Source organism: Aegilops tauschii, chromosome 2 (assembly GCF_002575655.3).
Source record: "Aegilops tauschii subsp. strangulata cultivar AL8/78 chromosome 2, Aet v6.0, whole genome shotgun sequence".
NCBI classification, from domain to species: domain Eukaryota; kingdom Viridiplantae; phylum Streptophyta; class Magnoliopsida; order Poales; family Poaceae; genus Aegilops; species Aegilops tauschii.
Window position 1 is genome coordinate 640,653,677 of NC_053036.3, and position 72,089 is coordinate 640,725,765.

The 72,089-nt window shown below is 43.8% G+C and overlaps 2 protein-coding genes, 2 long non-coding RNA genes and 1 pseudogene across 7 annotated transcripts; 2 read left to right on the forward strand and 3 right to left on the reverse strand.

Moving 5' to 3' along the window:
- Positions 1-10,346: 10,346 nt before the first annotated feature.
- Positions 10,347-17,623, reverse strand: LOC109737890 (probable serine/threonine-protein kinase BSK3). The gene is made up of 12 exons (XM_020297017.3): positions 17,398-17,623; positions 17,152-17,256; positions 16,591-16,811; positions 15,684-15,819; positions 15,116-15,249; positions 14,911-15,016; positions 13,772-13,857; positions 13,149-13,337; positions 12,642-12,806; positions 11,724-11,837; positions 11,185-11,472; positions 10,347-10,743 (listed from the first exon to the last, which is right to left on the reverse strand). Exons 2-11 carry the CDS (start codon positions 17,237-17,239, stop codon positions 11,227-11,229), a joined length of 1,485 nt encoding a protein of 494 aa, XP_020152606.1. The 5' UTR covers positions 17,240-17,256; positions 17,398-17,623; the 3' UTR covers positions 10,347-10,743; positions 11,185-11,226.
- Positions 17,624-21,131: 3,508 nt separating this feature from the next.
- On the reverse strand, positions 21,132-23,793 carry LOC141041860 (uncharacterized). The gene is made up of 3 exons (XR_012203637.1): positions 23,506-23,793; positions 22,434-22,505; positions 21,132-21,560 (listed from the first exon to the last, which is right to left on the reverse strand). It is a non-coding gene; the product is annotated as an uncharacterized lncRNA (long non-coding RNA).
- Positions 22,607-33,464, forward strand: LOC123497193 (uncharacterized). Of its 4 annotated transcripts, none has more exons than XR_012203635.1 (8): positions 22,607-23,143; positions 23,674-23,807; positions 24,347-24,420; positions 26,853-26,936; positions 27,026-27,143; positions 27,352-27,428; positions 32,225-32,506; positions 33,033-33,464. It is a non-coding gene; the product is annotated as an uncharacterized lncRNA (long non-coding RNA). The 4 variants fall into 4 exon arrangements; XR_012203636.1 differs by having other exon boundaries at positions 22,608-23,143; positions 32,375-32,506; XR_006670855.2 differs by lacking the exon at positions 26,853-26,936 and having other exon boundaries at positions 22,610-23,143.
- Positions 28,868-33,152, reverse strand: LOC123497191 (uncharacterized). Its single transcript, XM_073509377.1, has 3 exons — positions 32,865-33,152; positions 31,798-31,869; positions 28,868-30,924 (listed from the first exon to the last, which is right to left on the reverse strand). The coding sequence occupies exon 3, from the start codon at positions 30,326-30,328 to the stop codon at positions 29,324-29,326; it is 1,005 nt and encodes a 334-aa protein (XP_073365478.1). The 5' UTR covers positions 30,329-30,924; positions 31,798-31,869; positions 32,865-33,152; the 3' UTR covers positions 28,868-29,323.
- A 5,924-nt stretch (positions 33,465-39,388) lies between the features above and the next one.
- On the forward strand, positions 39,389-42,992 carry LOC109737892 (wall-associated receptor kinase 1-like; annotated as a pseudogene).
- The last annotated feature ends 29,097 nt before the right edge of the window (positions 42,993-72,089 follow it).

Sequence of the window (72,089 nt, forward strand, 5' to 3'; positions counted from 1 at the left end):
ATGTTCTATGTACCAATATGTGATGAAACAAATAAACTAGAAAGTATAAGGTTAAAAGTAAAGTTGAGATCAAGGGGGAGAATGTTAGGTTGATCTCTCCCCGATCGAGCCCAACGGCTCGACGGGCCCTTGACTCACGCCCTGATCGGGGGCGCCCAACCAAACCATGGTTGGTGAACCCCTGTCGTCGTGCTATATAAAGGGGTGGGGGAGCCGGCAGCACGCGACACGAGATTCACCGTGCGTCCAGAACCCCACCTACATCCCTACCGATCTAGGGTTAGCGCGATACGACGGGAAGCTCAACCACCGCCGCCATCCACGCACACTCGCGCTCACGCCGTTGCCCCTCCACCATGGCAACTGACGCGAGCTCGTCTAGACAAATAGAAGGTAGGACCACCGATGATCTGACCTACTCGATCCGCAAGGTCTATCAGGCTCCACCCGAGCACCTCACCGGCTTGGACGTGCAGCTACTCGCTGTCGCTGAGCATGCCGTTCGGCGAACTTGAACACCACTCGAGGTTTATCTCCATGGCAGCGCCCACATCACCGACCAGATCGCGGGACGACGATTCAAGGAAACGCACGGCGTCCTGGAGGTCCGCAATGAAGGCGGCGGTGGCGACGGCTCCTCCAGGATCTCGACGGCGGCGGCGGATCCTCCAGGATCTCTGCGGCGGCAAAGGGATCGATGGCGGCGGCTCCTCCAGGATCTCGGCGGCGGCAAAGGGATCGATGGCGGCGGCTCCTCCAGGATCTCGGCGGTGGCAAAGGGATCGATACCGGCTAGGACGTCGTTTCTGTCGACCTCAAGCGGATTGTAGCGACGAGATCGGCGGCGGCGAAGGGATTGGCGGCGGCGAAGCGCGAGGGATCGGTGCGAGGGCGGCGGCTAAGGGATGTAGGCGGCTGGCGTGGTTCTGGCGATGGGTGCGAGGGCGGCTGGCTATGGGTGCAGGCCTCGCTCGTGGATTTTATGGTAGTAGGTTTTTTTTTGTAGGTTAATTTTCGTAGGGTTTTTTTCGCTCCTGGAGGTGTCACTCGCCACCTGGAGGCATCGATCGCTGAGAAAACCAGGTGGAACGAGGATGAAAAAAAACCAGGTGTGGTGGAATGAAATTTAGGCCACTGCTGGGCGCCGGCGCACCGGCCGAATTGTTCGGCCGGTCTGCCCGTAGCCGTTTGATCTGTACGTACAGCCGTTAGATTTGTCCCCACAGTCAAAAAAAAGTTAGATATGTCCCTGTCCTCTTCGTCGTTAACCTCTGCACAGGAAAACGAGAGGAAAAGCAGTGCCGCTCCCACGCGCGCCGACCGCCTCGCCTCCTCGTCTTCCCTCACCGCCGGTCGCTGCCCTCGCCGCCGGTTGTCGCCTACACTTCTCGTCGGCTCCACGCATGTAGCCGCATCCACCCGTGGTAGCAGCTCCAGTGGCGACGGCAGCAGCTCGCCGGCGAGCTCCATGGTTGCAGCACCCTGATGCGCCGTCGCCGCCCCCTCGCTGTCGAAGCTCGCTGCCCGGGGTTGTGTCAGCAACGGCAAAGATTCAACGTCGTTCATGGATGTAGCAGAAAAAAACGCCGGTCGTAGCAAAAAAGAACGACAGTTGCAGCAAATTCGTCATCGCCGTCGTCGCGGGTCGCGACTCCGCCATGATGGATGTAGCAAAATCACTCACCGATAGTAGCAAAATCATAAGACGGTTGCAGCAAAAAAATCTTGCCGCCGTCACCGGTCACAGCTCCGCCATGATGGATGCAGCAAAATCACATGCCGGTTCCAGCTCTGGATTTTGTCGGTTGTAGCAAAACCAGAAGCTGGTTCCAGCTCAGAGTTTCTACTGGAACAACTCGCTTGTTTGCAAACCACCTCGTGGTCCCTGCTTTTGCCAGTCGTCGTGGTAGCAAAAAAGCTCAGCGGTAGAAGCTTATTCCTAGTCCGGTGCAACAAATGAGGACGGCCGCTGTCGCCGCCGCAGAAAACAAACCAAACGATGCAGCAAAACCAATTACTGGTTCCAGCTATGGATTTGCTGGTTGTAGCAAAACACAACAGAGGTTGCAACTTTGCTCTATGGGCTGTAGGGAAAAAGTGCCGGCGTGGTCTTCTTTTCCAGCACCGGCGACCACGGTTAGTAGTAAAAACGCGCCGACAGTTGCAGCAAATTCGTCATCGCCGTCGTCGCGGGTCGCGACTCCGCCATGATGGATGTAGCAAAATCACTCACCGATAGTAGCAAAATCATAAGACGGTTGCAGCAAAAAAATCTTGCCGCCGTCACCGGTCACAGCTCCGCCATGATGGATGCAGCAAAATCACATGCCGGTTCCAGCTCTGGATTTTGTCGGTTGTAGCAAAACCAGAAGCTGGTTCCAGCTCAGAGTTTCTACTGGAACAACTCGCTTGTTTTGCAAACCACCTCGTGGTCCCTGCTTTTGCCAGTCGTCGTGGTAGCAAAAAAGCTCAGCGGTAGAAGCTTATTCCTAGTCCGGTGCAACAAATGAGGACGGCCGCTGTCGCCGCCGCAGAAAACAAACCAAACGATGCAGCAAAACCAATTACTGGTTCCAGCTATGGATTTGCTGGTTGTAGCAAAACACAACAGAGGTTGCAACTTTGCTCTATGGGCTGTAGGGAAAAAGTGCCGGCGTGGTCTTCTTTTCCAGCACCGGCGACCACGGTTAGTAGTAAAAACGCGCCGCGGGTTGCAGCTCCGGCGCTTGCCGAGCCCTGTACGGAGAGGTGGAGATGCATACAAGCGCGTTTGTCAAAGACAAACAGCGACGAGTGGCGCGGCCGCTAAACATGGCCGCCGCCGCGCAGTACCGGCAAAGTTTCCCATTGCAGTCGTGGCCGGGCGCAGCCCCTCCGAGCAGCATCGGACAAGGCCTGCAGAGCAAACGCCTCCGGTAGCACTCCATTGACGAGATGGTGACGGCGGCGCGCATTGCACTGCAGCCAAAAGGCTGGCTGGTGGAGGGGAGAAGATGGGTCCATGCGAAGAACGAGTGACCAGCAAAAAACAGAAGATAAGGTGGAGGGTCCACCAGGCAGGCTTGCGAGTTGCGACAGAGGCAACCGGCGCGATGGTTCGGCCAGCGCGCCGTTCCTAAACGTTTCCCTGAAATTTAACAAGATTTGCCTCTACCACTTTATAAGTAAGAGCATGATAGTCATATACTTTATAAACTTTTTATGTATATGGTGTGTGCTGCAGGATTCGAACCTAGGTCCTGCAGGAATTAGCAAAGCCGCACTAACCAACTGGGCAACCGGACCTCAGGTGTTAAATACATTTTTTAATGCTTGAAATAGAACACTGGAACAGCGCAACACTTTCTGTTTGATTTTTCCTTTTCATTTTTGTTTCTTAAATGCGTGATCTTTTTATAATTCGTGATTTTTCTTCAAAAATGACGGCAAAATTTCAAATTCTTGATTTTCCCATCCAAATCAGTGAACTTTTTTCCCAAAATTGATCTGTTTTCTTCACAAATTCATGAACTGTTTCGCAAATAGGCGATTTCTTTTTGAAATTTGTTGAACTTTTTTATAAAAATAACGAACTTTGTTTCTAAATCAATGAACTTTTCTTCAAAATCGATAAACTTTTGAAATTTTGATAAACTTTTTTCAAAATCAATAAAAGAAACAGGAAAAAGACAAGAAAAACAAAATAATATAAAAACTCATGTAAAAACCGAAGAAAAAACCAGCCCGGTTGAAAAGGAAAACCAAAGTCTTTCTTTTTAGCGTTATATTTGACGCACTACAAAAGATGGAAAAAGATAAACTTAGACCATGAGCAACAAAGGTGTTCGAGTAGGCGAGATGGCTCCGTCTAAGAGCACGTCGTTTCCCGGCATGCTTGAAATGGCCCCAATTTTTTTTCATGCCTTGTATGACCAATTCAAGGCACCATGCCAAGTTGTTTTGGTTTTGACAAGTTTTGCATTTTTCAGAGTTTTCTTGGTCAAAAACGCCCGATAAATGGGCGGACGTGTCACAACTTGCATACGGTGTCAGAAATCGTTCAGACCTGGCACGAATGACTACCATGTTCATGCCCACGTGCTTGAAAAGGTTGGGGTCATTTTAAGAATGTCCAAAAATATACCATGTTTAATGGAGGGTGTTCGGGTTGGCTAGAAGGCTCTACCTGAGGGTACGTTGTTTCTCAACATCCTTCAAATGGCCTAATTTTTTCCACCTCCTTCTATGATCAAATCAAGGCATCATGTCAAGTTGTTTAAGTTTTTGATGATTCTTGCATTTTCTAGAGTTTTCTCGGTGAAAACTGGTTGATAAATGGCCGGACGTGACACACCATGCACATGGTGTGGGAAATTCATTCAAACATAGCATGGATGCCTACCATGGGCATGCCGGCCTACTGGAAAAGGTTGGGGTCATTTCATGCATGTCCAAAAATATATCATGTTCAACAGAGGGTATTCGGGTAGGCAACAAGGGTCCATTTGAGAGCATGTTTTTGCGGCATCCATTAACTCACCTCAAATCTTTCCACGATCTTATATGGGCATCCCGTCTGCCTGCAAAAGTTGGGGTCATTTAAAAAAATCAAAGCTAGATCATGTTCAATGGAGGGTGCACCCGGATGGGCATGCCCATAGTAGGCAACCATGCTAGGTTTAACAATGTCCGCCACCGTATGCAAGTTGCGACATGTTTGACCATTTTATCGGTCTTCTTTTACTAAGAAAACTCCAGAAAATGCAGAATTTGTCGAAAACCAAATCAACTTGGCATGGTGCCTTGAATTGCTAATAAAAGGCCATGGAAAAAATTGGGTCCATTTCTTCTTCTTTTTTGTTGGGGAAATTGGGGCTATTTCAAGGATATTGGAAAATAACGTGCGCTCAGACGAACCGTTCTAACCTTACCGAATAAACTCAGTTGAACATGGTGTTTTTTGGACATCCTTGAAATGATGCCAACAAATAAATACAAAGGGATAAAGTTGAAAACAATAAGTGTTTTTTAAAAGCATTTAATAAAAAATTATAGAAAAAGTAATTTAAAATCATTAGTTTAAAAGTTAATTAAAACTTGTATATGTTATTAAAAAGAGAAAAATGAATTAACAAAAATAAGAAATGAAATGAAAAATAGAAAAGAAAATAAAACGCTTAGGCCTTGGCCTAACTAGGCGACGACATTGCTCCTGTCGGGCGCGTGTGGGCCCGGTCCAAGAGCTCACGGGTTTGAAAAAAGTTCATCAATTTTTTACAAAATATTCATGGATTTGAAAATTTTCACAAATTTTTGAAAAAAAAGTTCACTAAGGAAATTTGCAAAAAGGTTTTCTCGGTTTTGGGAACCTCGGCTTCCCAGCCATTTTTTCCCGGTTTTGGGACCTTCTCGGAGGTCGTGAACCATGTTTTTTCTTTTTTATCTTCTCTCTTGTTTATTTTTTTGTCTTCTTTGACTTTTTGTTTATTCTATTTATTGTTTCTATTTCTCATAAATTTAATTTTTCAGAATTCAAATTTTTTCCATATTTTTCTGTTTTTCTGAAATTCCAAAATTGTTACTGTTTTTCAAAAAATGTCGTGTTTAAAATTTTGTTCTTTTATAAAAAACTGTTCGTGTTTTGACATCCTGAGCAAGTTTGAAAGGCATGAACATTTTTTTTGAAATTTATGTATAATCCTCAAAAAACAAATATTTGTATTTTATGAACAAAACAGGAAAACTAGAAACGCTAACAAAAACCGTGCAAAAAAAGAAAGAAACATAAACCAAAGGGTGAAGGTGCTGTGTTTTTTTCTTGGCGTTATGTCTCTCGAACAAGAACAGGAAAACAAGGTTATTAGGCAAATTAGATATGCTATCCCAGATTGTTTGTGTGGTTACACGTATTGCGTGAGGGCTGTAGTTCGAATCCAGACGAGGACATTATTTTTGATGATTAAAACTAAAAAAACTAAATGGGCTTTTTTTGCATTCCAATCAGAGAGCTTTATTCAACGAACGAACTCCTGGCATCATCAGCTAGCAAGCTGGTGAGCAGGAAAGAGGGTCCAGAACCAGTCCAACTTTCAGTAACCGTCAAATTGCATGCATGTTTTGTACAAAGATGGGCTGGTACATTGGCTTATCAGTTTACATGTTGAATATCAAAAGAAGAAAAAGAGGAAGCTAGCTCTCCAATTTCTAATAATACTGGTGCCACCATGGACAAGCTATAGTGCTGAGTTTTCCAGAGATTAACAATCTCCAGGCAATCTGTTTTCATGATCACATGTGAGAATCAGGGCAGGTTTTCAAATATCACCCCATCGCGCAACGCCGTCGTCTCACCAATGAACGGATCAGAAACCCCCGGATGGGGTTTACTCCAAGCACCAAGTAAGGCAGTACTGGAGCGCGCCACGCCGCCAGCACCCACCTTGTCGGAATCCGCAAAAAAAACGCTGCATCCGTATTGATCTTGACAACCCCTAAATGGGCTGAGCCCATGAGGGAGGGTTGTTCGCCGGGTATTATACGAACCTACAGCGTATACATAGGAAAGCGAGTATAATTTGTGAAAAGTCCATACTCCCCTTTATACGTTTTGTGAGGGGGGTGTACCGAAGCATTGCTCGGCAGCAAAGCCATGAATTTAAAATTGCCTACAAATACTAGGTTTTTGGATCATTGAGTACATTAGCAATTCTTTTGATTGATCTAATCCAGAAATAAATCATGATCATGACGTTGACAGTATTAATTCCATACTGATATCTAATCACGTAAGCGCGTACAAGGCATATAGCAGAAATATCCACATAAATACCTAGTACGGCTAACATAAAAATAAACAGGAGCGGAGTAAACACGTTATACCCTCGAGTCGGCTAGGTGGAAGCTACGGCAGCGGTGGCGTCCATCTTGTCGGCAGCGAGCGTCTCAGCTTCGGTGGACATGTTGATCATGAAGGCGACGAGGACGTAGATGAAGTAGTGGATAAAGAGGAACAACGGCGAGTAGTCGCGTAGGATGCACTCTCCGAAAACAGTGTTCAAGAAAGTGTTTTTAAGTAACGCTTAAGCGCTGAGCGATGGCAAAATGTTTTGTTTTTGCCCTAAGCGATTGATTAAGCGTTTTTTTTAATTTAGCCAAAATTTGGCTGTTTTTGAACTACTTTGGCTTGTCTGCCTTGCGCAGTAATGGCAATATGCTATTTATCTTATAATTAGGCTCTATTCGGGAACTATTTCCTTCATATTCTGGCCACATGATCTCTATTAGGTATGTCTTTTTGAACTAAAGTTCATTTTAGTTGTTATTTTATTTGCTTTGTGAGCGTGATGTGTATGTGCTATGGTGCGAATTGTATTTTAGATGTTGTTTCAATTACCCATGTGCCATGTTTCCTATTTTTCTTGTGTATATTATTCAAAATCTGGCAAATTCTAGCCAATTTCAAAAAACGCTTAAGCGCGTTTAAGTTGTGCATAAGTGCCCATTGCTCTAAGTTGTGGCTTTCCGCTTCGCTTCCGCTTTCCGCATTTTTGAACATTGCCAAAAACCTAATCACCCTTCTCCCGATGCAGGATCGCAAATGACAGGTTCCGGAAGCCTACTCTCCCGTACAACCGTGCACACGATGGAAGGAATGAGATCGTCGGTGGCAGCAGCAGAGAGCGGAATGACAGTGCGCGTGAAGGCAGGGCAAATGTGATATGATCTTCATGGCCGCTAGGGTTTCCGACGCCTCCAAATGAGACATGCATCGCCATCATGCCAAAGCCATCACCATCATGCCTCCCACCATACCCGATATTGTGTCTGGGATGATCTACGTACTAGTTCGTTTTTGGCCTTCACCGTTCCCCCTAGCTCTCTTTGGGCTAATTCATAGAGATACTAAGCTCCCACGATTTGAAGCGCTCTGGTGCTTCAGGGTTTGTGGGGTCGTTGTGGGACCCGCATGTAAGGTTGTCCGTTGTTTAGTTTTATTTCCCCTTCTCTCTTTATTTTCTTACAGGTTTTAGTTATGAGCGTTTATTAAAATTTATGAACATTAAAAAGAAAAAAAATAATTTGTATTTTTAGCTTCATTAATATTTATTACATTCGTGAGTATTTTGAAGTTCACGGATGTTTTTAAAGTTTGCGAACATTTTTAAAATTTGAAACTTGTTTAATTTGCAAATGTTTTTAAATTTATGAATATATTTTAAATTCATAAACATTTTCTACAATTCATGGTTTTGTAAATTCACATATTTTTCAAAAATCCTTGAACATATTTTAATTAAACTAACCTATTTATTTTTAAAAAAATAGTCCATTTTTTGAGCGAGCAGTGGGGCGAGCGAAAAAAAGTTAACCGACTGAGAGGAATAGGGAGTCAAACTAAGCGAGCGAGAGCTCATGGGCCGATCCATGTGAGTGTTATAGCAGCAATTCCACGATTTTAGCGTGGATAGGACCTCTCAAGAGGCTCAAACGACCACCACCAACTGGCACCAAGACTGACACGTGTAAAGACACCACAACGACACACCAAAATACTTCATTCTCCTCTTGGAAATATTGTCTCCAACAAAAACCCGACACGATATACAAATGAAAAAACACCTTCATAATGTAATTAGAACACAAGACAACATTGATAAAATCCAAATAAAACAACCAGCCGTGGAACTCTACTAGATATAAAAGAATTAATCCCATGAGTGAAGAACGGCGCGGCAAAGCGCGCGTTGGCCTCTAGTATCTTTGACACATCGCAGAAGTTGCAAGCCCGATGATTCTAGAGCTACGGCAGAAAGCACAACTGCACAAGGGACTGAACAAACCTCATAATGGGAACCTCTCGAGTGTGTTTTTAACTCTGTCAAAGAAATATTGTCCTTCTGAGTGTAGCTTCATCCCCTCATACATAGCTCACCTCTCTGCCATAATTCATGAATTCATGTATAATTAACCAAACAATTGCTTTTAGGGGGATTTACCAAACAATTGTTTAAGATGAGCATAATCACAACAATTAAGCGAAAGTCCTCATCTACTCTTGAGCTCAAATGAGCTTGGGATGAACAATAAAACAAAAAAATTCTATAAATTCTATAAAAAATCCAACTTTACCGAATGTTTTGTTTGCTTGACAATTTTCAGCACGAATTGACATTCATGGAAGTCATGGCAAAAGAAAAAGCAAATTCAGCACTCCAAAATACTTTCAAAAATAGAAATTTTGGAGAATCAACTTAGTTTTTTTGCCACGACTTTCAGGAATGTCATTTTCATGATAAATTTTGCAAGCACATAAAACATTTGTTAAAGTTTACCAAAAAAACAAAATTGTTACCTTTTTTATTTTTCTGTTCATCAAGGAGCATTTGAGGTCGGGAGCAGGGAATTTTCCTTCCCCACAACAACAAAACGACGAAGTCCCTACTCTGATTTTCCCTGAACTTTTGAACACTGAACTTTAGACTTTTTGAGGACCTGGTCGACATGGTCACGACATTATTTACAAGGAGCATCTCTAGCAGATGTGCTAAATCACCTCCACCACAAAACCGACTTACGATTCGCCCTAAATTGATTTTGCAGGCAGTTTATTCCCGACATGGAACAAAAACCGTATCTGATACGGCAAATTTAAAAACTTCAACTAAAACAAGTTCCCGCTGCATAGTAGATAGTCCGGACCTCGCCGGAGTTCATTACAAACAAACTAAACTTACATTTAAACTAGAAACTATATGAAGGGCCGGTGGTGGCTCATGACTTCAAGCCGAGGTAGAACTCGCAGGTGGAGCGGTATATGGTGTAGGCGAGCTCGTATTTGCGTGTGCCGCCCTCTTCGCCGGTGTCCAGCGCCTCCTTCATAGCAAAGTGCGCGACCTCCGTCTTGCGGAGAGCCTTCCTCGACTGCCACAACGCCTTGTGGAGTTCCCGCTGCTGCAAGAGAGGGCGCTGCGGTTGCGCATCTGCGCCAAGCGTCGCGCCTCCACGGCAGGCTGGCTGGAGCTGCCGGCCACGCTTGCGCGGCGGCCGCCGCGTCTGCGACCTTCTCTCAACATGATATGCGCTCCGGAGGAGATTTCCGAATGAGCTCGCTGGAGGGGAAGAGGATTGGGCGGAGAGAGGCAAAATCGATCCGAGACGGAACCCTAATACGCCCCCTCCCCGTATATAGCGGCGGAAGCGGTGGTTTTGCGGGCCGCCTATATAATTTTTACAGGCCAGTGCAAATATACGGCATCTGTTCCGGCCCCGAAATGCTAAACAACACGCAAAATTATGGGCCGGCGGCACCAGAAAATAAAATCACAAGCTGATAAGCTTACAAAGGAGACGACTACACCCCCAAAGTATTGCAACAGTTGGAAATCGTAGTAATAGAAACCGAGAATTTTTGGCAACTATTCAGCCGAAGGTGATCCTGCTCCGAAAACGAAAAACTGTACAGGTTTACAAATAATGTACATCAACAATCTCTTTTTTTCTCCCTTTTTCAGTGGGAGGAACCAAGACAGACTTTTCGCTTCCACAAAAAAATTCCTGTCTACGGGGCTTGTTCACCCTTCAATGTATATGGCATCTCTTTCCTGGTCTCTGTTGTCGCTTTGTTCCATATTTACATACGGATGAGGGACGACGTAGTTTCGCGCACGCAAATCATAAGAAGTTCAAAGAACACTTGGCCGCCAAAGTTGACAGATGAACAACAGCTGCTTCTTCCATTCCAAATGATTTTGTTCAAGCGAGCACCTGGGCCACAAGCACAATAATGAGGACATTACTTAATAACATATCAAGTAATATTAGGGTGTCTCTTTTTAGTATCCGCTGTTCATAGAATATCTTCAGCAAACAAACTCAAGACAAAAGTATTCCTGGTTGCATATCATTGTTTCAACTTCCAAGTGATAACAATGATATTTGAAACGCTTCACCAGCTAATGACATTTATAGTAAAAATAAATAAATAAGGTGTACCAATCTAAATTGGATTCTGTATTTGATTTGCATGATCCACAATGTATCAATACGAACTGCATATTGCACAAACATGTTCAGAAATCCTTGGGACAACCCAAACTATCAAAACTGACATACTAGTCATGACCCCATGTTTGATCCCCCGAACACTGAAATTAAGGGAAGTACTACAAATTTACAACAGTAACAAGATTTGGTAAAAGACAATACCTGGAATTATGTGCATTTCCTAGACAAGAAATCAGTTCATATTCATCGTCCGCTGCTGCTACTTGTCTCTTGGGCACAACCATCCTTGAGAGCATCTTGAGCTTCATTCTCCATGTCTAAAGAAAGCAAGGCTGCAGCTTGAAGGTAAAATGCTGTCGGCCATGTCGGAGATATTACTAGCGCTTGCATTGCATCACTGAGAGCCTGTTCTGCCATGTCATTCATCAGATAAGATAGGCAACGCCGAGCATATATGGTGGGGGAAACCATCGTACCGACTTCAATGAACTGCATGTCACAAATCAACAGCAATGAACAGAGTCAACATTGGTTCATAGCCCTTTTAGGAAAGTCAACGGATCTACAATAATTTCAGATCACTTCATAGCCCGCCCCGGAATTGATGTTACTATTAGTGCTTTTGAACTTTAGGAGAGCCAATGGAAATTGTGGAATGATACAGTTACATTTCAACATGAGACTCTTGCAACATGTCAGCTTGTATAAAAGAAGAAAAGAAATTGAGAAGTGAAAGCAACCTGGGAGTAACAGTCAATAGCAGTAGTAAAATCCTTTTGCCGAAATGCACTGTCACCCTTCTTCTTTGAGGTTAATGTATCTTGCATTTGATTGGTCCACATCTGAAATGAGAGCTGCAGCAAGGGGACAAAGATCATGTAACAGCAAAGCAATTTTAACAGTTTCAGTTAAACAAATTTTATTATAAGTACAAGAGTATATATACAGGCGTGTGTACATAGGGCTTAAGGAAAGGATTGTACAGAGGAAGAAAAAAGAAGACTACATTTACAAGATTAGGCAAGAGAATGTATCCAAAGCGAGGCTGGGAATCTTAGACTCCTCCCCAAATCTATGGCTGTTCTTAAAACATGCCTTACAAGAAAAAGGGGGTATTTTCGAAGGTTTTGACATTCCTCTTCTTCAAAATGTACAAATACAAAGATTATCCAAAATTATTTACAGGATACAATTCCAGTTCTGAAATAATGGTGGTGTCAGACTAGTTTTACGTTTTCATATGCTTCTTAACAAATGTTGCATAAGAAAGACATAGGCTAGGGACTCAGCTAGCATACACATGCAAAAAAGGGATCAGATTAGGGATAAGACAAATACATATAGAATATTATCTAGTTAGGCAAGAGGCCTGTTTATTTAGGAATATATGGTCATGGAAAGATGTCAAACACTATAACTTCTCGCTAAAAGATACCCCCTCTGTTCATCAATATACAATGTTTTAGAGTCTCTAAAACGTCTTATATTGATGAACAGAGGGAGTATGTGATATACTTCAATCCAATCAACCAAAATGCATTTCGCATGCCACCAGAAGAGGTCTTACACTAAAACTTCTCCCGAAAGATATGTGATATTATATTTTGGATCAAAATATAAAGTGCACACATAAAAGTATTGATGATTTTATTAGTTACCTCATTTGCTGTTCCCTCATCATCCTTGTACCCTGTCTTTTCTAGAATTTCATGTATTGCTGTCAGATCCTTTCTGGAACAAGCATCAGCAAGAGGAGAAAGAGGCAATGATTGGACAGATGATGCACCGGCTTGGGGCATATCCATCAGTTCGTAAGATGGAGTCTACAAAACAGATTGACACCACTGCAGTTATAACATTATATACTTTATGTCCAATGTTGATCGGGAGCCAGATAACTAATAAGTTGGCGTTCGCCATATCTACTTTTTCACACTAAATTTATGAGGTGCTACTGACTTTTTTTATCCATGATATGTATTATACTGTCAGGCTAAGAAAACTGCCAGAAAAGATTATAAAGCTGGGAGATGGAAATGCTTATTTGAAGACAAGGACTAAATAGCACAATACACATACCAAAACCCCTGGTGGCATTTTCGCACTAAACTTTAGAGGAAGATAACTTGAATTCATTTGTTCTAGACAGAGTAAGGAAAGTTCACCTCAACATCTTTCTGAAGAGGAGCCAATGCTTGAACCATAGATCTTACATTCGGCCGTTCTCGGGGTTCATAGTGCAGGCATCTTGAAGCTAATCGTACCAGTTCTGTTCCTTCCTCATTTGAAAATTGGCCCTCTAAACACGAGTCTGTAAGCATGCTAAAGTTCCGATCTCGAATCAGGTCAAGGGCCTGCAGATATTAACTAGCATCAGTTAGTCTGGTAAAATGAAGATATAAACAACTATTTGGTGCAAAGTCAAGTTCTAGCCATTGTTCTAGGAAATTATTATTTTTATCCTGTTACTAAAGTGTTGTTTTCCTATACTTAGTTTAAAGATCCCAGACAGTCAATCCATTTCTGGCATGCAAGTTCATGGAGATAAGGACTTGTATTTAAGTTCTTCACATTGTTCAGTGGAGATAGTGAGGGCAGGTCAATATCTTCATACAAGAAATAGTCTCACATTGCTTCACGCGCATGACATACTATAGCAGTAAATAAAACAATAAATGTATAATGGTGCCGAAGAAGCTCAAAGTATAATAAATGTATAATGATGCCAATTGCCAAGTAAAAGTAAGATAGAAAATGATGTGGAAGAACTAAAGCTCAAAGTTGTTACATGGCTCGGAGGAATATGCTTCCCACTAAGAACGTCCAGTAGCAAGGTGCCAAAGCTATATATGACACTTTCAGGTGTTATACGTCCTGCAAGTAAAAGAGTAAACAGGAAAGTGTCACGGTGATGTTAGAGGCGAACTGTGGTGTAAGAAATGACAATGTGTTATTTTTGGGAGCAGTCAAGTGTTTATACATAGTTAAATGAAACATTATATAATCTTCAAAAAAGTTAAAATGCTTGGTTGTGAAGCTAGCATTGAACCTAGGTTCTGTAAAAAGGGCAAACTGTCAATATCCTCTATCATGAAGGGGTGACTGCACACACTATCTCAACCATGAATTGCAACCTTGAGACCTATGCAGATCCTCTCCTCTTACAATTATCACAACATGTGAAGATCTCAAGGTACATTCATGGTACAGATCATATTGTAAGCCATGCCAGTTAAAATTAACAACTACTGAGTATATTTTACTTCACAGATCAAACCATTAGGGTGCAAAAAACATTCTGAGAATCTAATGTAGGGTGTTATGAAAACAGTGCTATACTATGACATAACGTAATAGTGTTAGGGAAGCTGAATCCACCCCACTGTACAATGCACATGCAGAAAAAAACTCAAGGTATAATCTCCAACTATACAACATTACAACTACTACCTCCGTCCAGGTTTATTAGGCCCGTGAGCAAATCAGCCGTGTCCGATTTTGTAAGGGCGCTGGTCGTACGCATTTGTTTCGCCTCAATCACCGGCGGTGCTTATGCGCTCGATTGGTCGAGCTTGGGTGTTTTAAACGGCATGCAAACACGAACTGCAGGCAATAAATGCGGCACTAGCATTGCATTGGCTGCATGCAAATATGAATCGTCGAGCCGACTGCATGCAAAACCGCTGGCCGATTTGATTGGCTGTTGCTAAGCATGCATTATTAGCATTAACTTTTTGCCTTGGTCTTTGAGTTTTGGCTAAGGGGCCCAATAAACCCGGACGGAGGGAGTACATCATTAGAACATAGCAACTTCGCGAGAAAGTTCAGTGCCAATGTGGTCTGACAAGAAAGATTCTACGAAGATCATCCAGGGACTGCTACGTAAAAGCAAGCTATAGGGTTTTAGCAACATAAAGAGGAACCGACCAGTTCTCATGTATTCGGGAGGAGTAAATGCCAGATTGGTACTGTAACTTTTGCCATCCCGGCTGTTCTTCATAAGGCCAAAGCATGAAAGTCTAGGGTTACAATCCTGCAGCATGTAAACAATGTATAAATCAACCAATGCAACAGCAAACACACATATAAACAAAGTTTACCAAGCTGGTAAAACAACTTGCATGATACTCACATCATCAAACAGAACTCTGTAGGCATTAAGATCATGGTAGAGAGCACGCCCCTTACTGGTGCAATATTCTAAAGCCTCAGCAAGATAGAGAACAACCCTTAATCTCATGGGCCATTTCATCGCTTGGGTTTCCCCTGTCAAATGCATACAATAATGGAGAAATATTACATCATTAATCAAGCAAGGCATTAAAGATAATGTGCAGATGGTCCCAGTCCACTTAAAGGTCCTAAATGATAGCTAGACTAGACATAATACAAGTGTGAGAATCTTCCAAGAAATGTTTGAGTTGCATAACCTAATGTGTCTAGAACAGATAATCTTATTACTCCTATGCATTATGTAACAATTACCAACAGTCATGAGGAACAATGTTTAGAAAATGAACAAACTGCACAATTTCTTGTCAAAATTCATTTGCAAAATTTAGACATGAACGGAGACCAATCATTAACAGATGCGACATCATGAACCTATGAGCACTTAAGCTTATAGGTTGAGAACAATAGATAACAATAAAAAAACTGCACTAAACATAATTACAACCAGGAAATGCAAGGCGACTCACAGTGGAAAAGGTGTTTTGCTAGTGTGTCATTAGGCATGTACTCTGCAACAAGCAATCTCTCGTCACCTTCGCAGCAACAGCCAAGCAGATTTGCTAACCTTTTGCTCCGGAGCTGACCAACTGATTTAGCTTCTTCCTGAAGCATAATTATTTCCCCAAAAGATATTGGCAAATCTTAGAAAATTACTGGAACTGTATGGGTCAAGCAAAAAATGTATCAACAAAAGGAATTTTGTTTTGACTTTTGACACACAAAATGCCATCCACTGTCCTGCTACAGACAGAGCAAAAACTTCTACATATTACTAGCCATCTAAATAAAGATATCACCCTAAAAGCCAAAAAAAGAAGTGAGATAACTGATAGCAGAAGGGTCATATAAAGCACTGGACCAAGGAGTAGACCTAGTACAGTAAGAAAATACACAACCTTGTCAAATAGATTAGAATTTTTGACGGAAATTATGATAGCAACGCAATAGAGATTGTAAAAATGCTGAATCGTTGATTTGCCAAGAGCATTAGTAGAACACAATGATGGGAGTATGGGACAAGTAGTGGCTGGTAATGATTGATTGCTGTCTCACACTGGTTGAACATTGGAATCTAATAATCGTACAAAAAGAAAAATATGTTGGCCAGACAGTTGGTAGATGCCACCCTTTCATCTGCCAGCCATCATAAGAATCCATCCAAAAGCAAAACAAGTAAATTAGCAAGCGTGCATATCATCGCAGGTCAGGAGCAGGTAGAAATCAACAACCTCCATGATAAGAGACATCATTCTCAAATTGGAAGCGGCACAATAACTAACCAGCAACGAACTAGTGGCATCAAGGCATTAGCAACACCCACCAGACGCACATTGTTACTAGAGAGGATAAGCGAAGGCGACAGGAGGCATATACCAGGAACTGGCGCGGGTCGGGCCAGGCGGAGCGATTGAAGCGCTTGACGGCGATGCGGCGCTGGGCGTCGAGCTTCCCCTTGTAGACGACGTTGGGCGCCTTCTCGCCATGCTCGGACACGATGTTCTCCACGGCGAAGCCGGCCGTGGCCAGGCGCAGCTGCTCGAAGGTGTACTCCTGGAACGCCGGCAGCTCGTACGCCTCCCCCTGCTCGTCCTCCTCTGCGCATCAAAAGCCGCCCCGGTCAGTCAGATTACTGCAATCCCCACCCATCTGGCAAGCCCGCCCAATCCGCAGACCTAATAACAAATCAGAGGCGAATAATAACCCTTCGGCTCAACCGCCCCAAATGCGGCGGGGATGGGTGCGGCGCACGCGCGATCGGAGAACCGCCCCCGCCGGCAATCTCGGGGGCAAGCGGAGCGAAAATCGCGGAAGCCGACAGGCTCCGGAAAAGGGGAAGGCGGCCGCCCGAAATAGCGAGCGGAAAATACCGGAGCAGCGGGAGGAGAGCTAGTAGCAAGCGAGCATGGAGCATTGCGAGCGGCAGTAGGCACGCACCGGAGCCGGGGTCGTCGAGGCGGGTGCTGCCGTGGAGCTGGCCGCGGAGGCAGCAGCAGGAGGTGGCCTTGGACACCCGCGCGCCCATTCCGATCGCCGCCGAACCTGCAAGCAGAGCAGCGAGCAGCCTGAGAACCGGGGAGGTCGTCGGCGGCGGGACCCGCGCGCACGCGGATCTGAGCGCGGAAGCGAGCCAAGGCCGAGCGGGCCGCAGGCAGCAGCATAGCAGACGAGGCCGGAGCTTACCTCGCCTGAGAAAGCAAGCGCGGAACCGGAGCGAATCGAAGCGGCGCGGCGGAGGCGGAGGCGGGGGAGGGGACTGGGCTGGATTGGATTGGATCTCTCTCGGCTCTCGCTCGCTCCCTCTCGCCCCTCGCCTCTCTCTCGGCTCTCCTCTCCTCTCACCACCTTGCTGTGCTGGGGTGGGGGTGGGGGGTGGGGGTGGTATTATTCGCTAATGCTGCAGTTTATTAATGGGTTTTTAGTACTAGTACTAGTTTTATACCGACATGCCTGTACTGCGTGCCGCTGGGATGTGGGCCCGGGGTCTAACCGCGCGGTAAAAAAATTAGTGTAACAAGTTGACATGGTACTTGCTCCACTACTGGGAGAGTAATTAAATTAATTACTGCTAACTACAGTAAATAAATGGCCGCCTAAATCGGCACGGCGAGGCCGCTGGTGACCACCGCCCTGGGAAGCCCCCACCCCACGCTGCTTTTCTTCCTATACTACTGCTAGCCAAAGAGGGTCTCTTCGATTCAACGAATATTCATGCTAAATTTTAAATTGCAATTTAAATGTTCAAGAGATATTTTTCTTCCCAGATGGACTTATTTATCCACTTCATCATTATTTGAAAGAAAGAAATAGAAATGATATTTCTTCATTTGAGTGAGACTCCATGGTGGTCCTCTCTTGGGTCATATTTCGTCGGAGCGTGATACTTCTAGTTCAAATATTTTAAATTCCTGTTTAGGTTGAATTCTCTACAGCGTGGGGGGACTTGCAACTCGTGCATGCGAATGTTCTCCTTTTGGTTTGATCTATGGTTTTATTCGAGCAGCATGACTCCAGCTCTCCAGCTCTAAGTAATATCGTCGGTTTCCATTTATATGGCCGTCAAATAAAAGAAAGAAGGCTTGATGTAATGAATTCGCCGGTCTCGTCACTGTATATGTCACTTTTCTTGGAAACATCGAGTACTGTGGCACCGAAGTATCCATTGCATACGCACCACCTCCGCATGCACATCTCACACGTGCCTATTGAAGATCAGAGTCTCGGAGCATTTAGGATGGACGTCATCAGAAACGTCTCGCTGGCTGCTATCGATGAAAACGCGCGTCGCCTCCTACCAAAAGAGCATTCCATGTAACGAGACCCACATGACATCAAACCTGGACTTTTGATCCCCTCATGAACCGGACCGGGGGTATATCCACCTTCCTAAGACGTCATCTAAGTAGACACCGGTTGAACCGAGTCGTTGGTGCTTGCTACAACCCGTGACACGGCGGACTGTCCCTGACTGTCTTTGTCTCTATCATGACCAGTTGGTAAAATGTGAATGAAAGTGATGAAGACTAGGGGTTCGACAATTTGGTTATCCTCGCTATATTCATTTTTCTTGTTGGGATTATCCTCACTATACAAAATGGAGAAAGCATTGACCTAGAACATCTTTATAAAAATTTACAGTGGAAGTATATCGTTTGCCAAAAACGATGCATGTGGTCTTCAGAATCATGTGGTTCACTTTCACTTTCCATCCCATCTTTATCCGAAGAATGCTCGCTCTTGGGTGCGTACGTGCGGCATGATGACAAGCTGAGATGAGATGGACCGATTCGCTGATGAAAGCTTCACTTTTCATTCGGTGATCGCCGAAAAAGAATCGGCGGGCGCACGCACGCACGCATGATTACGATTAAACTGGCTGCACGTACAGTACGTGCGTGCGTGCGTACAGCCTGGCCTGGCCTGCCCTGCGCGGTACAGCGTGGCAGGAGCAGGCACGGACGAGATACGGGAACCAGCTCCATCATCGTCCAGCTGTCAACTAATCATCTCGGACAGGGCAGCTCGCCTGCATGCTCGGACAGGGCAGGGCAGGGCCGCCGCGCACGGCTGATCTGGCGGCCGTGCCAAGTGGCCGTCCGGTGGATGGGCCCACCGCCCGGTGGGAGGGACGGCGGTGGAGTGCAGTGCGCGAAAATATCTGTCCAGCGAGCGAAATGATGCTGTGCAGACTGCAGAGTATCTGTATTTTTGCGTGTGTTTACTTACGCACGAAGCCTGGTTAATTGGTTAGTTCGAAAATGGCAACTGGGAGAGGCCGGCCGGCCGGCCGGTCACATCAATCGTGCGTGCGTGCGCACCACTTTCATTTCTGCACGAGCGCACGAATTAAGGCCTTAATTAGCGCGTAAAGTACGCACAAAAGTACGATGCCAAATGATATTCTCCGGTCTCCGTGCACAGGAATCTCGTATGCACGCTCCTGAAAAAAGAAGTGCGCTCAAATTATAGGGCTTTTTTTGGCCGGGAAAATTATAGGCTTGGACTAGAGCAAATATATTTTTTGGATTTATTTTAAATTTTCGACCATGTTCGTTCAGTGGAATGAGACATTTCCCTGAGGCGTCTATCGGTGACTTCGTCAATCTTGATATATTGTGCCGGCTCGGTATCTTGTAGTAGAAGCTTATAGGGATAAAGTGTGTGTGGGTGCGTTCATAGGACTGACCGAGTATATCTTTTACTATACCATGATTAAAGTAAAGTTTGTGATCATACTAATGTTAGGCAAAAAAAAATATTGGTTTTGAATTACGAAAATGTTGCACTTGCGCCGTTTTTTTTCTTTTTCAACAAAAAGATGGAAAACTAATAATCGACCTAGCAGAGATTAGTGGATCGAGCTGGAACGATGGGCCGATAGCTGGATCCTTGAGCTGGAGGGATATGCTACATATCTGTCAGTACTCTGAACGTAGCACATAACCGAACCAGCCCTGTCAAATCAAATCAACAACCATATAGTAGTATAATTAATTAAACTGCTCCATTTGGGATCGATCGATAGATACTGAAACGCCTGTCTTCTCTTCTCAGCCGGTCTGGATCGGCCGACCCCCTGAATTAATTAGCTGGATTAATTAGTTAGCGGACGACGCTAGCCATAGCTAGCTAGCTGCGTAATGATATTCTACTCTGATTGATTAGCTCAGGGAGTTAACCGGTTGACCTTTGCTGCACTGACGTGACGCGTGTTCCTTGACCCTTCTGCCCGTTTTCACCCACGCTTCCACACCTGACATCGACGTTGGTTTCTCCCTTCACGTCAGGTTTCAACTCGGAATAATCTAACCACCCACTCCCTTATCAATTTTCCATGAATACAATTAATTAGCTAGCTCGAAGCCACGTTAACTCTGAGTATGTTTTTTAGGAAAACCATCGTGGTTAACTTTACTAAAACCATGAGTACGGATTAGCTAGACTGATGATGGTGAGAGTATCTATCTTGCTACGCCCTAAAACTAGCACAAAAAGTGGGCACATAATTTTCTTTAGAGTACTTCTTTTAGATGTCTTTAGAATACTTAATTTACTCTCGGTGCAAAGCTTAAACATGCCGGTAGTAAACCTGAGCATGGGCAGCCCGGCCCGAACCTGGTCTGAAACAACCGAACCGGGCTCGGGCTTCATTTTGCATCCTGAAGTAATATCCGGGTTGGGCTTGGGCTTCAGTTTACAGCCGAAATTAGGTCGGCCCGGACCGTCAATGCCTAAAACTTGTACGCTGTTTCCGCGTCTGTGGGCGGTGGCCTGTAGCGAAAACAAATACAAGTGTGGCCCAGCCCAGCAACTCACCCCCCCCCCCCTTCCTCCAAGCAATTACCAAACCCTAGTTGTCGCTTGTCTTTCCCTCCCGTGGCCTCACACATTTTATGAGGTCCTTGTTTGATAGCAAGGTTGTGACGACCCGTGTCATTATTATTATAGATAATGACACTAGTCCTTGGATTATTTCTTGACAAAATCTTGTTTTGTCAAATAATAATCCATGTCAGAGATTTGCAACAGGGAATAGCTAGAGATAGTCATTTATATTACAGTACCATGCCACGCAGGGCTAAAAGTCTTAGGTAAGCTTCTCACATGTTCACCAAATTATTACATCTCCTAACACCGGAGCTTCAACTAGTAGTACTACACAGATGGTGATAAAATGGTTCTTGGATTACATAGCTAGGTCATCAATTATTCATCCCAACCCCCATATGTAGCATCCATATCGCACATAGCACTAGATGGATCCACATCTAGGTCCCCTGTGTAGTTGTAGCCATCACCATTGCTCTCCTCACTTGGTCCAGTAGGATTCTCATACAAGCTTTGCTCTAAGAAAAAGATGATTAATAGCAAGAGTGAGTACAAAGTACTCAGCAAGCTCAAATAGCAGAATGCAACACTCACGATAGCTCAATATAGATCAACAAGTCCTACCTCAACTCACACCTTTCAAAAATAAATATTTGTTGCAGAAGTTCATTTCAATTTATAAAAGCTATCAAACACTCGTATTGCGAGATAGACCACCAATAGGTCCCCGTAGTCCCCAATCCAAGAGACTGGCATGAATTCATGTTTTTCTTTAACTCTGCAGAGTTTGTATCACTTTACCCATAGAGCTCGAAACCATAATTGCAATCTGCATTTCCTTAGATGCGAGACATGGTTCAGAACCTAAGCTTTTCCCATTTGTATATTATATCTCCACCCGGCTAGTGGTCACTAGCCGTTGTGTCAGGTTTCGGAACCCGCACTCCACCAACGCTTAATATATAGCGCTTGCTAATGCACCCATCCGGCATTAGCGTGGGAACTCATCGCCCATCCTACTACTACTTACCCATGTGGAGTATAATAACTTGATGGTATTGGGCTCAACTCGTCTTAGACGAGACCATGGTTGATACGGTTGTAGTGCGACGCATAAAATGAGTGAAAGTTATTTAATCTTAATATACTAGCCATATGTAGAGGGCCCCACCTTCCCGTATGTCCATCCAGGGCACCCTCTACCCACCGAATAATTATAAAAATAAATAAATCAATGGATTAGCTGCTCCATCAGCTAACCCAACTATTTGTCAACAGTCACTCCACACAATTTATTACCCAAAACATTTTATGCAAGTTGATGATAAGATGCAGCAGAGAATAGTGTTTTTCAAAAGTAGCTCTACTCAGCATGATCAATGAGAGCTTGCCTGAGTTCTCGTACTCAGACCCGGACTCAGTTTGCTTCTGTAGCGCCTCCTTCTCCTGACTGTACTCGCTTCCTGCAGTTCGGCAAATATATATTTCGAGACTAAGTCGAGTGAATACTAAGGAAATAAAAATATACGCCGGTGCAGTGTGGTCATCCTACAGTCGAATATTCTCTTTTTTTTCTAATGTCTTTTTACTAAGCTTGCATTAGTACGTGTACCAGGTCCAGGTGTGCACCTGGGTATGTTACTAAGCTAATTTATCCTCCACGTGCCCTCTCCCTTTCTCTAAACTAAACCTATCTCTCTCTTCCCTGTACTAGTTCTGTACTAGTAGTTATCAACCGAACAGAGCACCCACTAGTACTATTAGTCCAGGAAGAACACAAGTAATAGTACAGACTGATGCTCCTCTGCTCCTTCCCCAGATCGGCGCCGCCGCCAGCGACGGGAAAGATGCCGCTGCTAGATCCTCCACACTCTCTCTCCCCTGATGTGATTCCCCATATTATCCCCATGAATTTCAGCCTCAACTCTCTAATCCCCCTCTGTGTGTGTGTGTTCTTTTTGGCTTGCAGGTCAAACCCTATTGGGGATGTGATTTCCCTGCTCCGGATTGAAGTGGTCGGTGTTGGGCGTCGCCGTAATGCTGGATGGTGCAGGTTAGAGCTCCAGTGCGTGGCCATGGAGCAGATCGAACATATGTGCAGGTTAGTGATGCCTTGTTCCCTTCCCAATTTTTTTATTTTTTTTTATTTTTACGTTCAAGTTCTCAGATTTAGTAAATTAAATTGGCTCACATGTGTGTGTTGAACAAGTTCATCACTCCCTGTTCAAGATTATGGTGTGCTGATACTGTACAATAACCTGATCCCTTTTATTTGAGTTATTTGAGGCTGTATCCCCTTTCTTCCTCATACTTTTATTTCCTAAACTGAGATGTGATGCTACTGTGATGGCTTATCTTTTATGTGCATCTGTGAAAATCCATTGAGGAATATTGTGTGTAAATCTGGGTTAGGCCTCTTTGTGTATGTGAGTACTAAGAACTGGCAGAAGAGGAAGAACTCACCTTTCTTCTTCTGTTCTCTCTGTTGGCCCTACTCTTGCTGCTCCTACGCTCCAGACCCCAGTCCAGTAGGCTAGCTTCTTGCTCTAGCCTGTCCCCTTCAGTCTACTGATGATTTCTCATGTCACCATCTTCACTTATTGTTCTTGGATCTTTGTTGGTTTTGGACAGGGGAATGCTAGTGTTGCTGGGAAGAAGAGGGCTTGGTCTGGCTATTTTGGGTAGAGCTGAGACGAGTGAAACTTGGCAGTTGCTTACTCTGCTCTCCTTGCCATCTAATATCTGATATCCACCTCCCTTGGCTGGTATGGCTGCCCATCCTCTTCTCCATTGTTCTCACAGGTGCTAGCTTCTAATTGGCTGAAGGTTGAAGCCCATACATAGACTATACTGTTGACCAATTGACTATTAATATGGTGCACGTGAGGGTGGTGGTCCATGTGTCTTGCTGTACTGGTTGACCCAGAGATATTTTGTGTTGGTCCAACTGTATAGCTTAGCATAGCATGGTCTCCCTAAAATTTTTTCCAAAGATTTGTAATACACTTTTACAGCTATACTGTCTGAGGTTTATGAATATAAATATATATAATTGAGTGGTTATGATGCTTGTTGAAGAAATCTGATATGTATTTGCTTAATGGATTCTACTTAATTATCTAGTTAAGAGTGGAATTACTATGTGAAAAAAATACGGGTCGTTACATCCTACCCTCCTTAGAAAAAGATTTCGTCCTCGAAATCGAAAACTTACTTAAAAAGGTTGGGGTAGGTTACTCGCAGGTCTTCCTCCTTCTCCCACGTCGCCTCACGAACTGAGTGGTTCTTCCATTGCACTTTGCAGAACCGAATGGTCCTTGTCCTGAGCTTGCGGTCTTCAACTTCTAAGATCTTCAATGGTCGTTCTTCATACGTCAGGTCTGGTTGTAATTCAATCTCCAAGTCTGATACTTGTGGTGGTGGCTTGTTGCATTTCTTAAGTTGAGATATGTGGAAGACATTGTGAATTCTTGATAAACGTTTCGGTAACTCCAACTTATAAGCAGATGCTCCCTTCTCCTCCAAAATTTTAAATGGCCCAACATATCTAGGACTCAACTTTCCTTTGATTCCAAAGCGTCGAACCCCTCTCATAGGTGATACCTTTAGATAAACCAAGTCTCCTACTGCCAATTTCATAACCCTCCTATTCCGGTCAGCATAGCTCTTCTGCCTATTTTGTGCAATCTGTAGTCGTTCTTTGATTAGTTGGATCTTCTCATCATTCTCTCTCACTATGTCAGGACCAAGTAATGGTCTCTCTCCAACTTCATACCAGCATATAGGTGATCTGCATTTCCTCCCATACAATGCCTCATATGGAGCCATTTGTATGCTGGATTGATAACTGTTATTGTAGGCAAATTCTGCTAAGTGTAGATGCTTATCCCATGATTCTCCAAAGTTCATTACACATGCTCTCAACATATCCTCAAGGATCTGATTTACCCGCTCTGTCTGGCCATCGGTTTGGGGATGATAAGCTGTGCTAAAGTGTAGCTCAGTTCCAAGAGACTTCTGTAGGCTCTTCCAAAAGCTTGATGTAAACACGGAACCTCGGTCAGATGTTATGGTCTTTGGCACACCATGGAGGGTAACTATCCTCTCTAAGTACAGTTCAGCCAACTTATCAAAGGAATATTTCTGGTTTGTGGCAATGAAGTGTGCTGACTTAGTGAGTCGGTCGACCACAACCCATATAGCATCCTTCTTTTTTGGTGTCATAGGCAAACCAGTAATAAAATCCATACATAGATCTTCCCATTTCCAATCTGGTGTCTCTAGTGGCTTTAATAACCCGGCAGGCCTTTGATGTTCTGCTTTTACCCTCTGACAAGTGTCGCACTTGCTGACATATTCTGCGATTTCCCTTTTCATACCAGGCCACCAAAAATTTCCCTTCACATCCTTATACATCTTCGTGCTCCCAGGATGGATAGTGTACAAAGTGTCATGAGCTTCATGCAAAATAATTTCCTTGATCTGTAGGTCATCTGGCACACAGATCCTACTATGGTTCCAAAGAACTCCTTCCTGGTCCAACTTGAATTGTGATGGCTGTCCCGCTTGAATTCTTCTCGTTTCCTCCTTGATGAATGCATCCATTGCTTGCTTTTCCTTAATCTGATCTAGCAATGTGGGGTGAAATGTCATGGCTGCTATATTAGCACTAGATGTGGCCTCTCTCAGCTCTATTCCCATCTTTGCAAGATCCTGCAGTAGCTCTTTGCCATACCCTTCAATGGATATGTGGTTGCATTGCTTCTTTCTACTAAGTGCATCTGCCACTACATTTGCCTTACCAGGGTGGTAGTTAATTGTCAGATCATAATCCTTGATTAGTTCCAGCCACCTCCTCTGCCTCATGTTCAACTCTTTTTGTGTAAATATGTATTTGAGACTCTTGTGGTCGCTGTACAGTGTGCACTTAGAACCATATAGGTAGTGCCTCCATATTTTCAGTGCAAACACAACAGCTCCCAACTCCAAGTCATGGGTAGGGTAATTTACTTCATGTGTCTTTAATTGCCTAGAAGCATAGGCTATCACTCTATCATTTTGCATCAGAACACATCCTAGTCCAGATTTTGAAGCATCACAATACACCACATAATCTTGTCCACTTTCAGGTAATGCCAACACTGGTGCGGTAGTTAACCTTTTCTTTAGTTCCTGAAAACTTCTCTCACACTCTTCAGTCCAAATAAACTTAGCTTCTTTCCTAAGCAATTTGGTGATTGGTGCTGTAATCTGCGAAAACCCTTTTATAAATCTGCGGTAGTACCCTGCAAAGCCCAAGAAACTCCTTATCTCACTTGGATTGGTCGGACGAGCCCAAGACACAACTGTCTCAATTTTTGATGGGTCAACCTCAACTCCTCTTCCTGAAATTACGTGCCCCAAGAAAGCTACTTGGTCCAGCCAAAACTCACACTTACTAAATTTTGCATACAACTGATTCTCTCTTAAGATTTGAAGTGCTATCCTCAAGTGTTCAGCATGCTCTTCCTTGCTTCTTGAATATATTAATATGTCATCAATAAAGACCACTACAAACTTGTCCAGATATTGCATGAAAATTTTGTTCATCAAGTTCATGAACATAGCTGGGGCATTAGTTAGACCGAATGGAACCACAGTGTACTCATGGTGTCCATACCGAGACACAAATGCCGTCTTCTCAATGTCCTCTTCCTTCACTTTCATTTGATGATATCCAGATCTCAAGTCAATTTTTGAGAAGACACATGCACCCTTGAGTTGATCAAATAAATCATTTATTCTCGGTAATGGATACTTATTCTTTACAGTTACCTTGTTAAGGTCTCGAAAATCTGTGCATAGCCTCAACCCTCCATCCTTTTTCTCTGCAAATAATACCGGTGCTCCCCATGGTGACATGCTTTCCCTAATGAATCCTTTTTCCTTCAGCTCATCCAATTGTTTCTTTAGCTCCACTAACTCCGGCTGTGACATTTTGTAGGGTCTTTTGGAGATAGGTGATGCCCCAGGCATTAAAACAATGCTGAACTCTAACTCCCTATCAGGCGGCATACCCGGCAGTTCATCCGGAAATACATCAGGAAACTCACAAACTACAGGTATATCCTTTATTTCTTTCTTTTGTCCACTTGCTACCATTACTAAGGGATTGTTGGGTCTGGTTCTACTTCCAAAATATATCAGCCTAGAGCCATCAGACTTCCTTATGGATACACTTTTAAGTTCACAATCTACTTTCACTCCATTAGCAGCTAACCAATCCATCCCAAGGATTATTTCTAACCCTGACATCTCTATAACATGCAGGTCTGCTGAAAATTTGGTGTTGTGGATTATTATTGGTTGATTTCTGTGCATTGCCTCTACTGTAATCTTCCCTCCAGGTGAGTTAACTCCTAAAGCTTTTTCCAACGGTGTGCATGTTAATCCATTCTTATTCACGAAATCTTGAGAAATAAATGAGTGTGTGGCACCGGTATCAAAAAGTACTGTACCAACTGAAGGAGGAATGAGTAGTTTACCGATGACAACATCTGTAGCTTCTCCTAGTTGCTCTGCAGCCACATAATTCAGCCTTGGTTGTCCTCCTACTTGTCCTCCACGCCCAGCTCCTCTTGCTGCATAGTTCATAGGTCCGCCTTGTCCTCGCCCAGCTGGTGGACGATGCACTTGAGTCTGATGTATAGGTGGCCTTGTAGGATTCGCGGGAGGAGAGGTGCAATTGAGCTTGTGGTGTCCTGGCCTCCCACAATTGAAGCAAAGTCCTGTACCCGTCATACAATCTCGAGTAGCATGACCTTTTCCACACTTCCCACATTTAGGAACAAAGGTTGGCTGAGTAGGAAATCTAGGCCGTGGTGGTGGCATATGAGGACGCACTGGTACAGGCATCATAGGACGTGGGTGATGCATCATGGGGCGTGGATCTACCCTTGCCTTCTTCCTTCTTTCTTCACTTAGGTTGGCATGCTCATTCTCAAGTATGAAGGCCCTGTTGACAAGGTCTTGAAACTGGGTGATCCCGTGAATCGAGAGGTGCATTTTCAGGAATGGATGCAGCCCTTCCATAAACTTTTCCACCTTCTTGGCTTCTGTATTCACATCATCCGGGGCATATCTTGCCAAATCATTAAACTGGTTTAGGTAGTCATTTATCCTCTTGCTACCTTGAGTCAGATTGCGAAACTCCCTCTTTTTGATATCCATCTTTCCCTTTGGAATATGGGTCTGACGGAAATTCTCCTTGAACTCCTCCCAAGTGATAGGCTGATTATTTGCTCGGCTAAGGCTGAAATTCCTCCACCAAGCTGCTGCTGGTCCGGTTAGCTGGTGCGATGCATATCTCACCTTCTCTTCATCTGAGCACCCCACGGTTTCCAGATTGTGTTCTACTTCTAACAGCCAGTCATCTGCCTCTAGTGGATCCACCGCCTTGGAGAATGTGGGTGGCTGAGTTTTCAGAAATTCTCCCAAGCTTACTCCTGCACCGGGTAGGTTTGCTCCTCCAGGAACTAGTCTTGTCAGTATCGCTTCGAGGAAGCGGTTCTGGTTCTCTTGGGACTCCCTTCGAGAATTCTCCATGAACTTAAGGACATCTCCCAAATTGCCTTCTCCACCCATAAGTCCAGAAGTTCCAGCATTGCCCACTTCTGGATTGCTTGGAAGTTGCGCCGCTCCAGGTAGGGCACTTTGATTTTCTGAAACTGGTGTACCCCCATGCTGATCATGGGCGCTTGATCCCAAACGAAAGACAAGGTCTTGCTTAGTCAAACCATTGTTATTCATCCTGCATTTTCTTCTTCTAGTTAGTTGGTTACTTCTTTGCATGATTATTGATTCCAATCAGCAAGCACAAGTGCAAGTGATACCAATAAATAGCATGCTGTCCTTAAATTCGCAGTAACCCAACATGAAGTGCAATCATGGTGGCAAATGCCTCTTACTAACCAGAATGATACCACTCTGATTACTCACTCAAGCACACAATAGTAAGGTACTATGAGCCTCCTAATGCACACAAGTTATATACTACAGAACGAGCACTTATATTACAACCAGTATATAAGTCTTAGTTAAGGGCATAACTGCATTACAACTACAACACACTCCACATAGGGTTCAGATCTTACTAGTACATAGGGGACAAACTCTGCCTTGCCACATATCTTACATAAACACACATATTCAGGCTGCCACTACACTAACTACTGCTGATCCCAAAAGACTAGTCTATGGCCAAGGCGTCCCACGCCTAAGAGTCTGGCAGATTGGAACTTGATTAGACGATGCTGCTGCCACCGCCATTGTTGCTACCGCTGCCACTTCCATTGCTTCCTCCGCTGCCACTCGTGCCAAGCCCAAGTACCCTTGCATAGGTAGCAGCCTCCCTGTACTCCCTCAAGCTGACACTCATGTGTGGGTGGATAAAGTCAGGTTGGTGTGGTCGTGGGATAGGGAAGTGGGGTAGCTGCTGCTGCTCTATATCTGGCTGTAGGGCTGGTTCTGGTTCATCTATATGCTCAGGTAGTGGCTGGGGTGGTGTAGGTGGTACGTTTGGTGGGGGTGGAACTAGTGGCTCATTTGGGTTCTCTACTCCCTCAACTTCTTCCGGTTCCTCTGGTTCTACTTCCTCTGGATCCTCCTCTTCTTCCTCTTGAACATCACCTGGTACTACTATAGGATTCAGAGGACCTCCAGGCATAGCATTTAGTGCTCCCTGAAGCATAATCCTATCATGTTCGCTCATCTGATAGCATTGATACCAGAATTGGGTTGCTTCCTGGTGTCTAATAAGCTCCTCCTTCATTGTATGATACATCATCGTATCAGCAATCATTGTCATACTAGAAGTGGTGCTAACTGTTGAACCGGCAGGTGTAGGCTGAGCTGATGAAGACCCAACACCCAGGCTTGCTCCTCTAGGTCCTTGCTGATGGTTCTGCCCAAAACTCCCAGAATTAAGTGCTGGCAAGTCACGGTATCCGGTGGTGCGTAGTTTCTCTCCAAAGCATGCTCGCAGTCCAAGCATAGCTTCCTTGGCAACCTCCTGCATGGGTAGAGTGTCATCGGATGACCGCTGCATTGTGGAGAGCTCCACATAGAAGTCCATGTCTGATGGAACACCGCTGAGCACCACAACTACACGTCTGTAGGAGTGTGTTCCATCATCTGGCATCTCTTCAAAGAATTGAGGACATGGTGCCCCAAGCTCCTGCATCATTTGCCAAAGTAGTAGGACATGCTGGCCACGAACCCTTGATGGTGGAATTCTAATTCGAACCATCCTGCAACAGGCTTCTAATTAGCATAGTAGTCATCTAAAGTTACTGGACAGGATAATATGTTCTGGGACTAATTACTTGTGCAATATAGCAAGTATGGGTTCTAACTAAAGTATTCCTACCGTCTCTAACTATATGCGTGGCCCTCGAAACCATTGCTCTGATACCACCTGTGACGACCCGTGTCATTATTATTATAGATAATGACACTAGTCCTTGGATTATTTCTTGACAAAATCTTGTTTTGTCAAATAATAATCCATGTCAGAGATTTGCAACAGGGAATAGCTAGAGATAGTCATTTATATTACAGTACCATGCCACGCAGGGCTAAAAGTCTTAGGTAAGCTTCTCACATGTTCACCAAATTATTACATCTCCTAACACCGGAGCTTCAACTAGTAGTACTACACAGATGGTGATAAAATGGTTCTTGGATTACATAGCTAGGTCATCAATTATTCATCCCAACCCCCATATGTAGCATCCATATCGCACATAGCACTAGATGGATCCACATCTAGGTCCCCTGTGTAGTTGTAGCCATCACCATTGCTCTCCTCACTTGGTCCAGTAGGATTCTCATACAAGCTTTGCTCTAAGAAAAAGATGATTAATAGCAAGAGTGAGTACAAAGTACTCAGCAAGCTCAAATAGCAGAATGCAACACTCACGATAGCTCAATATAGATCAACAAGTCCTACCTCAACTCACACCTTTCAAAAATAAATATTTGTTGCAGAAGTTCATTTCAATTTATAAAAGCTATCAAACACTCGTATTGCGAGATAGACCACCAATAGGTCCCCGTAGTCCCCAATCCAAGAGACTGGCATGAATTCATGTTTTTCTTTAACTCTGCAGAGTTTGTATCACTTTACCCATAGAGCTCGAAACCATAATTGCAATCTGCATTTCCTTAGATGCGAGACATGGTTCAGAACCTAAGCTTTTCCCATTTGTATATTATATCTCCACCCGGCTAGTGGTCACTAGCCGTTGTGTCAGGTTTCGGAACCCGCACTCCACCAACGCTTAATATATAGCGCTTGCTAATGCACCCATCCGGCATTAGCGTGGGAACTCATCGCCCATCCTACTACTACTTACCCATGTGGAGTATAATAACTTGATGGTATTGGGCTCAACTCGTCTTAGACGAGACCATGGTTGATACGGTTGTAGTGCGACGCATAAAATGAGTGAAAGTTATTTAATCTTAATATACTAGCCATATGTAGAGGGCCCCACCTTCCCGTATGTCCATCCAGGGCACCCTCTACCCACCGAATAATTATAAAAATAAATAAATCAATGGATTAGCTGCTCCATCAGCTAACCCAACTATTTGTCAACAGTCACTCCACACAATTTATTACCCAAAACATTTTATGCAAGTTGATGATAAGATGCAGCAGAGAATAGTGTTTTTCAAAAGTAGCTCTACTCAGCATGATCAATGAGAGCTTGCCTGAGTTCTCGTACTCAGACCCGGACTCAGTTTGCTTCTGTAGCGCCTCCTTCTCCTGACTGTACTCGCTTCCTGCAGTTCGGCAAATATATATTTCGAGACTAAGTCGAGTGAATACTAAGGAAATAAAAATATACGCCGGTGCAGTGTGGTCATCCTACAGTCGAATATTCTCTTTTTTTCTAATGTCTTTTTACTAAGCTTGCATTAGTACGTGTACCAGGTCCAGGTGTGCACCTGGGTATGTTACTAAGCTAATTTATCCTCCACGTGCCCTCTCCCTTTCTCTAAACTAAACCTATCTCTCTCTTCCCTGTACTAGTTCTGTACTAGTAGTTATCAACCGAACAGAGCACCCACTAGTACTATTAGTCCAGGAAGAACACAAGTAATAGTACAGACTGATGCTCCTCTGCTCCTTCCCCAGATCGGCGCCGCCGCCAGCGACGGGAAAGATGCCGCTGCTAGATCCTCCACACTCTCTCTCCCCTGATGTGATTCCCCATATTATCCCCATGAATTTCAGCCTCAACTCTCTAATCCCCCTCTGTGTGTGTGTGTTCTTTTTGGCTTGCAGGTCAAACCCTATTGGGGATGTGATTTCCCTGCTCCGGATTGAAGTGGTCGGTGTTGGGCGTCGCCGTAATGCTGGATGGTGCAGGTTAGAGCTCCAGTGCGTGGCCATGGAGCAGATCGAACATATGTGCAGGTTAGTGATGCCTTGTTCCCTTCCCAATTTTTTTTTTTTTATTTTTACGTTCAAGTTCTCAGATTTAGTAAATTAAATTGGCTCACATGTGTGTGTTGAACAAGTTCATCACTCCCTGTTCAAGATTATGGTGTGCTGATACTGTACAATAACCTGATCCCTTTTATTTGAGTTATTTGAGGCTGTATCCCCTTTCTTCCTCATACTTTTATTTCCTAAACTGAGATGTGATGCTACTGTGATGGCTTATCTTTTATGTGCATCTGTGAAAATCCATTGAGGAATATTGTGTGTAAATCTGGGTTAGGCCTCTTTGTGTATGTGAGTACTAAGAACTGGCAGAAGAGGAAGAACTCACCTTTCTTCTTCTGTTCTCTCTGTTGGCCCTACTCTTGCTGCTCCTACGCTCCAGACCCCAGTCCAGTAGGCTAGCTTCTTGCTCTAGCCTGTCCCCTTCAGTCTACTGATGATTTCTCATGTCACCATCTTCACTTATTGTTCTTGGATCTTTGTTGGTTTTGGACAGGGGAATGCTAGTGTTGCTGGGAAGAAGAGGGCTTGGTCTGGCTATTTTGGGTAGAGCTGAGACGAGTGAAACTTGGCAGTTGCTTACTCTGCTCTCCTTGCCATCTAATATCTGATATCCACCTCCCTTGGCTGGTATGGCTGCCCATCCTCTTCTCCATTGTTCTCACAGGTGCTAGCTTCTAATTGGCTGAAGGTTGAAGCCCATACATAGACTATACTGTTGACCAATTGACTATTAATATGGTGCACGTGAGGGTGGTGGTCCATGTGTCTTGCTGTACTGGTTGACCCAGAGATATTTTGTGTTGGTCCAACTGTATAGCTTAGCATAGCATGGTCTCCCTAAATTTTTTTCCAAAGATTTGTAATACACTTTTACAGCTATACTGTCTGAGGTTTATGAATATAAATATATATAATTGAGTGGTTATGATGCTTGTTGAAGAAATCTGATATGTATTTGCTTAATGGATTCTACTTAATTATCTAGTTAAGAGTGGAATTACTATGTGAAAAAAATACGGGTCGTTACAAAGGTTAAGTTCAACTTTAAGAGTCAAATCTTCATTTATTTGTATTCAACTCCCGCAGTCACTTATTCATCTCTTGTTGGGCATGCTTATACATCGATGCTGCATTTTCATGATTTTGTTGCTAACATGATCTTCGAATATCTTATTTTTCAGAGAAATATGGGAACTATATCCTTCATAAGGCACGTAATTATACAAAAGAATAGTAAAGTTTTGCCGCATGTTTTAGCCTTGCTATGATGCTTTACATTCAACTATTTTTCCGCCTCCAAAATATTCCCCGCATAGTGGCTCCCAATGTATTATAGCAAATACCCTCTTCATATTCGAGGCATTGTAATTTTGAACACTATACTTAGTAAATTTACGCCATCTAAATTATGGTAGATATTTCAATCATTTTTCTGTTAAAATGAATGAGCATGACAACGCACAACTATTAAGATATTAGTTGGGTTGTACACTACAAAGATCCCTGACATTATATTTAGTGGTATTATAACATGCATGAACACACACACACACACACACATGTATATAAAATATAAAAAATATCATTTATGCAATGTCAAAAATTAACTCAAAGAGAACTTCTTTACAACATGTGGTTTAAATTTGGCGAAAGCAAATTTTGTGATGTACATCACAAATGTGTAAAAACAATGTAATAACTATGCCAGCACAATAATTATTAAGACTATAATCTTGTAATTAATTGAATTTTAAAAGTACAAAAGTTTGGTATAATCTTTTTAAATATAAAACAAATAATGTTATAACTAATGCCTACCATTGGCCATATTTTTTATTTCACCTCCATTTATTTTTTAATTTATGTGATTGATTTAACCACATGCTTTATGTATGGCATATGTAATTTGTAAATTTTCATTACAAGAGACGGGAATTAGACGCAATTGATTGATTTAACCACATTGATTGATTTAACCATATATAATTATTATTACGGGAATTTTAATCACATTGATTGATTTAACTAGGTGTTAATTATGTGTTTGGCCATCTATTTGCACTTTTTTAGCTTAAGTGATTAGACGCAAATAGGCGTTCCATACACAATTGTACAGAGACGGGAAACAAAGAGCAGTTAACTATCTAGAATAGTGATAGAATGTAAAGTAGAACAATAAATACCAACAATAATAAATGAACAATAACAACCGGGAAGGAGCATGAGCATTAGCATTATTGTAGAAATAGTAGCAGCAGGTATGAGCACAACAAAACTTAATACAAGAGTCACAAGACAACACTACAACAATAACAAATAGCACCATATTAATAGTACAAGCACCATCTTGAGCATAAACAATAGAAACAACACTACAACAATAGCAAAATACCACTAGAGAAATAGTATAACCTACATATAGAACATCAACTACAAAAGCAACACTATAGTAGTAGTACAAGCTACATCTAAAGCATCAACAACAGTAGTAGCAGTACATCACCCTGCCTAACGCTTTTCCCGTCGCATAGGGGCAAAGCGAGGCATTGAGCCAGTGCCTCGCGCATAGGCGCATATGTGCAAGATTAGGCGCACTTTTTTGAACTTTGGTAATTTGGCATGCATATGAGAGACATAATTATAAGTTAGCTAGGAGCTTTAGAATGCTGTGTCAAAATCGGGTGAGCTAACAACAACGATGTAATGGAAGGATTATAGAGCCACATGCACATCCATATGAGCTTATGTGATTAGTTGTGCTCAATTACAGTCTAAACTCTAAACCATTTAAAGTCAGATCTAAATCATGTGCATTTGATTAACTAACCATAGGATGATAATAAGCTAATACATGAGGATCAAATGGGCAGAGATTGTGGACGAGATGGAGATAACAGGGAGCCAAAGTTCAGATGAGGGGATCGATGACACATCTAAAATCTATACGCGGAGGAAAGGGAGTATGAGGCTCGATGGCGATGGGGACGTGAAAGGAGGAGGGGCTCAATGCAAGGTGGCTAGGTGACAAAGGAATGAGTTGGGTTTGTGACATTTTTGGGCTAAGGGTGAGATGCTCCAGTGGAGGTTTACATTCTCAAAAGGAAAGCTCCTTGCCCAACTTGCTATATGTCGAACACACACTTTTCTCACGCATGGGCTGACCCATCTATTGCAAAGCCGTGGACCAGAGGAATCACCTCTCCTGGCGAGTACAAAATCCAGTTTTTAGCTATGTTTTTACATTTTGTCTAAAAAATTATATTTCACAGATTTAATTTATTTAGAAACAACTATAAAAATATTGCATTGTTTTCATCAAAATTTTAAAAAATCTTCATGAATTTTTTAAAAAGACTATAATTTTAAGAATGTTCACAATTCATTAAAATGTTTAAATCTTCAATTATTTTAAAATATTTCTAAATTAAAAAATGTTCACAAATTTTAAAAAATGATCACTAGTTAACAAATATGTTTGAGAACATAGAAAAAAATAATAGGTATTTTGAAATATCCCGAATTAAGAAAGTGTTAGAAAATGTTTACTATTTAAAAAATATAGTTAAATAATTACAAATGTTCGTGGGTTTTGAAAATATATCTATACATATTTTAAATTTCAATAAATGCACATCAATTTTAGTGACATTGAGGATTTTAAAATGAAAAGTAAAAGGAAATAAGAAAAAAAGTTAAAGCACCAAAGAAAGACTAGAAAAAAGGGGAAAAAAGTTCAAACGAGGAAACTTCTAGAATCTTCTTGAAACAAGGAAAGACAATGCATGGGCTTGCCCGTTACCTCCAAGTAGGGTGCAGATGTTAGGCGCGAACTAGGATTAGTGTTCCCAAAGCATAGATGCATCTTGCTCACCAAAGACCCAACACAGTTAATTTAAAGCACACGACACGCGACGGATTAAATGAGAAAGAAAGCGAGCCGAATACATGGGAGCTATTTCTCGGCTGTTGCGAGACTCCGTCTTGCCTCTGGGCACGATGCTACTGTGTCGGCTCAGTACTGTAGCTGCACGGGAATTTCGTCTGTGGCTTTTTTGTCGGGGTTTTAACTGTTTGCATCGGTTTTGTTTGGTTTTTGTCTGGGTTTTTTCTTTGGATTTCTTTGGTTTTCTTTGATTTTTATTTTCTACATTTTTTTCTTATTTTTCCATGCACATTGTTCATTTTTGTTATTAATTAGGAACATTTTTTAATACATGTTTAACATTTATAGATGATTACATTTTTTTTCAAACATAGGTTTTCATACCTACTTCTTTGCCATACACAGTATACAACTTTTGTATAAATCTAGAAGATTTGTTTATACGCATTTAAAATTTTGAAATACATAAAAAATACTTGTTGATATATATTTTTTAATGATACAGATATATTCAAACTATGTAGACATTATTTTAAATGATATAAAGATTGTTAAATCTCCTAAACATAATTTTAAAATGCATGATTTTTTAAGTATAACACACAATTTGTTGAATGTGACTAACTTTTTTTAATTACACAAACATTTTTTTAAAGTGTATAATATTTTTGAAAACATTAGGTATATTGCTTTGAAATGCGTGAACATGTTTGAAGGGGCTGTTTGGATGACAACCAATGCCCGCCTTACCAAAATACGGGCGTTGACCAAACACACGGGCGCCTGTTTGGTTCCCCGCCAAATCTACTAGCTGACGCCCATATTTTTGTAAGCAGCGCAGTTTTCATGCCAACGCGAGAGCAAATCGGCGGCGGCGAGTTCCATCGCCAATTATTTGGCTCGCCCGGTTTTGGCGTGGCTGGCCTGAGCGCCATCCAAATGGCCCCGAAATGACACTTACATTCTTTAACGGTACAAATATTCTTTAAAAGTTGATCAAACATTTTTTACACCACATGAACATTTCTTAAATGTGCAATCAACACTTAAAAAATGAACTAAATTACTTTATCGAAATATACGTATTTAGTAGTTTTTAAATATGTAAGTACAAAATTAGGAAAAAAAAATGTCATTAGCATGATGTCTGTCTGGCGAATGGCTACTGGGCAGGAAGTGAGACATAGCCGCGCCCAGCCGAATATGCAACAATCTCGGAGACAAAACCCGCGGGCTGCGCACCGGAAACCCACGTATTGTAACAAGCCTGCAGCCCAAGATTCATAGCCCATTACTCCATTTGGATTTGTCCTTCATCCGTCTTGCCACGCCTCGCCGCGGACCGCGGTTGCCGACCCGCACGCACACGCACAGGGTGTTCGACGGAACGCCGGCTGGCGATGGCGCCGATCGGGGTCGGGCCACCTCGCCTCCCGCAAATTCCGGCGCACTGTCCTCAACTGTGTCCGCCAACCCGCACGTCGCCACGGTAGACTCCGCCCCACGATCGCGGCCCTGCTCGATCTTCCGCCGCGGCGGTCGAATCGGATCCGGTCGACCACATGCCGGCCAGCAACCCCTCGCCGCTGCCTGTCTGATAGACTGATACGGCTATTTCTTTCGACCCGGACTGCTCGTCCCACGCCGGCACAGTGCTCCTCCTCCAACACGTTGGTGAAATCCAGTCGATCGAGTGGCGAGCAGAGTCCCCTTTCCATGGCATCGACTGCCCGGCATCTAGGGAGCCGCATGATGATCTCGACCGGAAGCATCGGTACGTACGCCTATGGCTTGCTTGGTGGTGCTATGTGCGGCAAGATCGGCCGAGCGTCCATCACCGCTCCTCTGGATCGGTTCCTGAATGCGCTGCATACGCTTGGATTATGTGAGCCAGTGCACATGCATGACACGCACTGCTCATTTCTGCTGTTGTATCTACGCCACCACTGAAAGTCCCGAAGAAGGTCAGCTTTCCTGCACCCTTTTCCTCCACCTTTGGTATGTGCTCCTCAAGTCAGCTCCAATAGTCTCATAATCCAAACGCCTAGCCAAAAGCTACCTGCAGTTAGGCACCGGCCACCGGGTGCTCTTCCCAGGGCTGGGCTAGCTAGGAGAAGCAACACACACTACACACGGGGCACTGCTGGGTGTCCATAACCAGCTGCAGCACATGAAAGAAAATGCAGTAAACTGGTAAAAAATTGACCCTCTACCGAGTCCCCGACAATTAAACAGCGTCCAGAACTCCAGATCCCGTCACCGATGTCCGTTTCGGCCTTTTTCGTGCATTGGAGCCGGGCCAGCGACGCGCCGCTGTCGAACAGCGACCTTGCATCGCTTACTGGGAACACTCCAAGCGTTTTCCCTGTGAACCTCCTGGTTTTGCAGTAATCGTGGGGTGCAAATAGCCGGTCCAAATCCCCCCACAGCGAAATGCTGCCCCCTTTGAAGAAGAAATTATGCTCCTGCATTTGCTGTTCACTCGGTCGGTGCCTGTCCTCGTTGTCCAGTCAGATAGTTTTGCCCATATACAAAATACTCCGTTTGAAATACTAGTATCTGCCTCATTTATGTTATAAGACTGTGTATAGGGATTTAGTTTACACGGCACAATCGCCACAATTATGTGATGTTGCAAATAATTAGCATTAACGAGATTGCTAAATCTCGGTCGACTGAGACTTAACCATGAAAATTCGTGCAAAAAAAAGTTAGATTTTTTCTTTCTTCTTTATATGTTTTGTCACTTAACTAAAACTTGGCTAAATCTTAGCCACATTCAGTAATTAAATATCTTATCTAAGATTCATTGCCTTTTCCATCATCGTCATCCAAACAAGTACTACCTGATGATGTGAGTAGAGTACCGGATATCTAACAGGCGGGGCTGACGGTGGTGAGCAGGTGAAGGTGAGGAGAAGAAAACGCGGGAGAGAGATAAGAGGGATGAGGTCGCTGGGGAGGGGAGTGGAGTGACTGAGAAGGGTTGTGAGGAGATAAGCCTGATGTGGAGGCGAGCGATAGGCGAAGCCCACGGACATGTGGCGCGCGAGAGAAGCGGGGGATGCGTGAGTTTTATCGACCGGCAGATTCTTATCGTTTACTACCATGCTTAAGAAGTTGAAGCACCGGCCTGCACAGTAGTATCCAACACAGACACAGAAATACCGTAGATATACAAGATGAGCACGGCCATGGCATCACTGGTGCTTGCAGTACTCGTCTTGCCGTCGGCAACAACTGCCGCGGTGACTACGGCTAGAAGAAACTGCTCTAACACCTGTGGTGAGGTTGATGAGATACCTTATCCGTTCGGATTAGGTCCTTCGTGCTCCTTACCTGGTTTCAGCCTCACTTGTGCGGACAACGCCAGTTACCCCATGCTGGGCAACCTACCCATCGAGAGCTTTTACATCTTTGATTCCAACAACCTGTACGCCAATATCTCGTACTCCTACAACTACCTGTGCGCCAGGATCTCCTACACCGTGAAGATGATTCCCGGTGTCCGCGACTACTCTGTTCACTGGGAAGCTCCGGCCCGGCACTTTGCCATGTCTGGCTCGTCAAACATGTTGTTCGTCGTTGGCTGCGGCGTCAAGGCCTCGCTGTTCATCGGCAACTCGACCGTTGAGGTCGGGAACTGCTCCGTCGTCTGTGCCGAAGCTCGAATCATGGAGAAGCTGCCCAAGGGTGTATGTGATGGCATCGGATGCTGTTTCATCGACATACAGGTGAACCTAAGGGCGTTCACCCTCAACATCTCACGCACCAGCGGTTCTGCACGCTCGAAGGAGGTGTACGCGTTCATCAGCGGAGGTGGTAAGGACCAAATATTCTGGCCGATTGACGCCCTGAGATCTTTGTTGCCGGAATATCTCGAGGGGTACGAATTTGCTACCCTGGAATGGGCTATTCCCTACAAGCCGAACTGTAAGCGCGCCATGGAGGACAGGGCAAGCTATGCATGCGTTGCTAATCACAGTGAGTGTAAGGACTCGTCGATCGGTGGATACTTTTGCGTTTGCAAGTGGGGCGACTACGGCAACCCCTACGTTGATGCCAGGTGCCCGGAATACGAACCACCTCAGCCATCTCCACCACCTCAACGAGCAGCCGAAGAAGGATTGTGACATGTCGTGCGGGAACGTGAGCATCCCGTTCCCCTTTGGAATAAAGCTAGGCTGCTTTGCAACTGAACCATTCTATCTCAAATGTCTTCGAGCCTTGCCGGGGACTGGTCTTCCGGTGCTTGAACTGAATGGTAGTTTGGTCGTCAGTGACATATCTATTGACGAAGGTATTTTACTCGTTGACGAGAAATCAGAGCCAAGTGATCTCTTTTCTAATCCGGAGACGCTCTATGCCTTATCTGGGAAACGGGGCGTGGTGAAGTGGGCCGTTGTTAAAATGCCATGCTTGCATGCACAGCTAAACGAGAGCGACTACAAATGCTTCAGCTCCCACAGTGACTGCATTGATGTCACTGATGACGGAACACTCAAACGTCTAGGTTACCGCTGCAAGTGCTCTTCTGGTTTTAAAGGAAATCCTTATATTAAAGATGGATGCACAGGTATTTTAACTTGCTCTTGATATTCGTTTACATTTTTAGGGGGATATACAAATTCTAGAGTTCTGTCACGTCAGAGCCTAAGCTGGTTAGCATAGCGGCTCTGGATCACCACTGATGTCATGTGCGAAATACAGATATAAACGAGTGCCTGCAGCCAGATAAATACACCTGCAACGGTATTTGCCACAATAAATTCGGGAGCTACACATGCACAAGCTCGGTAATCTTCTATTCTTAAATAGTCGCATCCCAATGTCTAATTTTCCTCTTCATGCAACAATGTACATCATCAAGTCATGCTTGTAACTTGTCATAAGTTACTTTTTGCATTAATTTATTCATGCAAAGCCTGCCACCTCCTCAACTCATGCATGCATGTTTTTTGCTTAACTTAGTCATACAAAATACTCTTACTTTGTTTTAGTTTATTTAGCAATTCATTTTTAACAGGATTCCTCGGGGCATCATCTAGTATTAGGTAAGCGATCTATCCTGCTTGAAATCCTGTCACAGTGTGATCAATGTCTTGAAATAAAGAATCGTTCGGTTGGATTGTTTTTGCTTAACTGGCTGCAGGTATCACCATTGGACTAAGCAGTGGTGGGGGCATTCTATTTCTTGCCGTATTTGTTGCTATTCTTATACGAAGATGGAATCGGGCCATTCAGAAGCGCTTGAGAAAAAGGTATTTTCGGAAGAACAAAGGCATTCTGCTAGAACAGCTTATCTCTTCAGACAAAAGTGCCAACGATAGCACAAAGATATTCTCCCTGGAGGATCTGGAGAAGGCAACAAACAATTTTGATCAGGCCCGTGTGGTCGGACGGGGTGGCCATGGCACAGTCTACAAGGGCATCTTGATCGACCAGCGCGTGGTGGCCATCAAGAAATCAACACTCTCGGTGATCAGCGAGATCGAAGAGTTCATCAACGAGGTGTCCATCTTGTCGCAGATCAACCATCGAAACGTAGTGAAGCTCCATGGATGTTGCCTCGAATCCGAGGTCCCTCTGCTTGTCTATGAGTTCATCTCCAACGGCACGCTCTACGACCTTCTGCACCGCCCCTCCGAGCAAAACAGTAGCAACTTATTGGTGCCATTGTCCTGGGAGGAGCGCCTGAGGATCGCCACCGAGATCGCGGGTGCGCTCACGTACCTGCACTCTTCGGCTTCGGTGTCGGTCCTCCATAGAGATGTCAAGTCCATGAACGTGCTCCTGAACGACAGCTACACCGCAAAGGTCTCAGATTTTGGCGCATCGAGGCTGATCCCCATCGATCAAACGCACCTGGTCACCGCCGTTCAGGGTACATTTGGGTACCTGGATCCGGAGTATTACTACACGGGCCAACTCAACGACAAGAGCGATGTTTACAGTTTTGGTGTGATACTTGTTGAGCTACTGACGAGGAGGAAGCCCATCATCCAGAACGAGCATGGCGAGAAGCAGAACTTGTCAAACTACTTCTTGTGCGCCATGAGGGAGAGGCTCCTCGAGGAAACGGTGGACGCGCAGGTCCTGGGGGGTGGAAGAGATGAAGGGGTTCTGTGCATGGCTCAGTTGGCAGAGGAGTGCCTCAGACTGACTCGAGAGGAGAGGCCAACCATGAAAGATGTGGAGATGAGGCTGCAGCTCCTCACAGGATGCCGCGTTGCACCGAGGGCGAGGCAAGAAGAAGAGGCACCACCTGCGGGAGACGACGGGCATGGCGGGGTCGATCTGGTAGTCGGTCAGCATGGCTCACGTCAGTTCAGCCAAGAACACGAGTTCGTCTCATCTCTGCGTGTACCGCGGTAGGTTGTAGGCACACCTTATTTACATTTTGCCCTTGCCAGAAAAATAATTTGTTTTCCTATCGCATTTCAAATTTTGGTTGATATATGTAAGAATGAAGAAATTGTACTTTTAAGCGGTTATCATTATGTGAGTCACAGTCGATAGCATTGAGAGTGTCAATGATTAATGCTTCTCAAAGAATAGGAGTGGATGAAACTAATTTTCATAAGGGCATGCACGGTGGTCGATAAGGTGTTTTTGTCTTAAACCTGTCACATCATCTAAAGATGATAGTAAAAAATGATGTACAATGATTTATTTCTTAGTTTTATCTCTATTAACTAGTATTCCAAGGGGTCTATCTGAAGGAAATATGCCCTAGAGGCAATAATAAAATTGTTATTTATATTTCCTTATATCATGATAAATGTTTATTATTCATGCTAGAATTGTATTAACCGGAAACTTAGTACATGTGTGAATACATAGACAAAACAGAGTGTCCCTAGTATGCCTCTACTTGACTAGCTTGTTAATCAAAGATGGTTAAGTTTCCTGACCATAGACATGTGTTGTCATTTGATGAACATGATCGCATCATTAGGAGAATGATGTGATGGACAAGACCCATCCGTTAGCTTAGCATAATGATCGTTAAGTTTTATTGCTATTGCTTTCTTCATGACTTACACATATTCCTCTGACTATGAGATTATGAAACTCCCGAATACCGGGGGAACACCTTGTGTGCTATCAAACGTCACAACGTAACTGGGTGATTATAAAGATGCTCTACAGGTGTCTCCGAAGGTGTTTGTTGGGTTGGCATAGATCAAGATTAGGATTTGTCACTCTGAGTATCGGAGAGGTATCTCTGGGCCCTCTCGGTAATGCACATCACTATAAGCCTTGCAAGCAATGTGACTAATGAGTTAGTTACGGGATGATACATTACAGAACGAGTAAAGAGACTTGCCGGTAACGATATTGAACTAGGTATGATGATACCGACGATCGAATCTTGGGCAAGTAACATACCGATGACAAAGGGAATAACGTATGTTGTTATTGCGGTTTGACCGATAAAGATCTTCGTAGAATATGTAGGAACCAATATGAGCATCAAGGTTCCGCTATTGGTTATTGAACGGAGATGTGTCTCGGTCATGTCTACATAGTTCTCGAACCCATAGGGTCAGCACGCTTAACGTTCGATGACGATTTGTATTATGAGTTATGTGTTTTGGTGACCGAAGTTTGTTCGTAGTCCCGGATGAGATCACGGACATGACGAGGAGTCTCGAAATGGTCGAGAGGTAAAGATTGATATATTGGAAGGTAGTGTTCGGACACCGGAAGGGTTCCAGAGTGTATCAGGTACATACCGGAGTACCGGAGGGGTTACCGGAACCCCCCGGGGAAAGATATGAGCCATATGCGCCATAGGAGGGAGGCTAACCAGCCCACAAGGGGCTGGTGCGCCCCCCACAAGGGAGGAGGCCGAATTGGTTTAGGGAAGGGGGTGCCACCCCCCTTTCCTTCTCCTACTCCCTCTCCTCCCCCTTTCCACCTCCATGAGAAGGAAAAGAGGGGGGGGGGGCGAATCCTACTAGGACTAGGAGTCCTAGTAGGACTCTCCCCTTATGGCGCGCCCCTAGGGCTGGCCTCCTCCCTCTCCCTCCTTTATATACGTGGGCAGGGCACCCCTTGGAGACACACCAATGGTTCGAAGCCATGTGCGGCGTCTCCCTCCACAGTTTGCTCCTCCGGTCATATTCACGTAGTGCTTAGGCGAAGCCCTGCGCAGATCATGTCACCATCACCGTCACCACGCCGTCGTGCTGACGGAACTCTCCCTCGATGCTTTGCTGGATCAAGAGTTCGAGGGACGTCATCGAGCTGAACGTGTGCAGAACTCGACGGTGCCGTACGTTCGGTACTTGATCGGTTGAATCGAGAAGACATTCGACTACATCAACCACGTTATACTAACGCTTCCGCTTTTGGTCTACGAGGGTACGTGGACACACTCTTCCCGTCTTGTTGCTATGCATCTCCTAGATAGATCTTGCGTGATCGTAGGATTTTTTTGAAATTGCATGCTACGTTCCCCAACAGTGGCATCCGAGCCAGGTCTATGCGTAGATGATATGTACGAGTAGAACACAAAGAGTTGTGGGCGATAATAGTCATGCTGCGTACCACCAACGTCTTACTTTGATTCGGCGGTATTGTTGGATGAAGCAGCCCGGACCGACATTAGATGACCGCGTTCATGAGACTGGTTCTACCGACGTGCTTCGCACACAGGTGGCTGGCGGGTGTCTGTTTCTCCAACTTTAGTTGAATCGAGTTTGACTATGGCCGGTCCTTGTTGAAGGTTAAAATAGCACACTTGACGAAAAATTGTTGTGGTTTTGATGCGTAGGTAAGAACGATTCTTGCTAGAAGCCCGTAGCAGCCACGTAAAACTTGCAACAACAAAGTAGAAGACGTCTAACTTGTTTTTGCAGGGCATGTTATGATGTGATATGGTCAAGACGTGATGAGATATAAATTGTTGTATGAGATGATCAAGTTTTGTAAAAGTTATCGGCAACTGGCAGGAGCCTTATGGTTGTCGCTTTATTGTATGAAATGCAATCGCCATGTAATTGCTTTACTTTATCACTAAGCGGTAGCGATAGTCGTAGAAGCAATAGTTGGCGAGACGACAACGACGCTACGATGGAGATCAAGGTGTCAAGCCGGCGACGATGGAGATCATGACGGTGCTTTGGAGATGGAGATCAAAGGCACAAGATGATGATGGCCATATCATGTCACATATTTTGATTGCATGTGATGTTTATCTTTTACGCATCTTATTTTGCTTAGTACGGCGGTGGCATTATAAGATGATCCCTCACTAAATTTCAAGGTATAAGTGTTCTCCCTGAGTATGCACCGTTGTGACAGTTCGTCGTGCCGAGACACCACGTAATGATCGGGTGTGATAAGCTCTACGTTCACATACAACGGGTGCAAGACAGTTTTGCACGTGCAGAATACTCGGGTTAAACTTGACGAGCCTAGCATATGTAGATATGGCCTCGGAACACTGAGACCGAAAGGTCGAACGTGAATCATATCATATAGTAGATATGATCAACATAGAGATGTTCACCATTGAAAACTACTCCATCTCACGTGATGATCGGACATGGTTTAGTTGATATGGATCACGTGATCATTTAGATGTCTAGAGGGATGTCTATCTAAGTGGGAGTTCTTAAGTAATATGATTAATTGAACTTAATTTATCATGAACTTAGTCCTGTTAGTATTTGCATATCTATGTTGTAGATTAATAGCTTGCGATGTAGCCCCCCCCGGTTTATTTTTGATATGTTCCTAGAGAAAAATAAGTTGAAAGATGATAGTAGCAATGATGCGGACTGGGTCCGTGATCTGAGGATTATCCTCATTGCTGCACAGAAGAATTATGTCCTTGATGCACCCATGAAGAATGGCAAGGGAAAGAAAGGGAACTTCAAGAAGAATGGCAAGCAAGTTGCCACTCCCATGAAGAAGCCCAAAGCTAGACCCAAGCCTGAAACTAAGTGCTTCTACTGCAAAGGAAATGGTCACTGGAAGCGGAACTGCCCCAAATACTTGGCGGATAAGAAGGATGGCAAAGTGAACAAAAGTATATATGATATACATGTTATTGATGTGTACTTTACTAGTGTTCATAGTAGCCCCTGGGTATTTGATACAGGTTCAGTTGCTATGATTAGTAACTCGAAACGGGAATTACAAAATGAACAGAGACTAGTTGAGGGCGAGGTGACAATGTGTGTTGGAAATGATTCCAGGGTTGATAAGATCGCCATCGCATACTCCCTCTACCTTCGGGATTAGTATTGGAACTAAATAAATGTTATTTGGTGTTTGCATTGAGCATGAATATGATTAGATCATGTTTATTGCAATACAGTTATTCATTTAAGTCAGAGAATAATTGTTGTTTCTGTTTACATGAATAGAACCTTCTATGGTCTTACATCCAATGTAAATGGTTTACTGAATCTCGATCGCAGTGATACACATAATATTGATGCCAAAAGATGCAAAGTTGATAATAATAGTGCAACACATTTGTGGCACTGCCGTTTAGGTCATATTGGTGTAAAGCGCATGAAGAAACTCCATGCAGATGGATTTTTGGAATCACTTGATTATGAATCATTTGATACTTGCGAACCATGCCTCATGGGTAAGATGACTAAAACTCCGTTCTCCGGAACAATGGAGCGAGCCAATTACTTATTGGAAATAATACATACCGATGTATGCGGTCCAATGAGTGTTGAGGCTCGTGGCGGGTATCGTTATTTTCTGACCTTCACAGATGATTTGAGCAGATATGGGTATATCTACTTAATGAAACACAAGTCTGAAACATTTGAAAAGTTCAAAGAATTTCAGAGTGAAGTGGAGAATCATCGTAACAAGAAAATAAAGTTTCTACGATATGATCCCGGAGGCGAATATTTGAGTTACGAGTTTGGCCTTCATCTAAAACAATGTGGAATAAGTTTCACAACTCACGCCACCTGGAACACCACAACATAATGGTGTGTCCGAACATCGTAACCGTACTTTATTGGATATGGTACGATCTATGATGTCTCTTACCGATTTACCACTATCGTTTTGGGGTTATGCATTGGAGACAGCTGCATTCACGTTAAATAGGGCACCATCTAAATCCGTTGAGACGACACCTTCTCCCGAGTGGATCCTTTCTATCACAGATTCGAAGGCAAGATGTTCGTTACTAAGAATGGATCCTTTCTAGAGAAGGAGTTTCTCTCAAAAGAAGTGAGTGGGAGGAAAGTAGAACTTGATGAGGTAATTGTACCTTCTCCCGAATTGGAAATTAGTTCATCACAAAAATCAGTTCCAGTGATTCCTACACCAATTAGTGAGGAAGCTAATGATGATGATCATGAAACTTCAGATCAAGTTACTACCGAACCTCGTAGGTCAACCAGAGTACGTTCCGCGCCAGACTGGTACGGTAATCCTGTTCTGGAAGTCATGTTACTAGACCATGACGAACCTACGAACTATGAGGAAGCGATGATAAGCCCAGATTCCACGAAATGGCTCGAGGCCATGAAATCTGAGATGGGATCCATGTATGAGAACAAAGTGTGGACTTTGCTTGACTTGCCCGATGATCGGCAAGCCATATAGAATAAATGGATCTTCAAGAAGAAGACTGACGCTGACGGTAATGTTACTGTCTACAAAGCTCGAATTGTTGCGAAAGGTTTTCGATAAGTTCAAGGATGTTGACTACGATGAGATTTTCTCACTCGTATCGATGCTTAAAGTCTGTCTGAATCATGTTAGCAATTGCCGCATTTTATGAAATTTGGCAAATGGATGTCAAAACTACATTCCTTAATGGATTTCTTAAAGAAGAGTTGTATATGATCCAACCAGAAGGTTTTGTCGATCCTAAAGGTGCTAACAAAGTGTGTAAGCTCCAGCGATCCATTTATGGACTGGTGCAAGCATCTCAGAGTTGGAATATACGCTTTGATAGTGTGATAAAAGCATATGGTTTTATACAGACTTTTGGAGAAGCCTGTATTTACAAGAAAGTGAGTGGGAGCTCTGTAGCATTTCTGATATTATATGTGGATGACATACTATTGACTGGAAATAATACAGAATTTCTGGATAGCATAAAAGGATACTTGAATAAGAATTTTAAATGAAAGACCTCAGTGAAGCTACTTACATATTGGGCATCAAGATCTATAAAGATAGATCAAGACGCTTGATAAGACTTTCGATGAGTACATACCTTGATAAGATTTTGAAGGAGTTCAAAATGGATCAGTCAAAGAAGGAGTTCTTACCTGAGTTGTAAGGTATGAAGTTGAGTAAGACTCAAAACCCGACCACGGCAGAAAATAGAAAGAGAATGAAAGTCATTCCCTATGCCTCAGCCATAGGTTCTATAAAGTATGCTATGCTGTGTACTAGACCTATTGTGTACCTTGCCATGAGTTTGGCAAAGGGGTATTTTCCCTTGAAGAGGAAAGGGTGATGCAGCAAAGTAGCGTAAGTATTTCCCTCAGTTTTTGAGAACCAAGGTATCAATCCAGTAGGAGGTTACAGGCAAGTCACCTAGTACCTGCACAAACAAATAAGAACCTTGCAACCAACGCGATAAAGGGGTTGTCAATCCCTTCACGGCCACTTGCAAAAGTGAGATCTGATAAAGATAATAAGATAAATATTTTTGGTATTTTTGTTGTATAGATTGAAAAGTAAAGATTGCAAAATAGTAAACGAGATGCGATGTAAATGAAAGAGATATAATATGATAGAAAAGAGACCCGGGGGCCATAGGTTTCACTAGTGGCTTCTCTCAAGATAGCATATTTTACGGTGGGTGAACAAATTACTGCCGAGCAATTGATAGAAAAGTGCATAATTATGATAATATGTAGGCATGATCATGTATATAGGCATCACGTCCGTGACAAGTAGACCGAAACGATTCTCCATCTACTACTATTACTCCACACATCGACCGCTATCCAACATGCATCTAGAGTGTTAAGTTCATAAGAACAGAGTAACGCATTAAGCAAGATGACATGATGTAGAGGGATAAACTCAAGCAATATGATATAAACCCCATCTTTTTATCCTCGATGGCAACAATACAATACGTATCGGTTCCTTTTCTGTCACTGGGATCGAACACCGCAAGATTGAACCCAAAGCTAAGCACTTCTCCCATTGCAAGAAAGGTCAATCTAGTAGGCCAAACCAAACTGATAATTCGAACAGACTTGCAAAGATATTAAATCATGCATATAAGAATTCAGAGGAGAACCAAATATTGTTCATAGATAATCTTGATCATATACCCACAATTCATCGGATCTCGACAAACACACTGCAAAAAGTATTACATCGAATAGATCTCCAAGAAGATCGAGGAGAACTTTGTATTGAGATCCAAATAGAGAGAAGAAGCCATCTAGCTAATAACTATGGACCCGAAGGTCTGTGGTAAACTACTCACACATCATCGGAGAGGCTATGGTGTTGATGTAGAAGCCCTCCGTGATCGATTCCCCCTCTGGCAGAGCGTCAGAAAAGGCCCCAAGATGGGATCTCATGGGTACAGAAGGTTGCGGCGGTAGAAATAGGGTTTTGTGGTGCTCCTGGATGTTCTCAGGGTATATGAGTATATATAGGCGAAAGAAGTAGGTCGGCGGAGCTGCAAGGGGCCCACGAGGGTGGGGGGCGCGCCCTCCTACCTCGTGGCCGCCTCGTTGCTTCCTTGACGTCCACTCCAAGTCTCCTGGATTGCGTTCGTTCCAAAAAAGATCCTCGCGAAGGTTTCATTCCGTTTGGATTCCGTTTGATATTCCTTTTCTGCGAAACACTGAAATAGCCAAAAAAAAACATCAATTTGCACTGGGCCTCCGGTTAGTAGGTTAGTCCCAAAAATAATATAAAAGTGCATATTAAAGCCCATTAAACATCCAAAACAGATAATATAATTATAGATACGTTGGAGACGTATCAAGCATCCCCAAGCTTAATTCCTGCTCGTCCTCGAGTAGGTAAATGATAAAAACAGATTTTTTGATGTGGAATGCTACCTAACATAATTTTCAATGTAATTTTCTTTATTGTGGCATGAATGTTCAGATCCGAAAGATTCAAGACAAAAGTTTAATATTGACATAAGAATAATAATACTTCAAGCATACTAACAAAGCAATTATGTCTTCTCAAAATAACATGGCCAAAGAAAGTTCATCCCTACAAAATCATATTGTTTGGCTATGCTCCATCTTCATCACACAAAATACTCAAATCATGCACAACCCCGGTTTCAGCCAAGCAATTATTTGATACTTTAGCCTTTTCAAACTTTTTCAACTTTCACGCAATACATGAGCGTGAGCGATGGATATAGCACTATGGGTGGAATAGAATATGATAATGGGGGTTGTGTGGAGAAGACAAAAAGGAGAAAGTCTCACATTGACGCGGCTAATCAACGGGCTAGGGAGATGCCCATCAATTGATGTCAATGCAAGGAGTAGGGATTGCCATGCAACGTATGCACTAGAGCTATAAATGTATGAAAGCTCAACAAAAGAAACTAAGTGGGTGTGCATCCAACTTGCTTGCTCATGAAGACCTAGGGCATTTTGAGGAAGCCCATTGTTGGAATATACAAGCCAAGTTCTATAATGAAAAATTTCCACCAGTATATGAAAGTGACAAAATAAGAGACTCTCTATTATAAAGATCATGGTGCTACTTTGAAGCACACGTGTGGAAAAAAGGATAGTAGCATTGTCCCCTTTTTTCTTTTTTTATTTGGCCTTTCTCTTTTTTTATTTGGGATAATGCTCTAATAATGATGATCATCACACTTCTAATAATTTACAACTCAATGATTGCAACTCGATACTAGAACAAAATATGACTCTATATGGATGCCTCCGGCGGTGTACCGAAATAGGCAATGAATCAAGAGTGACATGTATGAATTATGCATGGTGGCTTTGCCACAAATACGATGTCAACTACATGATCATGCAAGGCAATATGACAATGATGAAGCGTGTCATAATAAATGAAACGGTGGAAAGTTGCATGGCAATATATCTCGGAATGGCTATGGAAATGCCATAATAGGTAGGTGTGGTGGCTGTTTTGAGGAAGATATAAGGAGGTTTATGTGTGATAGAGCGTATCATATCATGGGTTTGGATGCACCGGCGAAGTTTGCACCAACTCTCAAGGTGAGAAAGGGCAATGCACGGTACCGAAGAGGCTAGCAATGATGGAAAGGTGAGAGTGTGTATAATCCATGGACTCAACATTAGTCATAATGAACTCACATACTTATTGCAAAAATCTACAAGTCATCAAAACAAAGTACTGCACGCATGCCCCTAGGGGAAGGGTTGGTAGGAGTTAACCATCGCGCGATCCCGACCTCCACACAAAGGATGTCAATCAAAGAAATACTTCATGCTTCAAATTTGTCACACAAGGGTTACCATACGTGCATGCTACGAGACTTGCAAACCTCAACACAAGTATTTCTCAAATTCACAATTACTCAACTAGCACAACTCTAATATTACCATCTTCATATCTCAAAACAATTATCAAGCATCAAACTTCTCATAGCATTCAATGCACTTTATATGAAAGTTTTTATTATACCCATCCTGGATGCCTATCATATTAGGACTAATTTTATAGCCAAAGCAAATTACCACACTGTTCTAAAGGACTCTCAAAATAATATAAGTGAAGCATGAGAGATAAATAATTTCTATAAAATAAAACCACCACCGTGCTCTAAAAAGATATAAGTGAAGCACTAGAGCAAAATTATCTAGCTCAAAAGATATAAGTGAAGCACATAGAGTATTCTAATAAACTCCGATTCATGTGTGCCTCTCTCAAAAGGTGTGTACAGCAAGGATGATTGTGGTAAACTAAAAAGCAAAGACTCAAATCATACAAGACGCCCCAAGCAAAACACGTATCATGTGGTGAATAAAAATATAGCCTCAAGTAAAGTTACCGATGGATGAAGACGAAAGAGGGGATGCCTTCCGGGGCATCCCCAAGCTTAGGCTTTTGGTTGTCCTTGAATTTTAACTTGGGGTGCCTTGGGAATCCCCAAGCTTAGGCTCTTGCTACTCCTTATTCCAAAATCCATCAAATCTTTACCCAAAAACTTGAAAACTTCACAACACAAAACTCAACAGAAAATCTCGTGAGATCCGTTAGTATAAGAAAACAAATCACCACTTCAAGGTACTGTAATGAACTCATTCTTTATTTATATTGGTGTTAAACCTACTCTATTCCAACTTCTCTATGGTTTATACCCCCCGATACTAGCCATAGATTCATCAAAATAAGCAAACAACACACGAAAAACAGAATCTATCAAAAAAAGAATAGTCTGTAGTAATCTGTATCAAACGTATACTTGTGGAACTCCAAAACTTCTACCAAATTAGGAAGTCCTAAGAAATTTGTTTATTAATCTTCTGCAAAAAGAATCAACTGAAAAGCACGTTACTGTGATTTATGAAAACTAATCTCGTGCGTGCAAAAGTTTCTGTTTTTCAGCAAGATCAAATTAACTATCACCATAGGTTATCCTAAAGGTTCTACTTGGCACAAACACTAATTAAAACACAAAACCAAATATAACCAAAGGCTAGATGAATTATTTATTACTAAACAGGAACAAAAAGTAAAGAACAAAAATAAAATTGGGTTGCCTCCCAACAAGCGCTATCGTTTAACGCCCCTAGCTAGGCATAAAAACAAGAATAGATCTAGGTATTATCATCTTTGGTATGAAATCCATAAGTGGCTCTCATAATAGATTCATAAGGTAATTTAATTTTCTTCCTAGGGTAGTGTTCCACGCCTTTCCTTAATAGAAATTGGAATCTAATATTTCCTTCTTCCATATCAATAATTGCACCAATCGTTCTAAGGAAAGGTCTACCAAGAATAATAGGACATGTAGGATTGCAATCTATATCAAGAACAATAAAATCTACGGGGACATAATTCCTATTTGCAACAATAAGAACATCATCAATCCTTCCCATAGGTTTCTTAATGGTAGAATCCGCAAGATGCAAATTTAAAGAACAATCATCAAGTTCATGGAAACCTAACACATCACACAAAGTTTTTGGAATCGTGGAAACACTAGCACCCAATTCACACAAATCATAGCATTCATGATCTTTAATCTTAATTTTAATAGTAGGTTCCCACTCATCACAAAGTTTTCTAGGGATAGAAACTTCTAATTCAAGTTTTTCTTCATAAGATTGCATGAAAGCATCAACGATGTGTTTAGTAAAAGCCTTATTTTGACTATAAGCATGAGGAGAATTTAACACGGATTGCAACAAGGAAATACAATCTATCAAAATAGTGGGTTCATTGCTATGTAAAGTTTTGACCTCTTCAATCCCACTTTTACCATTTTTTGCATCAAGATCTAAAAACTCCGAATCATTGGGACGCCTTTTAACTAAAGTTGACTCATCTCCAGTCCCATCTTTATCAAGATTCATATTGGAAAACAAAGATTTAATAGGAGACACATCAATCACTTTTAGATCTTCATCATTACTATCATGAAAACTAGAAGAACACGCTTTCACAAAACAATCTTTTTTAGCACGCATCCTAGCAGTTCTTTCTTTGCACTCATCAATGGAAATTCTCATGGCTTTGAGAGACTCATTGATATCATGCTTAGGTGGAATAGATCTAAGTTTCAAAGAATCAACATCAAGAGAAATTCTATCCACGTTCCTAGCCAACTCATCAATCTTAAGCAATTTTTCTTCAAGCAAAGCATTGAAATTCTTTTGCAAATTCATAAATTCTTTAACACTAGTATCAAAATAAGAGGGCATCTTATTAAAATTTCCATAAGAGTTGTTGTAGGAATTACCATAATTATTAGAGGAATTACTAGGGAACGGCCTAGAATTCAAGTTTCCTCTATACGCGTTGTTACCAAAATTATTCCTACCAACAAAATTCACATCCATAGATTCATTATTATTTTCAATCAAAGTGGACAAAGGCATATCATTAGGATCAGAAGAAACACTCTTATTAGCAAACAATTTTATAAGTTCATCCATCTTTCCACTCAAAACATTAATCTCTTCAATCGCATGAACCTTTTTACTAGTGGATCTTTCGGTGTGCCATTGAGAATAATTAACCATAATATTATCTAGGAGTTTAGTAGCTTCTCCTAATGTGATTTCTATGAAAGTGCCTCCCGCAGCCGAATCTAAAAGATTTCTAGAAGCAAAATTCAATCCAACATATTTTTTTGTATAATCATCCACAAATTCAAACCATGTGTAGGGCAATTATGTATCATTAATTTCATCCTCTCCTAAGCTTGTGCAACATGCTCATGATCAAATTGCTTAAAGTTCATAATATCGTTTCTAAGAGAGATGATCTTAGCGGGAGGAAAATACTTAGAGATAAAAGCATCTTTGCACTTATTTCGTGAATCAATACTATTTTTAGGCAAAGAAGAGAACCAAGTTTTAGCACGATCTCTAAGAGAAAACAGAAATGGCTTCAATTTAAAAATATCATTATCCACATCTCTCTTCTTTTGCATATCACACAAATCAACGAAGTTGTTTAGGTGGGTAGCGGCATCTTCACTAGGAAGGCCAGAAAATTGATCTTTTATGACAAGATTCAACAGAGCAACATTAATTTCACAAGATTCAGCATCGGTAATAGGAGCAATCGGAGTGCTAATAAAATCATTGTTGTTGGTATTGGAGAAGTCACACAATTTAGTATTGTCTTGAGCCATTGTGACAAGCAATCAATCCAACACACAAGCAAACAATAAGCAAGCGAAAAGAGGCGAACAAAAAAGGGTGAATAAAACGACAAGGGTGAAGTGGGGGAGAGGAAAACGAGAGGCAAATGGCAAATAATAATAATGCGAGGGATAAGCGTTTGTGATGGGTACTTGGTATGTCTTGACTTGAGCGTAGATCTCCCCGGCAACGGCGCGAGAAATCCGCACATTGGCGGGAGATCAAATCTTGACTTGGCTTGGTGTAAACCTCCCCGGCAACGGCGCCAGAAATCCTTCTTGCTACCTCTTGAGCATGCGTTGGTTTTCCCTTGAAGAGGAAAGGGTGATGCAGCAAAGTAGCGTAAGTATTTCCCTTAGTTTTTGAGAACCAAGATATCAATCCAGTAGGAGGTTACACGCAAGTCGCCTAGTACCTGCACAAACAAATAAGAACCTTGCAACCAACGCGATAAAGGGGTTGTCAATCCCTTCATGGCCACTTGCAAAAGTGAGATCTGATAAAGATAATAAGATAAGTATTTTTGGTATTTTTGTTGTATAGATTGAAAAGTAAAGATTGCAAAATAGTAAACGAGATGCAATGTAAATAAAAGAGATATAATATGATAGAAAAGAGACCCGAGGGCCATAGGTTTCACTAGTGGCTTCTCTCAAGATAGCATAGTTTACGGTGGGTGAACAAATTAGTGCCGAGCAATTGATAGAAAAGCGCATAATTATGAGAATATCTAAGCATGATCATGTATATAGGCATCACGTCCGTGACAAGTAGACCGAAACGATTCTGCATCTACTACTATTACTCCACACATCGACCGCTATCCAGCATGCATCTACAGTATTAAATTCATAAGAACAGAGTAACACATTAAGCAAGATGACATGATCTAGAGGGATAAACTCAAGCAATATGATATAAAACCCATCTTTTTATCCTCGATGGCAACAATACAATACGTATTGGTTCCCTTTCTGTCACTGTGATCGAACACCGCAAGATTGAACCCAAAGCTAAGCACTTCTCCCATTGCAAGAAAGATCAATCTAGTAGGCCAAACCAAACTGATAATTCGAACAGACTTGCAAAGATATTAAATCGTGCATATAAGAATTCAGAGGAGAACCAAATATTGTTCATAGATAATCTTGATCATAAACGCACAATTCATCGGATCTCGACAAACACACTTCAAAAGGTATTACATCGAATAGATCTCTAAGAAGATCAAGGAGAACTTTGTATCGAGATCCAAAGAGAGAGAGAGAAGAAGCCATCTAGCTAATAACTATGGACCCAAAGGTCTGTGGTAAACTACTCACACATCAGCGGAGAGGCTATGGTGTTGATGTAGAAGCCCTCCGTGATCGATTCCCCCTTCAGCGGAGCGCCGGAAAAGGCCCCAAGATGGGATCTCACGGGTACAAAAGGTTACGACGGTGGAAATAGGGTTTCGTGGTGCTCCTGGATGTTCTCAGGTTATATGAGTATATATAGGCGAAAGAAGTAGGTCGGCGGAGTTGCGAGGGGCCCACGAGGGTGGGGGCGCGCCCACCCCCTGGGGCGCGCCCTCCTGCCTCGTGGCCTCCTCGTTGCTTCCTTGACGTCCACTCCAAGTCTCCTGGATTGCGTTCGTTCCAAAAAAGATCCTCGCGAAGGTTTCATTCCGTTTGGATTCCGTTTGATATTCCTTTTGTGCGAAACACTGAAATAGGCAAAAAAACAACAATTTGCACTGGGCTTCCGGTTAGTAGGTTAGTCCCAAAAATAATATAAAAGTGCATATTAAAGCCCATTAAACATCCAGAACAGATAATATAATAGCATGGAACAATAAAAAATTATAGATACGTTGGAGACGTATCAGGGTACGATAGTGATCTAGGAGTGGATCACTGGACAACGGTCAAAGTTATCCTTAGTTACCTAAGAGGACTAAGGAAATATTTCTTGGTTATGGAGGTAATAAAGAGTTCATCGTAAAGAGTTACATCGATGCAAGCTTTTACACCGATCCGGATGACTGATGACCCACAAGTGTAGGGGATCTATCGTAGTCCTTTCGATAAGTTAGAGTGTCGAACCCAACAAGGAGCAGAAGGAAATGACAAGCAGTTTTCAGTAAGGTATTTTGTGAGAAGGTAATTCGTAACGGGTAACAAGTAGTGAAAGTAAATAAGGTGCAGAAAGATGGCCCAATCCTTTTTGTAGCAAAGGACAAGCCTGGACAAACTCTTATATGAAGGAAAACGCTCCCGAGGACACATGGGAATTATCGTCAAGCTAGTTTTCATCAGGCTCATATGGTTCGCGTTCGTTACTTTGATAATTTGGTATGTGGGTGGACCTGTGCTTGGGTGCTGTCCTTCCTTGGAAAAGCATCCCACTTATGATTAACCCCTATTGCAAGCATCCGCAACTACAAAAGAAGTATTAAGGTAAACCTAACCATAGCATGAGACATATGGATCCAAATCAGCCCCTTACGAAGCAACGCATAAACTAGGGTTTAAGCTTCTGTCACTCTAGCAACCCATCATCTACTTATTACTTCCCAATGCCTTCCTCTGGGCCCAAACAATGGTGAAGTGTCATGTAGTCGACGTTCACATAACACCACTAGAGGAGAGACAACATATATCTCATCAAAATATTGAACGAATACCAAATTCACATGACTACTAATAGAAAGACTTCTCCCATGTCCTCGGGAACAAACATAACTACTCACAAATCATATTCATGTTCATAATCAGAGGGGTATTAATATGCATAAAGGATATGAACATATGATCTTCCACCGAATAAACCAACTAGCATAAACTACAAGGAGTAATCAACACTACTAGCAACCCACAGGTACCAATCTGAGGCTTTGAGACAAAGATCGGATACAAGAGATGAACTAGGGTTTGAGAGGAGATGGTGTTGGTGAAGATGTTGATGGAGATTGACCCCCTCCCGCTGAGAGGATCGATGGTGATGACGATGGTGATGATTTCCCCCACCCGGAGGGATGTTTCCCCGGCAGAACAGCTCCGCCGGAGCCCTAGATTGGTTCCGCCAAGGTTCCCCTCCTGGCTGCGGTGTTTTGTCCCGAAAGCTTCCTCCTGATTTTTTCCAGGGTGAAAGACACCATATAGCCAAAGATGGGCACCGGAGGCCTGACAGGGGGCCCACGAGGCAGGGGGCGCACCCAGGGGGTAGGGCGCGCCCCCACCCTCGTGGATGGTGGGTGGGCCCCCTCTGGTACTTTCTTCGCTCAGTATTTTTTATTAATTCCAAAAATAACTTCCGTGGAGTTTCAGGACTTTTGGAGTTGTGCAGAATAGGTCTCTAATATTTGCTCCTTTTCCAGCCCAGAATTCCAGCTGCCGGCATTCTCCCTCTTCGTGTAAACCTTGTAAAATAAGAGAGAAAAGGCATAAGTATTGTGACATAATATGTAATAACAGCCCATAATGCAATAAATATCGATATAAAAGCATGATGCAAAATGAACGTATCAACTCCCCCAAGCTTAGACCTCGCTTGTCCTCAAGCGGAAGCCGATAACGATAAATATGTCCACATGTTTGGAGATAGAGGTGTCGATAAAATAAAATACGGACATGAGGGAATCATGATCATTCTTAAAACAGCAACATATATATATATATTGTCATATGATTTCTTATGCTCAAGTAACAATCTATTCACAATGTCAAGTATGAATCAGAAACTTCATTGAAAACTAACAAATTATAATCTCGGTCATTGAAGCAATTGTAATTTATCATAACATCGGAAAGAGTCAATATAAGAGCTTTTCATCAAGTCCACATACTCAACTATCATTTAGTCTTTCACAATTGCTAACACTCATGCAATACTTATGGGTATGGAGTTTTAATCGGACACAGGGGAAGATAGGGGCTTATAGTATTGCCTCCCAACCTTTTACCTCAAGGGTAATGTCAACAATAATAGTTCATGCCAACTTACATCCAATTGGATATATATATCAGGATCTTTCCAACACAATGTGCTTGCCAAAGGATAAAATGTAAAAAGGAAAGGTGAAGATCACCATGACTCTTGTATAAGGTATAAGACAAGAATAAAAGATAGGCCCCTCACAGTGGGAAGCAGAGGTTGTCATGTGCTTTAAGGTTGGATGCACAAAATCTTAATGCGAAAGAATGTCACTTTATATTGCCACTTGTGATATGGACATTTATTATGCAGTCCGTCGCTTTTATTGCTTCCATATCACAAGATCATATAAAGCTTATTTTCTCCAGACTAATAAATCATACATATTTAAGGAGCAATTTTTATTGCATGCAACAATGACAACTTACTTGAAGGATCTTACTCAATCCATAGGTAGATATGGTGGACTCTCATGGCAAAACTGGGTTTAAGGGTATTTGGAAGCACAAGTAGTATCTCTACTTGGTGCAAAGAATTTGGCTAGCATGAGAGGGAAAGGCAAGCTCAACATGTTGGATGATCCATGACAATATACTTTATTTCGGATATAAGAAAAGATAACCCATTATGTTGTCTTCCTTGTCCAACATCAACTCGTTAGCATGTCATATTTTAATGAGTGCTCACAATCATAAAAGATGTCCAAGATAGTATATTTATATGTGAGAACCTCTCTTTCTTTATTACTTCCTATTAATTGCAACGATGACCAAAACTATGTTTGTCAACTCTCAACAACTTTTATTCATCATACTCTTTATATGTGAAGTCATTACTCTCCATAAGATCCATATGATCTCTTTATTTCTTTTTATTCTTTTCTTTTATTCCCTCAAGATCATAGCAAGATAACCAAAGCCCTTGACTCAACACTAATCTTTATTATATAGCTCACAGACTCGATTACATAGAGAGGTCATAAAGCAAAACTCAAGACTAGATCATACTAAAACTTTATTCTACTAGATCAAGATATTACCAAAAGGATCGAACTAAGAAAAACAGTAAAGATAGGAGTGTGATGGTGATACGATACCGGGGCACCTCCCCCAAGCTTGGCAGTTGCCAAGGGGAGTGCCAATACCCATGTATTTATTTCTCTTTCTTCGGAGGTGGTGATGTAATATTCTTGGCGATGATGCCCCTCAGGGTACGTTCTCTTCCTCGAGCTTATTGACTTGATGCTTGAGGTCCATTACTTCCTTACGGAGCTTGCCCGTGGCGGCTAAAGCTCCTTTCACCCAAGGATGTTGCATAGCCGCGGGAGAACAAGTAACACTCTTTTTCATATTTTCATAAGAAAGAAATCTGACATTGGAAGGGATGACCGAGTTTGGAATAGCTGAGCTCTATAGTTCCCCCATCATGAATCCGGCATGGAAACGAGAGGTAGCTTCTTGATCCTCCTCCATGGCATCTATCATTTTCAAGTCGGCCTCCATCTCTTCCTCCGTTGCTGTCCCAAAGTGGTCAGCATCGCTGTTTGCTCCTGGTCCCGGTGTCGGATGAGACACCCGGCTCTCCCCGACTGACTCTTGAGAAGACATCCAGCTCTAATCTGCAGCAGAAAACAGCTCGAAACAAAAATAGAGGATATTTGCGTGGTACGATGGTCAAAACCTTCGGGAGATTATATAATGAATTTTTACCGACCAAAAGAAGTATCGTGCAAGAAAACTGAGTCCGGTGAGCACACGAGGTGCCCACGAGGCAGGGGGCGCGCCCAGGGGGGTAGGGCGCGCCCTCCACCCTCGTGGATGCCTCGTGTCCTTCCCGGACTACTTCTCATTTTCCTATTTTTTTAAATATTCCAAAACTGAGAAAAATTTGCTATTAGAACTGTTTTGGAGTCGGTTTACTTACCGTACCATATACCTATTCCTTTTCGGAGTCTGAAATGTTCTGGAAAGTGTCCCTTATGTATTCCTCCGGGGTTACGATTTCAATAACATTGGTTTCAACATTTATGGGATTACCTGAGATATAATATTTAATTCTTTGACCGTTCACCACCTTCGGATTTGTGCCTTCGAAGTTGTTGATTTTTATGGCACCGGAACGATAGACCCCCTTGATAACGTAAGGGCCTTCCCATTTAGAGAGAAGTTTTCCTGCAAAAAATCTTAAACGAGAGTTGTATAACAAAACATAATCACCTACCTTAAACTCACGCTTTTGTATCCTTTTGTCATGCCATCTTTTAACCTTTTCTTTAAATAGTTTGCCATTCTCATAGGCTTGAGTTCTCCATTCATCAAGTGAGCTAATGTCAAATAGCCTCTTCTCACCGGCAAGTTTGAAATCATAATTGAGCTCTTTAATGGACCAATATGCCTTATGTTCTAGTTCGAGAGGTAAGTGACATGCTTGTCCATAAACCATTTCATATGGAGACATACCCATAGGATTTTTATATGCAGTTCTATAGGCCCATAATGCATCAACAAGTTTCTTGGACCAATTCTTTCTAGATCTATTAACTATATTTTGCAAAATTAATTTAAGGTCTCTATTACTCAATTCTACTTGACCACTAGACTGTGGGTGGTATGGAGATGCAATTCTATGATTAACGTCATACTTAGCAAGCATTTTACGAAAAGCACCATGAATAAAGTGTGAACCACCATCAGTCATTAAGTAACCAGGGACTCCAAACCTCGGAAAAATAAGTTCTTTAAGCATCTTAATAGAGGTGTTATGATCAACACTACTAGTTGGAATAGCTTCTACCCACTTAGTAACGTAATCAACAACAACTAAAATATGTGTGTACCCATTAGAGGAAGGAAACGGTCCCATATAATCAAAGCCCCAAACATCAAATGGTTCAATAACAAGTGAAAAGTTCATAGGCATTTCTTGACGTCTACTAATATTACCAATTCTTTGACATTCATCGCAAGACAAGACAAACTTACGGGCATCTTTGAAGAGAGTAGGCCAATAAAAACCGGATTGCAATACCTTATGTGCAGTTCTATCTCCAGCGTGCACTACAAGAAAAAGACACATCCGTGACATTTTGGGCCGAACGAAAAAAATTTCTGTCATACATATGACACTTCTATGATGATAATTGTGACAAAACCTGGTATCATCATAGATGTGGTGGGCTCCTACTTCTATGACAAAAAATCATGACAGAAAATGGGCTTTTCGTCCTGGGCGGGCCAGAGACGCAGCTGCATGACATTCTTTGGGCCGTCCATGACGGAAAAAACCATGGTAGAAGCGAGGGCGAGGAAAATTTCGGGGAGTTCCCAGTTACGGTGGGAGGTCGGGGGCCGAGCGATGCGCGTTTCTCTCGTACATGTACGCGCGTGTGTGCGAGGCGTTGGCTCTAACTGAACCCGAGCGAGGCGTTGGGCTCTAACTGAACCCGAGCGATTGCACTGCAGGCTACGCGTTACTGAACCCGAGTGATCGATCGATGGCTGTTAACTGAACCCGATCGAGCGATTCCTTCGCTACTGCTGCTAACTGAAGCCGATCGATGCTGCCTCTGGATGAACAGTGAGCGTTGCTGGGGGGGTTTGGATGAACAGTTCCCGGTGGGGGTGGATGAACAGGACCCCGTGGTGTTGCCTCTGGATGAACAGGACCCCGATCGATCGAGCCGGTTGGGGCTGGATGAACAGGACCCCGTGGAGGGCAGGATGAACAGGACCACCCCGTGGAGGGCAGAATGAACAGTAGACGGTGGAGGGCTGGATGAACAGTAGCCCATGGAGGGGTGGTTGAACAGGAGCCCATGGAGAGGGCTGGTTGAACAGTAGCCGGTGGATTAGCGCGTGGTGGAGGCTGGATGAACAGGAGCCCGTGGATGAACAGTCGCAGGTGGAGGCTGGAGGAGGTCGACAGGGGATGAACAGTAGCCCGTGGAGGCTGGAGGGGGTCGACGGTGGAGATGAACAGTATCCCGTGGAGTCCCGTTTTGTGGTACGCCACACCCCTCCCAATGAACAGGACCCCCGTTTCGACCGTAGCGCTCCAACACAAGTCTGTTTCCTCCGTTTTGCGGTACGCCACACCCCTCCCAATCAACAGGACCCCCGTTTTGACCGTAGGAGGTCCGTTTCCTCCGTTTTGCGGTACGCCAGACCCCTCCCGATGAACAGGATCCCGTTTCAAACGTGGCCAGTCGAACACAAGGCCGTTTCCTCCGTTTTGCGGTACGCCAGGCCTCGTTTCCATCGGCTGTTCCGTCCAAGCCCTCCCGATGAACACGACGACGCATTCCGTTCCGACCCAGCCGGTTGGCTCCCATGCATTCCGTTGCCTCCCGATGAACACTACGCATTCCGTTGCCTCCCCATGAACACGACGCATTCCGTTGCCTCCCCATGAACACGACGACAACGCTGTTTCTCTGTTCCGACCCAGCCATGTACACGAGCCCTGGCCGTACGTATGCGCGAGTAGGCGTTCGAGACCCCGCCCGTATGTACACATACGTGGCCGTATTTTCTTTCTTGCACCCTGGCCGCTGTACGTACGTGTACATGCTACGTGCGCGCCTCTACTACGACACGTACGCGCCTCTACTACGACACGTGCGCGCCTCTACATCCACCAGTATATATGTACGTACACGTTCGCGACCAGAATGACAACCCGACGTACACTTCGACCAGGTGGGTCCCGACTGTCAGGCACTTCCTTGCCTGCAAAGATGTAGCTGGTGGGTCCCAGCAGTCAGGGGGGCGAATCGTTTTTTTTGCCCGGACGCACTTCCTTGCGTGCGAAGATGTAGCTGGTAGGTCCTAGCAGTCAGGGGCAAACGTTTTTTTCGCGAAATACGGTGGCCCGTCCGGTGGGTCCCAGCTGTCAGGTGGAGGAATAATTATTTTGCACGTAATAAGGAGGCACTTCCTTGCTGCGGCCGTGGACCCAGCTGTCAGCCTCTCCACGTACAGTCGACGTCCGATGGAAGCCGTTCCTTGACCACGTTGACCACACCGCGCCGAGAGCACCAGGGCGGTGGACGACGGCGAGGCCTAGGAAGGGGACGACGTGGAGCCGGGGAAGACGCGGCAGTGGATGCCCACGCGTAGAGGAGTACGAGGGTTCACTGGTTCGCTGCGGTGTGAGGCTGCCGTCGCCGCAGAATAACAGGGGGTGTGGGTGAGTAGAGGGATGGCTTGGCCAGCGGTGGGAGTAGTAGGGGGCGGTGAGGCCTCCGCCGCATCACAGCCGGCCACGGGAGGCAGGAGCATGAGGCACGACCGGCGCTGGTTTGGGCGGCTGGAGCAAGAAGACCGGAGGTTGAAGAAGCACTACGGCCGTTGGATGGACATCGTACGGTCACTGGAGTTAGAATCGTGCATATTGACTAAGTTGACAAAGCCCTCCATCCCCGTCAACCTAGTAGACCCACAAGTCAGCCTGCCACTATACTGGGTCCCAGCTAATAGGGGGAGTATTCATTTTTTTTGTGCGTAATAAGGAGGCAATTCCTTGCGTGCGAAGATTTAGCTGGTGGGTCCAAGCTGTCAGCGGCGGTAACATTTTTTTCGCAAAATACAGAGGCCCTTTTGGTGGGTCCCTGATGTCAGGTGGAGGAATCATTATTTTGCGCGTAATAAGGAGGCATTTCCTTGCGTGCGGCCGTGGACCCAGCTGTCGGCACGTACAGTCCACTTCAGATGCATGTCGGTCGTTGACCACGTTGACCAGGCCGCGCCGAGAGCACCAGGGCGGTGGACGACGGCGAGGCCTAGGAAGGGAACGACACAGAGGCAGGGAAGACTCGGCAGTTGTTTCCCACGCGGAGGGGAGTACGACTGTACGAGGGTTTACTGGTTCGCCTGCTGTCGCCGGAGAATAACAGCAGGTGTGGGTGAGTAGAGGGATGGCTAGGCCAGCGATGGGAGTACGGTGAGGCGGTGAGGCCTGCGCGGCAGCACAGCCGGCCGCGGGGAGGAGGGAGCAGGCAGTCCCGCCGGCGCTTGTTTGAGCAGCTGGAGCAGGAAGAGCAGAGATTGAAGAAGCACGACGGCCGTTCGACGGACATCCAACAGTCATTGCTTGTGCTTCAACCTTTTTTTTAGGAAAGCCTCAAATCTGTGGAAAACAGCATACAACCCATCTGCCATTATTTCTAATAATTTACAGCCCATTTGCTAATTCTTAAGGTTTTTTGGAGCCCATATTCTTTTTGTTAGCATTACAGCCCATATTGTGGCCACGGTTAAAAAATTATACGAATTTTTGCATATTTTGGTGCGGTCCGAACTGTTTTTAATCCCGAAATTTTGACTCACATTCAAACTGATTTTAAAAATAAATGTATATCAATATAAAATCCAACAAATTCTCCACGCATAAAAATTAATGTAATTTAAAATCTCGAAATGAAAAAAAGATATTTGAAACTAATTGCCGGTTTGATGTGTTTTAAAAATGTACAGCCCATTTCTCATTACTGATAGGCCATTTTCTCAGCCAGCCTAATGAAGCTCTCCTCGTCTTGAAAGATTTGCAGCCCAACAGGCCTGACAAAGCGACTTACTTGGCAAATCACAAAAAAACTGGGCTGTGGCCGTGGACCCAGCTGTCAGCCTCTCCACGTATAGTACTCTTCCGATGGAAGTCGGTCGTTGACCACATTGACCACGCCGCGCCGAGAGCACCAAGGAGGTGGACGAAGGCGAGGCCTAGGAAGGGGCGACGCGGAGCCGGGGAAGACGCAGCAGTGGATGCCCACGCGGAGAGGAGTACGAGGGTTCACTGGTTCGGCTGTGGCGTGAGGCTGCCGTCGCCGCAGAATAACAGGGGGTGTGGGTGAGTAGAGGGATACCCTGGGCCAACGGTGGGGGTAGTAGGGGGCGGTGAGGCCTCCGCGGCATCACAGCCGGCCACGAGAGGCAGGAGCACGCGGCACGACCGGCGCTGCTTTGGGCTGCTGGAGCAAGAAGACCAGAGGTTGAAGAAGCACTATGGCCGTTGGATGGACATCGTACGGTCACTGGAGCTAGAATCGTTCATATTGACTAAGTTGACAAAGCCCTCCGTCCTCGTCAACTTAGTAGGCCCACAAGTCAGCCACCCACTTTGGTGGGTCCCAGCTAGCAGGGGGTATTCATTTTTTGGTGCGTAATAAGGAGGCACTTCCTGGCGTGCGAAGATATAGCTGGTGGGTCCCAGCTAGCAGGGGGTATTCATTTTTGGTGCGTAATAAGGAGGCACTTCCTTGCGTGCGAAGATATAGTTGGTGGGTCCGACCTATCAGCGGGGGGAACGTTTTTTTCGCGAAATACAGAAGCCCTTCCCACGTACAGTGCACGTACAGTGCGTAATAAGGAGGAACTTTCCTTGCGTGCGACCATGGACCTCGTGGGTCCCAGCCGTCAGGCTCTCCACGTACAGTCCTCTTCCGATGACTCTCGTATGTTGACCACGCCGCGCCGAGCGCACCGAGGCGGTGGACAACGGCATGGCCCCAGACTGGAACGACTCGTAGATGGGGAAGACGCGGCAGTGGAGTCGCAGACGGAGAGGAGTGGGAAACTTGACTGGTTCGGGTGCGGGGTGGGCCTACACTCGACAGAGAATAACAGGAGGTGCGGAGTGGAGGGATGGCCTGGCCGTTGGCGGGGTAGCATTTCGCTGAGGAGCGCAAAACAACGCCGCTGGACGCCGAAGGCTGGAGCAGGCGGTTCCGGCAGCGCTAGGGGAAGAAGACGAGAGATTGAAGAAGAATGCCGGCCGTTGGATGTAAATCCAACGCCTTCTTAGGCTTCGACCTACTGGCCCACATGTCAGCCAGTCCATTTGTTTTTTAGTCCATTTGGTGGGCTGGGTGAAACAATGATGTAGCATCTATGCAGCCCGTTTAAATCCCATTTGCATTTTTCTCGAAATCCGCGGACTTGCTGGGCTGGGTGAAAATATCATGTTGGGCTAGACGGAGAAATGTTATAAAAACATAAACACATGATTGCACGTTAGTAACATCTTTGCAAGCTTATGTACGCAATCACTAGGAGTTAACTTGCCAAGTTATATATAAACAATTATTATTATTATTTTGTAAGAACTTTCAACTTACGAAATAAAATATCATTTTAATTTGATGAGTTAATAGTACATGGGGTATTATTATTTTTAGGGTAGACATGGGACAGTTGAGTTGGTTCTAGGGGAAAGTACTGGGAGAAAACTCAGTTTACATCAAAAAAGAAAGTGGGAGAAAATTCAGAGACCTGCTGGGTCCACCTGAGGAGGGGAATATGTTGGGAGGAAGGAGATTCAAAGCACGGCAGCCGAGTGAACTAGTTTTTTTACGGACAAGTGAACTAGTTTACATACATAAGCAAATAGCCACTAAAAAAAGCAATCAGGTTAATGGGTTCTTAAAAGAAATATTTCAGACAAAACAGATAATTACAACACATAGGCTAATGCATGAAACACTCAGATGATAAAGGTGCTTATAAACAGATAAAGTACAACATCTAGACCTTCCTGGCACGCTTGATCATGACGCTACGGCTGTCCGTGTACTCGTCGGTTACGGGAAGCAGACACGCCCTCATGTCCAAGATCTGCCTGTACATGTCATAGCATGCGTATGCGTCCTTGGCCACGTAGGTTATGTAGGCTAGATTCAGAGGTACCTCCCACGTGTTCAGGTCGTCTTCTTTCATGTTGGCGTATCAGGGGTCGATGATGGTCTCAGCGAGGTCAACCACGGAGTCCTTCTCCTGCCCGTTGCTGATGATCTTGTATTGCTTCTGGATGTCGACAAGCTTGTTGCACCAGATGGCCGGATCGTCGCGTTCTTCCTTCTCTCCACTGTAGCGAAGGTGCAGTCGGCGCTGTCAATGAAACGGGCGAATGCTCCAGAACCTGGTGCAGCCATAGGACTGAGGCGAGGCAGAGCTTCACCGAGTCTGTATCGTTGGTGTACATCACATTCAACTTGATGCAGCCATAGGACTGAACGGCGAACTCAAAGGGGAACTCCTGGCTGAAGTCCATATCCAGCAGGCTCACCCCTCGGATCGCCATTGGAGTCTCTTCGAGTGAATGAGTGTGTAGGCGGCGGCAGCAGTTCGTTTTTCAGCTCTTGGGGAACTGGATTCAACAGTAAGCTGAGTGTGTAGAGGCGACAACAGTTACTACCCCTCCCTCGTCTGCTGCACGTCCGACAGAAGATGCACCCTCGGCCACACGTCGGTTCACGAGCGGGTCTGTATTGGTACTGTAATAACAGGAGTTAGTGGTCACTTTACTTAAATTTAATTAGCTTTAATAGAAATTTATACTTAAAACAAGCAATGCATTCACTCGTTCTATCAGTGCCACAAGATCAACATGCACAACAATTAGAATTATTATTCTCAGGACGCTCACGATCAGCACATTTGTCGCAGTTTCACAAAGATAATACTACCAAGTTTGAACTGTTTGTTATGGTTGTTGTCCTCTGCATCATCATGTCGTGTTTCCCAGCTTGCAAGATTCAGAACCAATAAATAAGATCCAAATAATAAGTACAACAAAGATGCCTACACATCTCATTGATTCCCAGCTTGCAAGATTCAGAACCAACAAATAAGATCCAAATAATAAGTACAACAAAGATGCCTACACATCTCATTGATTCCCAGCTTGCAAGATTCAGAACCAACAAATAAGATTCAAATAATAAGTACAACAAAGATGCCTACACATCTCACTGATTCCCAGCTTGCAAGATTCAGAACCAACCCATTAGAGCCTTTTGATAAAGTGAATATCGGGATTAAATCCATCTTGGCTAGCCATGTCATACAATCGAAGAACTTGGCGAATGCTCTTGACCGTCACAACATCTGTAGTTGAGTATTCCTGTTTGCATAGCGTAGATAATAAAGAGCATAATTACTATAATAGTGGCACTAGTGGAAATCAACCTGCAGCTCCACTCGGTGATTCAATTCATGCCACTTTTTCTGCAGTTCGCCTGAAATGAAGCAAAGAGTGCATCATTCAGCTATGGCTCATCTTGCAAAGGCTAATAAAATGTTGCACGAGATTACCAGCAGAATTTGACGGAGATTTTGGAAACTCCAATCACCATTTTGTGCAGTTCCACCAAAATTGAGAGATGTTGCCCATGTAACATTTTAGTTGAACTGCACAAGACACTTATTCCAAAAAAGTGTTTTGTGCAGTTCACCAAAAGGTCACAATAGCAACAAGGTGAAATGGATATCCCTATCTGCACAAAAAGATAGAAAGTAAACAGTTGCTGGTCAATAAGAATATACGAAACATATACAAAATGAAAAGAAACATCTTAATTATGTTCATGGCAATCATGCAAGGACAGTAGAAATTTTAAAACGTCAGCAATGCTTCATGTTACCAGAAGCATTACGATCAACAATGAGATTCCTCAAATATGGGATTACTTTAATGGTGGCATTGCTTGTTTACTAGACACAGTAAATCAACAGCAGCTAAAGAGTTGGTTTAAGGGCATGGGACCGTGGGGACACGAGGACACTCAGCAGCGTAAAGGAGCAACTTACTTATCATACTGGGGAAAACAGCAGGAGTGCCATTTGTAACACAGTTTAATTGCATCTTATCACTGGAGGCATTAGATTAACAATAACACTGGTTAGACATGTCCCTAAGGTAACAGTGTGATTGCTTCATTTTACATGCGCCATTACATTAACAATAGCAAAAGGTTGGTATAAGGACATGCGATAGTGGACACATCAGCACAATGTACCTACAAGGAGGCATAAAGTGGTGATGCCGAGTTTGTTCATGCTATGTGAGGGCAGCAAACCTAATCCTGGAGACCTTGTACTATGTGAGGGCAGCAAATCTAATCCTGGAGACCTTTTACTATGTGAGGGCAGCAAATCTAATCCTGGAGACCTTTTACTATGTGAGGGCAGCAAATCTAATCCTGGAGACCTTTTACTATGTGAGGGCAGCAAATCTAATCCTGAGACCTTTTACTATGTGAGGGCAGCAAATCTAATCCCGAGACCTTTTACTATGTGAGGGCAGCAAATCTAATCCTGGAGACCTTTTACTATGTGATGGCAGCAAATCTAATCCTGGACATACTATGTTGACTTGTCCACCAGCCGCCACTTTCTATCCTTTTTTCAACCAATAATAGATCTGTTCCTTATCCAGTTTGTACTGCGTTTTCCCATTATTTCCCTTTTCAACCAAGAGACCGGTTGGGTATCCGGTCTCTACTACTTTCACCATATTATTTCCTCTTTGAATCAAGTCCAAGATTCATGCTACAACTTCCCCCCTTTCTTCGTTGTTTGAACAAAGCCCTAGATTCGAATGCATGAAGTAGCTTTACCTCTAATAATACTAAAAATTTAGGTGGCTTTGGAAGAGCTGATGGGAGTAGAAAAAGATGCACATGCAGACACGTGGGGAGCTGGGGCAGTAGAGCAAGGCCGCTTTCGAAGAACTTATACCTGAGGGTCGCAGGGATGTCGGCGGCGGCAGGTCGGATATGCGGACAATACGACAGGGAGGAAGAAGGGTCGGAGGACCTCCCGAGCCGGCGCTGTGTCGGAGAGAACGGCATGGGCAGAGGATCGGGCCCCTCCGGCAGCTGTGGGTTTCCTTCCTCGGCGGCGATGACCGCGTGAACGATGCACCTTTTAGTCCTCTACACACACCGGCCGAAGGGATCCGGCCGGATCTGTGACCAGCGGTGAGCAGAGAGAAAATGTCGCTACCGCTGTCTTGTTTATATCTGGAGAGGATGAGAGAATGAAGAGAGCAACCCTAGTAAAGCAAGCGCTCAAGCCCCTGCGTCCATATATAGTGGAGTGATTATCTTTTCTCTCTCCACAACAAGCGTTTCAATTTGTGTACATGGCATTAAAGAAAAGAAACTCTCTATTTAAGGTGACTACTGTACGACTCCTACTTACTACTAGTAGTACTACAGTATTGTTCACTTGTGCTCCCCGCCCCTCCATTCATTGAACAACCCCACGGGTGAATAAACATACAGTAAGTACTGTATTTATATAGAACGAACAAGCTCGAACTATTTTCGCGTAGTTAAAAGTTGAGGGCGGGGCTTTTCCCGGGCAGTACGCGCGACAGTTTTCGGGTAGGCGGTTTGACAGAGAGGCGAGGAGGGTGAGCGAGTGGGGCTGTGCGATTTGACGGCGCGTTACTGCTGGAAAGACTTGTGATATGACCACTCACTATAGTCATGAATTACTGGCGCTCCGACCGGGGTGATGCCCCCTTCCGTTCCGTGCTCTAATCTGGTGCATGACACGTCGACCCGGATGCTGGCTCTCCCACATGTCGGAGTAGTAAGAAGGAGCAAAGAATGATGCGGTATATACTAGTACTATACTAGAGTACTACTCAGGTCGGAGGAGTGCGAACCACGGCAGCCCAGTGAACCAGCAGTGCGAACCACGGTAGCCCAGTGAACCAACAGTAGAAAACAATGTGGTGATATGGCCATAAAAAACAATGTGCTACGGTCCACACTGTAGCATGTACAGTAACACTCCTCTTTGTTTGGATCCCTGAGTTAGAGCTAGTTTGGGTTGAAATAGCCTCAAATTATCGAAACAAGAGGGGTTAGTTTGAGCTAGTTTGCTCTAACCCTGCTAAAAAAACTAGCCCGGTGGAGAGGTTCTAATTGGGTTAGTTATCCTCGGGCCCACTAAAAGAGAACTAAAAAAATCTCCCCTGCCCGCACCAGATCGCTCCCCCCTCTCGCACGACTCCTCTCTGTTCCCCATAGGGCCGCTCGCCCTCTCTCTCCTCCGGCCGTCCTCTCCTTCCGGCCTCCGCCGCCCTACTCCGGCCGCCCTCTCCCTCCGCCCTTCGAAGGTCACCCCGCTCCCCCTTCACCAGTCGT

Bases quoted from the DNA above. Each gene is read 5' to 3' on its own strand.
- LOC123497191 (XM_073509377.1), bottom strand. From the start codon at position 30,328: ATGGTTCGAATTAGAATTCCACCATCAAGGGTTCGTGGCCAGCATGTC.
- LOC109737890 (XM_020297017.3), bottom strand. From the start codon at position 17,239: ATGGGCGCGCGGGTGTCCAAGGCCACCTCCTGCTGCTGCCTCCGCGGC. The intron at 11,838-12,641 runs GTAACTAATAAA...CCCTTGCTGCAG, and splicing joins ATGAGGGAACAGCAAATGAG to CTCTCATTTCAGATGTGGAC. The intron at 11,473-11,723 runs GTTGCTTTCACT...TGTGACATGCAG, and splicing joins CTATTGACTGTTACTCCCAG to TTCATTGAAGTCGGTACGAT.